This window comes from Anomaloglossus baeobatrachus, chromosome 4, assembly GCF_048569485.1.
Source record: "Anomaloglossus baeobatrachus isolate aAnoBae1 chromosome 4, aAnoBae1.hap1, whole genome shotgun sequence".
In the NCBI taxonomy this organism is placed as follows: domain Eukaryota; kingdom Metazoa; phylum Chordata; class Amphibia; order Anura; family Aromobatidae; genus Anomaloglossus; species Anomaloglossus baeobatrachus.
In genome coordinates, this window is record NC_134356.1 from 261,071,526 (window position 1) to 261,143,614 (window position 72,089).

At 42.8% G+C, this 72,089-nt stretch overlaps 1 long non-coding RNA gene across 1 annotated transcript; it reads left to right on the forward strand.

The window, feature by feature from the left end:
- Positions 1–15,173: 15,173 nt before the first annotated feature.
- On the forward strand, positions 15,174–56,176 carry LOC142301431 (uncharacterized). The gene is made up of 3 exons (XR_012752802.1): positions 15,174–15,241; positions 55,957–56,060; positions 56,145–56,176. It is a non-coding gene; the product is annotated as an uncharacterized LOC142301431 (long non-coding RNA).
- Positions 56,177–72,089: the final 15,913 nt, after the last annotated feature.

The following is a 72,089-nucleotide window of genomic DNA, read 5'->3' on the forward strand; positions in this document are numbered from 1 at the left end:
TTAAAATACATTATTTTTTTCCTGTGAATGTTTTTTTGGGATTACCGCCGAGTTAGTAATGGGGGTGTCTGATAGACACCTCCATTACTAACACCAGAGCTTCATATCAGCTGACATTACACAGGTGACATCAACCCAAAAAAATATTACCTCGATTACCACCACACTAGTGCAATTGGTAAGAGCTGAGCAAAGTGCCAGAATTGGCGCATCTAATGTAATGTGCCACCTCTAGGGTTGGTGCAGGCTGATATTTTTAGTCTGAAAAGGGCCAAATAACCATGCACCTTTGCAGCCTGATAATACCTGGTTATCAAAAATATGGGGGACCCCATGTCATTTTTATTTATTTATTAGGTTAAACAAGGCTAAAAACACCCTTTAATGCCACATGAAAGGCACCAAAACATGTAAGTATAAACCCTGCTCTAACATAAGATCTCTATCCTACATCAACTCTCCCTGGACTGCTTCCAGAGTAAAGTGTTCCAAGCATCGCATCCCCGGATCACATATAAGACCCGATGACGCAATGCAGTCAGCCAATCACAGTATTGCCAGTAGCCAACATGGCTACGGCATTACCATGTATGACAGGCATGTTTGCAAGTTTATTGGCTGTCAAACAGCCACAAAACTACTAAAGATGAGTGAATTGATTCACAGGACCCTGGTTCAGTTACCATGTTGGTGATCCATGGCCACCAAACAGGAGTCCTGCGGACCTTCTCCTACCTCCTCATATGCAATGATGACATCCCAACAAGAATAAAAATCTGAATTGGTGTTGGGGATTCCGGCATGTTGGAGGTGGTACACAATCCATAAACTACTTACAGTATTAGGGTCTTGCAAATCAATTAGCTCATCTCTACCTTCCAGTCTAATCTTAGACTGCTTAAATATTACACAGGATAAGTAAATTTGCCTATTAATGTTTTACAAACACTTTATTCCACAGACAGAGCTGGTGCACCAAATGCAGATGCTTTTACACATTCGTACGAGTTATACATACAGTAGCAGAAGGGTATCACAATTACAGTCAAATGTGAAATTAGGATTATATATTGCAGATGCTCATGGCATTTATGAAGCAGAATGATGCCCAGAAGCGGCAGACAACACATCACTTGCTCCATTAATTTTCCAGTGGGATGAAGAGGGGATTTTAGACAACATCTAATCATATACACTGAAACAATTAGAGAATAAATAGACACTAATAGCACTTATATTACGAGTTTTTTCAGGACATAAACATTTCTGTTCTATGCAAACCTAATTTTGCTCTGAATCATGCCTATATTTTGCATACAAAGCCAGCAGCTGCTTATCATGTTTTAGAGAATGGCTTTAATCTCTACAAATCCTTTGCGAAAATAACATTTTGCTATGATTCCCTTTGTGCACACAGGTCTTTATGTTCAATACTGCATAGAAATGGACACAATCCCTGGAATGTGAATCATGAATGTATAAATATGACTCTAAGGTTGAATTAAAGGCTTTCTTATGTATTGAAAATGTTAAACGGTTATGCCTATCTTAAAACATCATTACAATGGGAAAGCACTTGTAAAAACAAGCAACTATCAAATTTACTTATTAAAAGTATGCACCATTTCCCTGAATATCACTTGGGGCGAGGCTCACATGAAGCTATGTGCCTCAGAAATTAATGACTGGCAACAGTTACATCAGAAGCTCTCAATTAAACTCCATGAAAGCCAGAATGAGGCCTGTAGCAATATGTATATGCTGTATGTCCCCTAGGGGCCTCTAGGGGTCTCTCTTCTTGTATTTGTTTACAAGCAAGTGGGAACTCGCTGGTACTGCAGACAGAGTGCAGGCAGCAGGGAGAGATGTTATGGCTGACAATACCACCTAATAAATAGCCTGACGATCTCCACTGAGTGTGATTACTGAGAGACACAACAACAGAACATGGTGGCAGCTGGGCACAGAACCTTCATGTGACACACCTGCAAATCGGCCCTCATAGAATTGTATTGAGTTATGTCCTCCGTCGAGCAACATGAACACTGGTCACAAATCGCCGAAGCTCAACAGGAGTGGCAGCAGGCTCGGACTGGCAATCCACCAATCCAGGCAATATGGCCTGCTGGGCCGCAATTCCAAACTACAAGTGGGCACACACTCATGGCCCCGCAACAGTGCTGTCACAACCAGCACCAGTGCAGGGACATCTTGAAAGCAGAGTTTGTGCTCTCCATTCCCAGCTAAACTGGTAAGATGATGGATTCTGCTCCTCTGAGCAATGGGTGGCTATACTGCAACCTTTCATCTTCCCCCCATATCAGTCGCAGTGTATACTATGGAATACAGTCATGGCCAAAAGTATTGGCACCCTTGAAATTGTACCAGAAAATGAAATAATTCTCCTGGAAAATTATTGAAATTACACGTTTTATCATAAACATGCATATCTTCTTTGTGTGCATTTGAATAACACAAAAAATAGAGAAAAAAGGCAAATTGGACATAATTTCACACAAAACCCCAGAAATAGGCCAGTCAAAATTGTTGGGATCTTTCCAAAATTGGGGGTAAACAATTGTGTTTCATGCATGTGATGTTTGTTCAAACTGACCCGTGACAAGTATCAGGTGTGGGCACACCTGAAACCAGATAAAAATGGAAGAAGTTTACTCAATCTTTGTAATGTGTTTCTATGTGTTTTACACTAAGCTTGGACAATAGAAAGAGACAAATACCATATGGGGACTTGAGAACCACAAACAAACGGCAGAGAAAAATTGAAGGTTGCAATGCAGGATAGTACGAATGGTGGATAAGCAGTCTCAATCAAGTTCGAAAGAAATTCAAGCTGTCCTGGAGGCTCAAAGAGCATTGGTGTCTGAGCAAACTATCTGTCAATATTTGAATGAAATGAAATGCTATGGCAGGAGACCCAGCAGAACCTTACAGCTGACACAGAGACATAAAAAAGTTAAAGTGCAGTTTGCTAAAATGTGAGTAAGTCAAAATCCTTCTGGTAAATAGTCATGGGCAGACTTGCAGATACCCGGGATTGGTGGGTCCAAGTAGATGGATTAGCGAGTGCAGCGCAGTGGCGTCCTCCCCGCCCGCGACACCAACTGCCTTGCAGAGCGACGTGCCCCTCAGGTCCGTGAGAAGCTCGAGCCACTACCCGCATTAGGAGCATGGATTCGAGCGGCTCGGCGGTCGAAGCCGAGCCCGTGGGCCGGTACACTATATTAACATGAAAATCATTTGAGGACTTTCCTTGCAAAAACAAAAATTTTATCAGTTCTCTGCTCTCAGTTGCTGTGAATATTGCATTAGACTCCGCCACTTTGTTTTACTGCATGCATAGAACACTGTTGTCATAAGCAACAAACACAACATTTTGAAAACAGATATTAGACACATAAGGCTTTCATGTGATGTAATATTTGTTACCATAGAACCAAAAGAAGATCACAAAGCCAAACACTTATCAGCAGCCCCTTGTTCTAGGCCACTTGTATGTAATACTTGTGCTAGTGAGAGGTAACAGTCAACTCTCATCAGCACATCGTAGATAGCATTGAATATTGCAGTTTGATCAGGGAGGAAGTTGGAGGAAGAAGTTCACAGCTTAAGCCCTGCAACACACATCCGTTTAATTTGTACGTGTGCGGTACGTATTTGCACGTACCGGAGACACGGAGACACGGAGACCCATTTTATTCAATGGTAGATGGCACACACACGTAAAATTACACGGAACGTGTGTCCGTGTGGTAAGTACGTGTGTGCGCTTTTCTACACGGACGACATGTCCGTTTTTGGCCGGCAGCACGCAGGCACGGACCCGCTTTAGTTCAGCACGTATCGTCCGTGTCCGTTTTTCATCACAAAATCTGAAACACTTGTTACCAATCTATCAGGTCAATTGATGGCCATTAATTCTGGCGGCAAACATACATTTCCTGTCTCATTTGCACGCCAGACAGCAGCTGGGCACCTGTCCTCTCACTGCAGGGGAGCTTTGAGCACAGAGAACAACACAGGTACTGAGCATGGCGCCCAGAATCGATACAGAGAGGCTGATTGGAGAAGTAGAGAGGCATCCAGAGCTGTGGGACACACGTGTTGATGGCTATCATGACAGGCTAATGGTGGAACGAGCATGGATGGCTGTGGCAGAGATAGTCTACCCTAGGAATGGATGGTCTCAATGTACCCCTGGAAAGAAAAATAGATATGGTGAGTACAGATATTTGCATTGCTTCTGTCTTTACCTACATGTGCTCAGTCTGTAGGCAGATTATATCCATATTTGTATAGTTTGTTTGGCATGTATTAATGGGCCTGACTCATTTTGAGATACACTTGAGACTCACAAACAGGAGAGTGTAGTTTTTTGAACTATTCGTTGCAATTTACTAGTAATGTCAGCATGTGTACCGTATTTTTCGGACTATAAGACGCACCGGACTATAAGACGCACCCTGGTTTTAGAGGAGGAAAATGGGAAAATAAAACTTTAAGCAAAAAATGTGGTCATGACACACTGTTATAGGGTGAGGAGGATCTGCTGCTGACACTGTTATGGGGTAATGTCCCCAAATTCTCTACTAAGGTACCCCATCCTGGTAATGATCCTCCTGCCTTGTATATGATCCTGCTATAAACCCCCATCCATCCTGTTCACATACCCCCCCCCATCCAGCCTGTTCACATGCCCCCCCCATCCAGCCTGTTCACATGCCCCCCCCATCCAGCCTGTTCACATGCCCCCCCATCCAGCCTGTTCACATGCCCCCCCATCCAGCCTGTTCACATGCCCCCCCATCCAGCCTGTTCACATGCCCCCCCATCCAGCCTGTTCACATGACCCCCCATCCAGCCTGTTCATATGCCCCCCCATCCAGCCTGTTCACATGCCCCCCCATCCAGCCTGTTCACATGCCCCCCATCCAGCCTGTTCACATGCCCCCCCATCCAGCCTGTTCACATGCCCCCCCATCCAGCCTGTTCATATACTCCCATCGTGCTCATATACCATCCTGGTATATGGCCTGTATCCTATAGCACAGAGAAAAAAATAAACGTTTATACTCACCTTTTCCTCACTCCCTGCAGCACCGATCACATCTTCCTCTCTGGCACGCTGATCTGTGTGTGTGGAGCCGTTCCCCTGCAATACGCGATGTCTTCCTGTCTGTGCCGATCAGCTGACCAGCTCAGCACAGATCAGCTGACCGGCACAGACAGGAAGTCATTGTGTGCAGCAGGGGGGCGGCTCCACACACGGGGACGGGTGAGTGTACTGATTCACTGCACCCCGCGCTGGTAATGACGCGCGGGGGGCAGTGAATACAGCCGCACATGATCACTCCAGGCTGTAATTGCCAGGGGTGATCATGCGGCCGGCTCTTTACTATGCGCGCGTTCCCGCTCATCCTTCCGCCCACCTGTCAGTGCCGGCTTCAGCGCTGAGAGATGGGTGGGAGGATGGGCGTGCATATGTAATGAGCGGGCCCACGTGGTCACGGCAGGCACTGCTGCCTGCTCGTGCCCCCGATGACCCGCAGCACCCTCATTCCCAGCCGCAGCCCTATAGTCAGACCATAAGACGCACCCCCAACTTTCCCCCAACATTTGGGGGAAAAAAAGTGCGTCTTATGGTCCGAAAAATACGGTATATGTGGCCTGCAAAGCATTTTATGCATGTACAAAAGGCATTTCAGGGTGGTCAAGCAACAATTAAACATGTTTGAAATATATTTTTGTTTTCAATTTTGTGCTTTTTCTCTTGTAAATGTGTTGTGATTTGTCTATACATTTTGAGTTGTATTTTTATGTTTGGTTTATTATGCATGTCCCTTGGTGTCACCATGTCTGGAATGGTAACAGTAATGTGTAGTGTATAATGGAAAATCTTTGAGGAACATATGGCACTTCATTGGTTTATAGACATTTTGTTTCTCATGGCTTACTGAAGGTTTTTTTTTTTTATTTTTGTAAGTAAAAAAGGAGATAAATGATTATACAGTGTCTTTTTCCTGGATATCTTGTTTACTTTGTCATGCTTGTTGTGTTATTATGTCACTATATGAGTGTCATGGGTTGTTGTTTTCATACACATGGATGTGTGTTCCAATTTATTTAAATTGCTGCAATACAAGAATGTTTTATTTTTTTATTGTTCAATTGTTATAATTTGTGACCTTATTATACAATAAACACAACCCAACAAACTGTGGAAACCCAAACTGATGAACATTACTCTAATTTTCAACTAAATCCTGTAGTGCAACAAACACATATACAGTGTCCATCTTCTTCTATGGGAAGTGATGTACAAATTAGGCCAACAATTGTCCCACACCAAACAGGTACATTAATGACACAAAGGCCATCTCAACAGCCTTCATTTGTCCTACAAGTACCCCAACAGACACCAATGACAACCTCTGTTAACTATCCTAGTATTGTTAGTAATGTTCATAGACTACCTCAAATGTTTCAACAACCAACATCCTACCATGTTCCTAATAATCGACAACAACAGTACTTTTAACATCAGACTTACTCAAGTAACTTCACATACACACATACTCAGCCTCTTCCAACACATCAATATGTACCCCCTACACTTGGTCTGCCATCTGCTCAAACAACTGCATCATTATTTGTTCCAAGTACAACAACTGTTACTAGTGGAAACACTGATCAGTCACTCACTACAACATCCAGTGTTGTGCAGCAAACATATTCTGTAGGTGTCAATGCAATGGAGACTACACAGGAAAGCATCACTAGCCTAGAGGATTTAGTTGAATCATAATGTGATATTGTATGTATTATTTTACATTTTGGTATGTTTTCTAGAGTATTGCTGGTCGGAAAACATTTCAAAATGTTCAACATTACTTACTCTATATGCATGGGGTCATATTTGTGTTTTCCTTTAAAAAAATTCAATAGAAATTACTCTATCACTTCAAAAACATTACCTGCCTGTTAGAATGTTGCCTTGCTCTGGACATGTTGTTTGGACCATCCATTAGAAAAAACTGGGTTTAGGGAAAAAATGCACGCACATAAACTACTACACTAACATTCAGACACCTTTATTATTAAAAATCCAGCCACTATGCAGTATCTGCATATGGTCTGGTCCCATACTTGTATTCCAATAGTGTCAAACAAATTATGTTTGCGTGACATTATTGCATAATAAAGTATGGTGTTTTGTATGGGCTAATGTCCCTGACAAAATTCTGTAAAAAAATTATTAGAATACAGGGTGTTTTGCAAAAGATAACAGACATACATAGGTTCAATAAAAAATCTGGACTAAATTTATCAAATCCTATTTGCTATATTTTTATTATTCATGTACATTCAATAGTACTATTACTTGCAAAACAAAAATTCCTAATTTAATAGCATTAACGTTAAATCACAATAGCTTATTGGGACCACAAACACAACCAACCAACAAAAACCCCCACAAATTATACCTATGTATGGTCATTTTCTCTATTGTATTACATATGTGTTTGTGATTATGTAACCAAGTGATAAAAAACTATAACAATGTCAAATTTATGCATGACTATGGCGATTTAAACTAAAATAATTTTTAAACTGATTCCTCACTTGTAGACCAGAAGTGGACACATTGGTTCTAACACTACCATTCTCTACAAATGGTGCATTTAAAGCTGGCAACTCCTCAATGTCTTCGTCATTGCTTCCATGTAATCTACAGTAATTATGTAACACTACTGTAGCTTTAATGACAGCCTTGACGGTGGTTGGTTGGAGTTGGATGGTGGTTTGATAAATGCGCCATCTTGAGGCCAAAATGCCAAAGGCACGTTCAACATAGCAACGTGCTCTGGCCAATTTGCTATTAAATAGGGCTTTTGATCTGTCCAGCCCCCTTCTGGGATATGGACGCATCAAATGCCTAGACAATGCAAACCCCTGATCTGCAACCATGACAAAAGGAACAATAGGGCCATTATTACCAGGCAATGGTCTTGGTGCAGGCAAACTTAAACTATCAGACATTAATCGTCTTGCTAAACGTGAGCTTCTGAAAATGCGTGCATCTGAGGCACTGCCATAGGCCCCAATATCAGCAAATAAAAAGCAGTAGTTTGTATCTACCATGGCCAAAATAACTACAGAAAAAAACTTATGATAATTAAAATATCTTGATGCAGAGTTAGGTGGTTTCTTCACTCTAATGTGCTTTCCGTCAATGGCGCCAATACAATTAGGGAAAGCTGTTTTCTCCAAAAATTCATCTGAAATGTGCATCCATTCCTGTGTTGAAGGCAGCTGCATGACATGATGCCTAAGGGTCTCCCATAGCACAGTGCAGGTATGCAGGATAATCTTGCCAATTGTAGACCTTCCCAATAAGAATTCGAAATGTAGACTGCTGATGGATTGGCCAGTTGCTAGGTAACTGAAATAGAAAAAAAACATGATATTACAATTACAAAGGGGTGGAGGGGTTAAATATAAAGCCACATTATAATCAACTTAAAGGGAAATTGTCAATCTTTTGCATTTTTTCAGCTATTAATATGGGCATACAAGTGGCATAAAGGTGAAATTAGCTATACCTGTATGCATCCTGGATGAAGGGTTGTTTTGCAAAAATTATCTTTTATATCTTCTATCTTCCAGGCTATGGAGCATGCACTGCACAGAAGATAAGATTGCCTCCAGTCTTCATTATACAGAATTCCTTCCCCTTCTCTGGTATCCCTTAACTTCAGATGCACAACTGGAAATCTGTCACTTGGACATTCTGTCTGTCATCACTCCCTGCACTGTTCCACCCTACTGTGGGTACAGTCTTCAATTTAGATGTGTGCCAGCGCCGGGGAGTTACTGCTGCTTCAGAGTGCAGGCAGAATCCGTCATGCTCCTCCTGACGTCACATGGACTCTGAAGAGAAGGGGAGGAGGAATCCTTTATAATGATGACCGTAGGAAGGCTTATCTTCCAGGCAGTGCATGCCCCATAACCCGGAAGATAGAAGATATCAAAGATGATTTTTGCCAAATGAACCTTTCATCCAGGAGACATATAGGTATGGCTAATTTTACCTTCATGCCACATGTATGCCTAGAAAAACTCATAAGGGTGATGGATTCCCTTGGAAACAGATAAAACAATGGAATGCAATGCCTCATGCACAATGTTTTATTACGGCCTCAAAGCTGTACAAGGCTGTACTTATGAACTTATTCAACTGTATAAATCATCTACTGTACCTCCATATATAATTAGATTTTTTTTATTTTTTTTTGTCTGGGTCTGGACAATTCTAGAAGAGCAGAAAAATAGTGGCATGCTCCTTTGCATTTAGTATGGATGGAACAATGCTTCTAGGGGAGCAAAGCTTAATTCTTAAGCGACTCAACAAAGCCTGTATAGCAGCACATTACGGAGCATTACTAGGGGCCTGCGTTGTCTCTATGCACTCAGATACAGGCTCTATGATTCGTATTCTTGACTTGTGCCCAAGGCGTCATCAATGTAGGATCTGCAATAGAATGGTAGCAAAAATGCTATGCTGTAAATATATGCTTGATAGACGTGGTGGAACATCAAATTCCTATTCTTAATGAATGTTCCTATAGTTCACAATTATGAAGCAATTAAGAATAAGAATACATGGTTCAGATAATTAGCTGCGTTGCCCATCTGCTTACTACAATTACAGGGAAAAGAAGAATTGCTAAAATCAATAATAAACAATGTTAAATGTTTAATTGGTCTCCATTCTAGGAAATCATTCATTTAAAAGACCAAATGGAAACAAAAACAAGAAAAGATTGCACAATGTCAGGTATCTTTGTAACTAAATGACCACAAAGTTTTAGAGCCCTGAAGTAATGTTCTCATGCTGCTCTGTCAAGCACATCAGGTTTATTTGGAAGAATTCCTTACTGCTACATTCAGAGGCAACATCATGACTTCATGTGAAACATATGTACAGTACATACATAAGTGACGGCTTTCAGAAACATGGCCTCGTGCACACAACCATGGTACAGATCCGTGATGTACAGATCATCATATGGGCGTACATGAAGCGCCTAGAGGCACAATGACTCCATGTGCTGGCATGTGGACTATGCGCTCACGGCTTTGTCTTACTTTTGGTCTCATGTATACAGCAAATACCTGGAATAAACAGCTTGGAGCTACTGTTGAAGATCGAAATAGATATTTTAGGAGTTTTCAAGCAATGTTTAAAATGTTTTCGCAAACTCTCCAATAAATTTACCTTACCTTGAGGCTTAAGGCCCCGTTACACGCAACGACGTATCTAACGATATATCACCGGAGTTACGGATTCATCATTAGCGACGTTGTTGCGTGTGACACCAACGAATGGCCGTTAACGATCAAAAATACTCACCTTATCGTTAATCGTTGACACGTTGTTCATTTTCATAAAATCGTTGATTGTTGAGGACGCAGGTTGTTCGTCGTTCCCGAGGCAGTACACATCGCTACGTGTGACACCTCGGGAACGATGAACCACAGCTTACCTGCGGCCGCCGGCAATGAGGAAGGAAGGAGGTGGGCGGGATGTTACGGCCGCTGTGACGCCGCACAAACCGCCCCCTTTAGAAAGGAGGCGGTTCGCCAGCCAGAGCAACATCACTAGGCAGGCAAGCTCCTAACGATTTTGTGCGCCACGGGCAGTGATTTGCCCGTGATGCACAAACAACGGGGGCGGGGCTTTCACCAGCGAAATCGCTGCGTGTAAAGTCCCCTTAAGATCCCACAATGAGTTTTTGGTGAGTTTCTGATGCTGCGTATTTTCATTGTACAGTAAACACAATGTCTTACAGTCCCAGCAAAATGGATGGGATTGATAGAAATCTCATCCCACTATGCGTAAACTCACTTGCGGTCCGTGTTTCAAATCCACAACACGTCAATCTCTGTTGCGGTTATGCAGACTGTTGTGTGCAGACTTTTCCCATAGAATAGCTTTGGATGCGGAAAATCCATAGGTTAGAAAACACCAAACACACAAAAAAAATGCATAAAATCCATATATGACTGTATCAATCAAGCTTTGTCGAAGCCAAGTACCAGGAATTATCAAAAACAAAGCACAAAGCAGCTTAATGTAAAATAAGACACACCAAAACGAGACACAAACTGCAGGGTCAAAAGCTCCATAATATATATAATAACATAACATAATTATACATTCAAAGACACAAGGAAAAAAAATACAATTTAAAACAAAATGTATCTAATAACTGCAGAAATACTGCAAAAAAACTGTGACATTAAAACTCACTAAATACTCATCATGGGAATGTAACTTAAAGGTCTATTTTAAGTTGTCCCCTATCCACCGGTTAGGGGACATTTTTATCAGTGTGGTCTGACTGCTGGGTCCCCACCCATACCAACATCAAGACTTGAAAAGTACCCCATTTTCTATGGGACTGCCAGAAAGAGCCAGGTGCTGTACTTGAATATCTCTAGCAGTACCGTAGAGTTGAGTAGAGAATAAATGGAGCAGTAGCACGCATGAGCAGCCACCAATGAACTCTGATGGGGCATTTGAGAGTCATGTTCTCGGAAATGGGGGGGTCCAACTGCTCGGACTTAAGGCCCCGTCACACTAAGCAACATCGCTAGCAACATCGCTGCTAACAAACAACTTTTGTGACGTTGCTAGCGATGTTGCTGTGTGTGACATCCAGCAACAACCTGGCCCCTGCTGTGAGGTCGTTGGTTGTTGCTGAATGTCCTGGGCCATTTTTTAGTTGTTGCTGTCCTGCTGTGAAGCGCACATCGCTGTGTGTGACAGCAAGACAGCAACAACTAAATGTGCAGACAGCAGGAGCCGGCTTCTGCGGAGGCTGGTAACCAATGTAAACATCAGGTAACCAAGAAGCCCTGTCCTTGGTTACCCGATATTTACCTTTGTTACCAGCCTCCGCAGCTCTCACTGTCAGTGCCGGCTCCTGCTCTGTGCACATGTAGCTGCAGGACACATCGGGTTAATTAACCCTATGTGTGCTGTAACTAGGAGAGCAAGGAGCCAGCGCTAAGCATTGTGCGCTGCTCCCTGCTCTGTGCACATTTAGCTGCAGCACACATCGGGTAATTAACCCCATGTGTGCTGTAACTAGGAGAGCAGGGAGCCAGCACTAAGCATTGTGCACTACTCCCTGCTCTGTGCACATTTAGCTGCAGCACACATCGGGTAATTAACCCCATGTGTGCTGTAGCTAGGAGAGCAAGGAGCCAGCGCTAAGCATTGTGCGCAGCTCCCTGCTCTGTGCACATTTAGCTGCAGCACACATCGGGTAATTAACCCGATGTGTGCTGTACTAGGAGAGCAGGGAGCCAGCGCTCAGTGTGCGCTGCTCCCTGCACGTGTAGCTGCGTGAGCTGGTAACCAAGGTAAATATCGGGTTGGTTACCCGATATTTACCTTAGTTACCAAGCGCAGCATCTTCCACAAGGCGCTGGGGGCTGGTCACTGGTTGCTGGTGAGCTCACCAGCAACTCGTGTAGCCACGCTCCAGCGATCCCTGCCAGGTCAGGTTGCTGGTGGGATCGCTGGAGCGTCGCAGTGTGACATCTCACCAGCAACCTCCTAGCAACTTACCAGCGATCCCTATCGTTGTTGGGATCGCTGGTAAGTTGTTTAGTGTGACTGGACCTTTACTTATCCCAGTGATAACTTTAATTGTTGGGATTAACTAGAGATAAAAGGATCAATCCGCTGCAAATCAACTTTGCAAAAAAGTTCAAATCAAATCAACTTTGTAAAAAAGTTCAAATCAAATCAAATTGCAAAAAAAGAAAATAAATGGCTAACGTAATTTCACACACTACTGAAGATTGGCAATCAGGGGGCAATATCAAAGCCACAATAAAGGTAAAAGATGAGGGCCAACCAATATTTTACAAAGCAGGGATAATAGGTCAGAGTGCACAGCTCATTCCACATAGGGATAGAAAATGGTCAGTCTAATCTGATTGTGTGTGAACTAGTGCAGTGCTGGATCACATTGAAAAAGGGAGTGATAGTCTGGGTCTGTGAAAAATAATCCACAGATTCAAGTTATATAGGGAGGTGATGTACCTGTACAACTGTCGTATAGTCAGTGTTACTGTGAGTTGATTGATCTGTAATATCCTGTAGTAACACTACCTTAAAAAGGAATCTGTCGGCAGGTTTTTGCTACCTGATCCGAGAGCAGCATGATATAGGCAAAGAGATCCTGAGTCCAACGATGTATCACTTAGATTAGTGGGGGCAGCTGTTCTGACACAAACAAAGCTTTTCGATGCAACAAAGTATCATAAGCGAGGAGAGGAATACGGGTGTAAGCCGCGCTAAAACTACAGAGTCCAGGTATGATTCCTTTTGTCTTGAAGAAGAAGATGGTCTGGATATATCTCTGAAATGCGTAGACTTATGAAAATAAAGGGATTTATTTAAATCTTCTGGACTCTATGGTTTTAGCGCGGCTTACACCCGTATTCCTCTCCTCGCTTATGATACTATTAACCTTCGGGGACACTGCTGACCACCACTGTTACTTGTGCAGAAAGGAGTTGTGACCAGCACGACCCCCATCAGGTGAGTGCGTTTTTAGCACTAGACCTAATCCCCCATAGTTGGTAAGACCCTATTTGCGCTTTTATTCCACAGCTACATCACGTTCTCGATGTAACAAAGTAGCAGAGCTCAATGAGCTGTAGATATCATGAGTCCAACAATGTATCACTTAGATTACTGGGGGCAGCTGTTCTGACACAATCAATCAGCTTCTAGATTTAACAAAGCAGCAGAGCTCCATGAACTGTCCTGCCCACACCAGGCTCCCTCTATAGAGATTGTACATATACAGTGAAGTGTCAATCAGAGAAGAGTGCATGCTGGACTGATGTGCACATGACATTGTAATCCAGCACTGATAATCACTTGGTAATAAAGCCTTTAGTTTAAGTTACCACTAGCACACAACCTGATAAGAGAAGCATAGTTGATTTCTGTTTTTTAACCCCTACCTCTCCTACAAAGGAGATGTGGTATGATCAGACCATGTCCCTGTACAGTCAGATACGGCCATTACACAGTACACAGCAGGGACACATTTTTAAGATTATTTCACACGGGAACATTTTTTTTTAAAACGCATCTCATTCTAGAAAATATTATTATTCCAAGATCTATTGATTAAAGTCAACTTTAAAATTATATTTGTTGGTGGGAAAACCCCTTTAAGCCAGCGAAACACAGTGACATAAGTGTCAGGTGTGATGATGAAGCTGGAATTTCCATTCTACTTTTCTTATTCGCTAAATTTCAAAATCCCATAAAGCTCCTGTGAGCAAATAAATTAATCTGTAAAGCTGCAGAAAACTAGGTCCGGCATTACAGTAATGATTTCATGATCAGTCCAGAAAGATTAAAATTTATATGCGAGAATGCTGAAGAGCGAACACTGAAGAATTCACAGTATAGTAATTCATCACAGGCCGTCCCTTTGATCAGGAGTGTAGCACCTTTAATTTAATAACTCATGGACACCCAGTACCGCTTCTATATACAGTCTCTGAAGTCAAGCTGTTTTCAGTTCCTTCCGAAAGAAAATTCCAACAGGAAGCTGCACCCACTTTATTAAGTTGCTTCATAGGCAGTGTGTCATTTCTTTATGTTGGGTCTTATTTCCTAGCAATCTAAGATTTTCTAAATCTATATGTGAGTTTGTATGTTTTGGAGGAAACTTGAAGGATAATTCACATCTGTGGCATCGCTCACTCTTTAATGTAAAGTTGACTTAAGGAAAAGCGAGACAAGAGCTGCCTTTATGTCCTGCAGTTGGCATAGTAATTTATATTATAAGTCTGCATAGTTCATTGATTGTGTAAAACAGGGACTTTACTATGAGCGAATGTTTTCGCTCCAGACTTTTGCCAGGTGCTGTATATTTACCAAGTGATAAAATAGATTATGTGCAATAATAATATTTTTCCCATAATAAAAAGCCTGTTCTAGCTGGACATGTCGTGTTGTTTTGCAGTTTTGAAAACACTGTGAAATCCATCTGTTTCTATCACAGTTTAGATGGGTGCAAAAGTAAGTAACAGGAAGTGTGAATTAAGCAATGGAATGATCTGAGCTCAGTACAGTCTCCTGGGGACCTGAGCAAGAGATGAAAAAAGAAAGTGAGACCAAGTAAGTGAAAAAAGTCACAGTTCCAAGCATGTGTTTGCAATTGGGCATTTGTTCTGGAATGAGTCTGTTGAGACAGATAGGACGGAGTCAAGTGGAAAAAGTGTTTCAATATATTAAGCAGATCTAATGTAAAAGAAAACTTACTGAAATCAAGAACAGAGATGATCATCCACCAGCTGTGTTTCTTTATTAACGAACATTCCCATTAACTTTTTGGTAGTGTGAGTATAAAAATATGCTCACCTACCTCCACTGTCTCCGGTATCCAGTGCCGTTCTTCTCTGGTTCTCTGTGACGTCACTACAATTCTGAGCCAGTTCCTTCTATGCACTATGCATGAACCTAAAGTAAATTTTACAAAGATAGTGTTCACGGCCGTCTCTCAGCATTTAGAGACTTGTGATAGGATCTGGGCCAAAGTCTCACATTGGCATCTGAGACTCCTCATATTAAACTTATTTTCCTTTCTTTTGGGCCTTTGAGGGTAAAGGCCCTGTCGACACAGAGATAAATCTGTGGCAGATCTGTGGTTGCAGTGAAATTGTGGACAATCAGTGCCAGGTTTGTGGCTGTGTAGAAATGGAACAATATGTCCATGATTTTACTGCAACCAGAGATCTGCCAAAGATTTATCTCTGTGTGTGACGGGGCCTTTAATATCAGCTTTGCTTTCCAGCAGCTTTTGATTCCTGGCCTCAGGTGCTTTCAGTTGGTTACCACTCCCTTCCCCTATATGTGGTGACATCTCCCAGTAGAGAGTGCCCATTATTCTGATACATTCGGAAGCTACCCCTGGAGATGAAAGGAGCTCCTGAGCCCTTTGTTGTTATAAGCGATGTAGACTGCAGTCTTGGTGTCTGACTGCAGCCATGCAGTTGGTCCTTATCCTTTGTTAATTCCCATGTATGTTATACCTTCCCTTCTTGTTGTTTTAGTGCAGCAGTAGGACTAGCGGTCCTCACATGCCAGCTCACTAGCTAGGGTTATTGCAGGGATTACTAGGGTTTCAGGTATCCTGCTCAGCGACAGGTGCAGTACCTGTATAGGGCTTGCTACGAGTGCAGGGTGCAGCTGCAAGTGAGTGCAGGTGGTGTTCCATCATCCCCCTCCCTAGCACCAGGGCCCACCATTGTTAAAATGTCCTCAATGTACCCCTTGTTTGTTGTGGTGAACACCTAATTTTTTGTGTGTCTTGCCTTGTGCCGGACCTTCCCCAAGTCCGAGCATGACAGATAACCTTTTGAGCCTCGTTCCTATGTGCTATGCATGAACTTGAAGTTAGTTTTTCAATGAAAGCCTATTTAGCTTCGTTCTCACGCTCAGTGAGCTTTCATTGTGAAAAAGACTTCTAGGTCCCGCTGTCTGAAGAACAGTGATGTCAATGAGAAGCAGAGAAGAACGTTGCTGGATGATAGAGAGCAGCTGAAGGTGGGTATATATGATCACACTCACATTACATTAAATACTACACTGGGCAGTTGTACAGGCACACATTTTTATTTTACCAATTATTTTATTTTCATACTGAAAATAGACCTTAGTGTAGACTCTTACAACTGGGATGTTAATATTTAGAAAGCCAAAAAAAGAAGTAAGGTATTTTTTAAGTTTTATTGGGCAGGCTATGGAGTAAATTATCAAGAAAAATTACTAAAAACATTTACATACAATTACAAATACAACAAGGCTTTAGACACCATATACTATTTCTTACCTTCTTCTTTTAGCCTGGTCGCACTATAATATCACCATTGATGTGGGAAAACAGAAGGGATTGTTCTTTTGTCAGTTGTCTGGTGAAAGACAACCTATGAGAGAATTCTCCCCTATGAAAAAAAATCTTTGTTTCATGGTCCTCCATCTCTTGTGGTGACATCCCTGTCAAGTAGAGGTAGTGTGCTAAGTTTATTTTTTTCCATTTTTAAAGATTTCTATTAATTTATTAATTTAAAGTGAGCCTGTCAGCATGACTTTGTAATGTTAAAGACATTGGTGTAATGGTGCTAAAATACTGATTAAATTGATACCTTTGGTGAAGAAATCACTTTGTGGTTTTTCTTTAATCACCATTTGAAGTTTTCTGTTAATTAGATCTTAATGCACAGGGGCTGGACAATACACTGGGATTTCTCCTCCCTGTCTAATATTCTTCAGCTCCTCTGCCTGCATCTGGTCTTTGAGTGACAGGTAACTGCTTTCTCAGTAACCTGCCTCTTCTTTTTCAATAGATTTCAAACAAAGGAGGCAGGTTACTGAAAAAGCTGTTTGTAAGTACATTCACCCGCATACAGCTATTAATACATACAGTTGAAACCAGACGTTTACATAGTTTAGAAACACTATCTAAAAAGACACATATGCATGTTTTTCTAAGTATCTGACATGAAATCAGAATAAATCTTTACCGTTTTAGATCAATTAGGATTACCAAAATTATTTATATTTGCCAAATGCCCGAATAATGAGAGAGAGAATTGTTATGCTTCAGTGACTGAGGAGGATCAGAAAAAGGACAAAAATGCGGAAACCCAAAAAGTAACCAGAGTGGCTGGAACCTTAACGGACTGCAGACGTAATACTGACATATGTGACGCCCTGGACTAGCCAGGTAGTCACAAACATACCAACACACACACACCCACCCTAGGCAGATACATCAGCCAAACACAAAACCCTTGTTCCTTCCCTCCAGGGTCTGATGTCCACACCAGGTGGGGCGGAGCCAGGCGGTTGGCCCCATCCACCGAGGAGTTCACAGGCCTGGAGGCGGGAAAAGTGTCAGTTAGAGTTTGGAGGTGGAAGTGAGAGGAGTGAACACTTGGGTGTCTGGGTTGGAGCCCAGACACTAACAGCAAGATTGGCAGACGGTGGTGGCCATCTGCAGGAGTCAGTGGAACTCCGCAGAGCCGTAAGGACCGGGGTCGGGTGACGGCCCGCCGGTACCGGACCGGGGAACGGAGTGAAGCTAAGCACACAGGCAGGGCCATCGAACCCCGACCAGGCTTGGAGTCGCCATCAATAGTCAAATCCGAATGTGACAGGAACCCCAGGGGTTTCCCAACTACCAAGTCCCGATTGAAGGCAACCGTTCACCCAGAGAGGATATACAGCCACCACCACAGGCTAGAGATCCAAGGGCCAGCGCCTGCGGGCAACACGGGCTCCTACGGCACCTATACGCCGGGGAGCGGACTACCGGTGGGCAACTACAGGAGTCAATAACTTACTAAAACGTGCAGGGAAAGACAGCCACCATCAGCCATCCGGGGAGAGCACAACAACAACACTGCAGCCGGCTGCGGGACCCGTCCATCCAGCCGTTTGGTTTACCAGAGACTCTGTCATTGTCTATCTGAGTGAGTACACCAGAGCCATCCGGCACCGTGCTGCCCCTGCACCCTAGCCATCCGGCCTCCCCGTTACTACCACCAGGCCCCGGGATCACCAACCCCCTACCCACGGAGGGGACATCTCAGCTGCACCCTACCATCTCTCCCGGGATCCCCGTTATCAGCAGCGGTGGTGCCATCATCACCACGTCCCGTGGGTGGCGTCACGAACAATCTCCCTAAACAAACTACCCCTTTTCACTCACAGGTGAGGAGCGCTGCTTGAGTCCCCGGGTCTGGTCCACCGCTCGAGTCACCGAGCAGCAGCAGCAGAAGCCCCGGACCCAAGCGTGGCGAGCGCGTCCCCTCCGCCCGCGACACATACAAATAGAAGTAGCCGTGGGGCGTGCCTACAATGACCTAGTCGCCTCAAAAAAGCCGGAGAACTAAGTATTCTTGCACAGACGTGTAAATCTAAAAATAAGGAGCGCTGATAGTGTAATACCAACAGATCAGTGAGGTAAATTGGGAAAAATACACTCACCTGAAATGGTTGTGACAGTCACAACCACTAATACGCATAAGATAATGGCGTCTGCTGCAGCCCCACGTTGATGTGCATACAAAATGGAGAGGATAGGGGGTTAATGCTGCGCATCAGCCGAAATGAAGATGCATAAACCCGATTTCTTTTTCCCTCCTTTAAACAATATGGGACAGCCCATATGATGATGTCATGTGGAAGCTTCTGATAGGTTTATTGGCAACATCTTAGTTAATTAGAGGCACATCTGTGGATGTATTTTAATGCACACCTGAAACACACTGCTTTTTTGTGTAGCATCATGGGAAAGTCAAAAGAAATCTGCCAAGAAGAGAATTGTAGACTTGAACAAGTGATTTCATCCTTGGTTGCAATTTCCAGATACCTAAAGGTGCCTTGTTCATCTGTACAAACAATTATACAGAAGTACAAACAAGATGGGAATGTCCAGCCATCATACCGCTCAGGAAGGAGACAGGTTCTGTGTACCAGAGATCAACGTGCTTTGGTCAGACATTTGCATATCAACCCAAGAATAAAAGCATAAGACCTTGAGAAGATGCTGATGGAAGCTGATAAGTTGTGTCATTATCCACAGTGAAATGAGTACTATATCAGCTGAAAGGCCACTCTGTCAGGAAGACGTCATTACTCCAAAAGAAATATAAAAAAGCCAAATTAATGTTTGCAAATGCACACAGGAAAAAAGACCTTAATTCTTGGAGACATGTCCTGTGGTCTGACGAAACTAAAATTGAACTGTTTGGCCATAATAAGCATCGTTACGTTTGGAGAAAAAAGGGAGAAGCTTTGAAGCTTAAGAACACCATCCCAACTCTGAAACACAGGAGTGGCAGCATCATGTTGTGAGGTTGTTTTGCTGCAGGAGGGACTGGTGCACTTCATAAAATATTGGCATCATGAAGAAAGAAGATTATGTGGCAATACTGAAGCAACATCTCAAGAAATCAGCCAGGAACTTAAAGCTTGGGTGGAAATGCGTTTCCCAAATGGACAATGACCAGAAGCATACTGCCAAACTGATTATAAAGTGGCTTAAGGATAACAAAGTCAATGTTTTGGATTGGCCATCACAAAGCCCTGATCTCAATCTTATTGAAAATTTATGGGCAAAATTGAAAAGGAAGGTGTGAGCAAGCTCATGGCTCAGTCACAATAGTTGGTAGAAATTTAGGCCCATTCCTCCTGATAGAACTGGTGTGAGAAGCTTGTGGAAGAATATCCAAAATGTTTGATCCAAGTCATACACTTTAAGGGCAATGGTACGAAATACTAATGAAATGTATGTAAACTTTTGATTTTGCAGAAAGTAATAAAAATGCCTTAAAACTAGAGTTGAGCACGGTTCGCGGTTCGAGGTTCTCCAGTTCGCGGCTCGAGTGATTTTGGGGGCTGTTCTAGTTAGAACTAGAACTCGAGCTTTTTGCTAAAGCTCGATAGTTCTAGATACGTTCGAGAACGGTTCTAGCAGCAAAAAGACCAGCTAATTACTAGCTGGCTTTCCGCTGTAATAGTGTAAGTCACTCTGTGACTCACACTATTATGAAATTTCAGTGTATAGTGTGCGGGAACAGCGCATTCAGATCACTGCTGTTTGTATAATGGTGATCGCCATTTTTTCTTTTCCTTGTCTTCCTTCCCTAAGCGCGCGCGTGTAGTGGGGCGGGCCAGCATGTCAGTCAATCCCAGACACACACACAGCTAAGTGGACTTTTAGCCAGAGAAGCAACGGCATGTGTGATTGGATGTCCATGTCACATGTCCCTGCATTATAAAAAAGGACATTTTCCTCCAGCACGCCATTATCTGCCTTCTGCGTCCTTGGTGTTAGTCACCGCTGGCGCAGCGCCTATCTCCGATACTGCTGTGTACGCTCTATACACAGCGCTGTACAGAATAGGGATAGCACTTTCTATCAGTCCTTTTAAGGGCTAATACCGGCAGGGTCAGAGCCACAGGTGACAGGTCCGTGAAAACAGAGTTTAACAGCTACACAAGATGACAGCGTCTGTGTAGCTAAGGTCAGGGATTTCCTCGCTGCATTTTCCCATTAGGAGGGATAGAAAGGCAGGCTTCCTTTCCTCTACCCAGAGACCCACAACGCTGCCACTGTACCCTCCTGCCCTTTGCACACTCAAACTCATTGTTACAAAGCCATTATACAAGCAAACACTGAGTGAACTTAGTGGCATCCTAAACGTGGCTGTTGGACTTCTGTATTGTCCCATTAGTGCAAAGATATTTGCAGCACGTCTGCCTGCATTGCACACTCAAACTCATTGTTACTAAGCCATTATACTAGCAAACACTGAGTGAACTTAGTGGCATCATAAAAGTGGCGGTTGGACTTCTGTATTGTTCCACTAGTGCAAAGATATTTGCAGCACGTCTGCCTGCATTGCACACTCAAACTCATTGTTACTAAGCCATTATACTAGCAAACACTGAGTGAACTTAGTGGCATCATAAAAGTGGCGGTTGGACTTCTGTATTGTTCCACTAGTGCAAAGATATTTGCAGCACGTCTGCCTGCATTGCACACTCAAACTCATTGTTACTAAGCCATTATACTAGCAAACACTGAGTGAACTTAGTGGCATCCTAAACGTGGCTGTTGGACTTCTGTATTGTCCCACTAGTGCAAAGATATTTGCAGCACGTCTACCTGCATTGCACACTCAAACTCATTGTTACTAAGTCATTATACTAGCAAACACTGAGTGAACTTAGTGGCATCCTAAAAGTGGCTGTTGGACTTCTGTATTGTCCCACTAGTGCAAAGATATTTGCAGCACGTCTGCCTGCATTGCACACTCAAACTCATTGTTACTAAGACATTATAATACCAAAAATTGAGTAAACTTAGTGGCATACAAGAAGTGGCTGTTGTACTCCATTAGTGCCCCACTGGTACAAATCTATGTGCAGCACCTCTGCATGACACCCTCCTGCTCTGTTTTTAATAATCTATAATGATAGCAAAAAATGCTGCCATTTAGTGGCATACAAGAACTGGCTGTTGTATTTCATTATTGTCCCACTGGTGCCAAGCTATTTCTAGCACCTATGCAGGACACCCTCCTGCTCTGTTTTTAATAAGCTATAATGATAGCAAAAAAATGCTGCCATTTAGTGGCATACAAGAACTGGCTGTTGTATTTCATTATTGTCCCACTGGTGCCAAGCTATTTCTAGCACCTTTGCAGGACACCCTCCTGCTCTGTTTTTAATAAGCTATAATGATAGCAAAAAATGCTGCCATTTAGTGGCATACAAGAACTAGCTGTTGTATTTCATTATTGTCCCACTGGTGCCAAGCTATTTCTAGCACCTGTGCAGGACACCCTCTTGCTCTGTTTTTAATAAGCTATAATGATAGCAAAAAATGCTGCCATTTAGTGGCATACAAGAACTGGCTGTTGTATTTCATTATTGTCCCACTGGTGCCAAGCTATTTCTAGCAAATGTGCAGGACACCCTCCTGCTCTGTTTTTAATAAGCTATAATGATAGCAAAAAATGCTGCCATTTAGTGGCATACAAGAACTGGCTGTTGTATTTCATTATTGTCCCACTGGTGCCAAGCTATTTCTAGCATATGTGCAGGACACCCTCCTGCTCTGTTTTTAATAAGCTATAATGATAGCAAAAAATGCTGCCATTTAGTGGCATACAAGAACTGGCTGTTGTATTTCATTATTGTCCCACTGGTGCCAAGCTATTTCTAGCAAATGTGCAGGACACCCTCCTGCTCTGTTTTTAATAAGCTATAATGATAGCAAAAAATGCTGCCATTTAGTGGCATACAAGAACTGGCTGTTGTATTTCATTTTTGTCCCACTGGTGCCAAGCTATTTCTAGCACCTGTGCAGGACACCCTCCTGCTCTGTTTTTAATAAGCTATGATGATAGCAAAAAATGCTGCCATTTAGTGGCATACAAGAACTGGCTGTTGTATTTCATTATTGTCCCACTGGTGCCAAGCTATTTCTAGCACATGTGCAGGACACCCTCCTGCTCTGTTTTTAATAAGCTATAATGATAGCAAAAAATGCTGCCATTTAGTGGCATACAAGAACTGGCTGTTGTATTTCATTATTGTCCCACTGGTGCCAAGCTATTTCTAGCACATGTGCAGGACACCCTCCTGCTCTGTTTTTAATAAGCTATAATGATAGCAAAAAATGCTGCCATTTAGTGGCATACAAGAACTGGCTGTTGTATTTCATTATTGTCCCACTGGTGCCAAGCTATTTCTAGCACCTGTGCAGGACACCCTCCTGCTCTGTTTTTAATAAGCTATAATGATAGCAAAAAATGCTGCCATTTAGTGGCATACAAGAACTGGCTGTTGTATTCCATTAGTGCCCCACTGGTGCCAAGCTATTTCTAGCACATGTGCAGGACACCCTCCTGCTCTGTTTTTAATAAGCTATAATGATAGCAAAAAATACTGCCATTTAGTGGCATACAAGAACTGGCTGTTGTATTTCATTATTGTCCCACTGGTGCCAAGCTATTTCTAGCACATGTGCAGGACACCCTCCTGCTCTGTTTTTAATAAGCTATAATGATAGCAAAAAATGCTGCCATTTAGTGGCATACAAGAACTGGCTGTTGTATTTCATTATTGTCCCACTGGTGCCAAGCTATTTCTAGCAAATGTGCAGGACACCCTCCTGCTCTGTTTTTAATAAGCTATAATGATAGCAAAAAATGCTGCCATTTAGTGGCATACAAGAACTGGCTGTTGGACTTCCATTAGTGTCCCACTGGTGCAAATCTATTTGCAGCACCTCTGCATGACACCCTCATGCACATTTTGCTACGCTAATTTTATAGCAAACTCAGGGAATTCCTTGCTGCATTTGATCATTCGGAGGGATAGAAAGTGAGGCTTCCTTTATCTTTTCCTTCTGTTCATAGACAGCATCTCCAAGTCCACACCCGAAGAGCAATTTCTCCTCCACGTCTAAGTGTGGAGAGGCAGCTAGTGCACATGCGTGTGCCGATTTACCCCAGCCGCAGCCTAACTACAGTGTTTCGCCTAGTGAGTATGCTCAGCCTGACTGTGCCATTCCTGAGGCTAAGTCTTCATTTCGGGATACAGCGCATGCTCCCACACTTAGTGCGAAAAGCCTCTTTGCACAGGTACTTGCACTCCGTGCCGGGTCTAAGTCCTGTGTTGTGCCTAGACACCATGCTAAAGCTGATAGTCTTTTTTTGGAGACTGTATTTCATGCTACTGAGCATGCTCAGGCACTTACTGCATCAGAGACTAGGTTCGGTAATGAATTCTTTGGCACTGCCCCTGATGTGGGGGGCCCATATAGACCACAGGGCATCAGGTGTCCTGACGATGTGGCCAGGCCACTCCCAAATGGCTTGCAGAGGCTCGCCCCTATGACTTGTCACCTCATTATTGATGGTCAGACGATGACTGGTGAGGTGTTTGTGTCGTGGCAGCCATGAGGTCATTATTGAAGTTGCGGTTCCAAATAGGACGCTAGTTATGCCACTCATGACGTGTCACTCTGCTTTTGTCTTCAGGAGGTGCATTGTGGTCCACCCTGGTTTGAGGCGGACCCAGGTTATAAAACGGGCTGGAGCCAACAAGGAGGTGCGCAGTCTTCTATTATGCTACGAAAGAGCACACCTCCATGTGTTGAACCCATTGCGGCTTTAGGCCAGAGGTAGGCAGGGATAGGGCGTCGATGCAGGCCGCCACCACAGTTGGTAACGCAAAACGGTTAAGACCAGCTCCTGTACTACAAGTCCTGCTTGTGCAGCCCAGTGGCATTAACAGGCCTGCTGCTGCTGATGCGCCTGCTGTCCACAGGTGTGGCCCCAATGCACACGGTCAGCGTACTCAATGGCCCCTGTGATGTTAACAGGGAGTTCCTGGGCTGGGTGGGCGTGTGGACCCTTTGATGCTAACAGGGCTCCCAGTCTCCAGATCCCAGTGGCGTCTAACTCGGTTCAGGCAACTATTAGTTTCATAGCCACACAGATCTGTATCTGTCGCGGGCGGAGGAGGGGACGCTGCGCTCTCCCACTGCTCGGGTCCGGCTGCCGCTGCTGCTGCGGCTGCTGCTGCTCGGTGGTGGCTCGAGAGGTGGGCCGGATCCCGGGGACTCGAGCGGCGCTCCTCGCCCGTGAGTGAAAAGGGGAATTTGATTGTGGGGGTTTTGATTGTTGTCCGTGATGCCACCCACGGTTGTGGTGATTTTGGTGACACCACCGCTGCTCTGGACGGGGATCCCGGGAGCGGTGACAGGGAGCAGCTTTGTTGTTATTTCTCCCCTCCGTGGGTAGGGAGTTGGTTGTCCCGGGGCCCGGTAATGGGGTAGGAGTGGATGGCAGGCGGGTTGTGGGGCCTGGTGAGGTGCAGGGTCGCAGGGGCAGCGCTGTGCCGCACGGCACGGAGGTACTCACTCAGCCCAATGATGATGACACAGTTCACGGTAAAACAAGCGGCTGGATGGACGGGTCCCTCGGACGGCTGCGGTGTTGTTGTTCCCTGCAGGTTAGTGATGACTGTCTCTCCCTGCACCTATGTTCTATGTTGATTCCGATGGGTTTCCACCGGTAACCCGCTCCCCGACCTGGATGTGGGCCGGAGGAGCCCCTTTTGCCCGCAGGCGCTGGCCCTGGGAAACGGTTGCCCTAGGCGGTGGCGGTGTCTCCCCTTCACAGTTGGACAGTTGCCTTCTGTCGGGACTTGACTGTTTGGAAACCCGGAGGTCCCCTTCACTAACGGATTCGGCAAATTCACGACGACTCCTAGCCTTGCCGGGGTCCGAAAAGCCCCTGCCAATGGTGCTGGCTTCTCCTTGTGTACCGGTCCGGTACCGCCGGGCCACCGCCCGTCCACGGTCCTTACGGCAAACTCCGATAGGCCACTCCTGCAGACGGTCACCACCGTCTGCCATCCTTGCTGCTCCGTCCGGGCCACACACCCGGACCAACTTCAGGCTCTTTAGCTGTCACTTTACTCTTTCCACTTTCACTGTCAAAACCGAACTTTTTCCTCTCCAAACTCTATCTCTCTACTTCCCCTCCTTCCACTTCCTCCTCCAAAACTAGACTGCCTGGTTTCCCTCCTCCAGGACTGTGAACTCCTTGGTGGGCAGAGACCAACCGCCTGGCTCCACCCCCTGGTGTGGACATCAGCCCCTGGAGGAAGGCAACAAGGGTTTTGTGTCTGACCTTGATGTGCTTGCAGGGAGTGTGGGGTGTGTAGATGTTGTGCTCTGTGGCCCCTGGCTTGTCCAGGGCGACACATATCCTCCACCTAACCTTCCAGGTGCCAACCTCTCCTTTTCCATCTGGGAGCACGGTGGACATTGACTGCTGATGGGGATATATACCTTTCTCTTTCTTTTCTTATTAATTTTCGTTATATAGCGGTAACATAGTATATACCACCTTATCCAAATCTGCCAGTCCCACCGTAACAGATGGTGTTTCTTCATCAAATGTTACTTTTGCTTAACCACCAAACCCACGGACAAAAACTTTTTTCCCCTTTCCAACACAACTGTTCCCCTTTCCACCAGCATCTGTCCTTTTTCAACTCATTTGGTATATGACCAAAAGTGCAACTCTGCAGGGACACCATACTCAATGCCATCTCAGCAGTCAGCACAGCAGCCAGCCCTCGGTCCCTCAGATGTGGACAAGTAAAAGACCATTTCCTCCTATCCATGACAAAGCGTTGAGATTCACTCTGTGCAGCACTGGTGTTTACTGGAAAAGCAGATCTAAGAATCCGTACCACCTTCTGCAGATACTCCTGTATACGTGCGTCCCTTTCTATGGCAGGAATTATTTCGCCAAATTTTGTCTTGTACCAGGGATCTAACAGTGTGGCAACCCAGTAGTTAGCATTACTTCGAATTCGTACAATCCGAGGGTCATGTTGTAGGTAGTGCAGCAAGAAGGCGCTCATGTGTCATGTGCATCCAGGAGGACCAAGTCCTTGGTGTGTTGGTGGCAGAGAGGTGAGAATCGTGCCTCCTTCCTCTGCCCTCTCCCCCCAACCTCGCACAACCGAAATGTGAGCAAGCTCTCACTCATCTGCTGAGTCTTCCATGCCCATCGCCAGTTCGTTCTCCATTCTTCATGGGCTCCTGCACCTTCCTCAACAATTTTTGCTGATACTACGCGCCCTTGTTAATCCCTCTCCCCCACCATGACTGCCGCCTAGGTGCCGCTCACCGTCTGGACCTTGTAGATCTTATTATCCCTTCTGCACATGACTCCTCCTGTACTTCCTCCCCTTCCTCTTGGACCAACACCTGACTCCGAATAATGCTTACAGTGTGCTCCATCTTGTAGATGACCAGAATTGTCACGCTGAGAATGGCATCGCCATTGCTAAACATCTTCGTCGACATTTGTAAACTGTGTAGAAGGGTGCATAGGTCCTTGATCTGACACCACTCCAGCAGCGTGATCTGCACCACCTCTGGATCAAGTTAGCCCAGGGTATACGTCAGACCGTATTTCAGCAGGGCTCTGCGGTGCTGCCACAGACGCTGCAACATGTGCAGATTCCAATTCCTGCGTGTCGGAACATCGCATTTCCGGCGTTTAACCGCCAGACCCTAAGACTTCAGGAGCGATGAAAGTTGCTAAGCTGCTGGGTGCGAAGGATGAAAGTGAGCACATAGCAGCGTGCCCGCTGCACAAGGCCATGTAGGCCGGGATGGTATTTTAAAAATTGCTGGAGAATCAGATTCAACACGTGAGACATACAAGGCACGTGTGTCATTTTGCCCTGCCGAAGGGCCGCAGACAGGTTTGCATCATTGCCGCGCACGGCTGTTAAGTCACCAACATAGTCCACTCAATCAATTTGTACTCCGGTCGCCAGGTGACGTGTTCCTTTCGTGCATAGTGCTGATGATGGGAAAGGAGTCGATGCCAGCGGCGCAGGTGGACGCAGGTTATGGTCACCCATTGGGTTGCGTTACCTTGACAGATACAGAACCACAGGCTGAATGTAGGTGGTGGGTATCTCACAGATGAAGTACCATCATTCAGCTACAACCAATGGGAAGACACCACACCCTTTTTTAGGCCCCTCCTGTCTGCAGACCACTGACAGACAAAGCTATGAACCTCTTGTTACTGTTACCCCCAGTTCAGTTTTATGATTTTGTGTGCTTATTACCTGACTACTTTTCCTGCTTGCTGTTTATGTACCTCGTTGGCCGATCCGCATTTCACCTCTGCTTGTTTTCTGATTAAGTCCTGGCCATCCCATTCTGTTCCTCTTCCTCAATTAATGTTTTTGACCCTGCATGACTACTATTCTCTGGAACTGCAGCCTTCCACAGGTATTGATCAACTTGGGCCCTGTGTAATTCCAAATCACTGTATAGGGGTTAAAGGGTTTCAGGGTTCTGGGTGTCCAGCTTGGTGAGTGGCTTGCCTCTAGCCTATCCTTTACAGCCCATCTGAGTGTGTCGATCCAGGCAGGCGTTACACCGTGCCCTCTGCAGAAGGCCATGTAGGCCGGGATAGTGTTTTAAAAATTGCTGGACAACCAGGTTCAACACGTGAGCCATACAAGGCACGTGTGTCACATTGCCCTGAAGAAGGGTCGCAGACTGGTTTGCATCATTGTCGCACCCGACCTTCCCTTGCTGCTGGTTGAGTGGAGACAACCATTGATGAAACTCGGTCTCACTCTCCACAGCTTACCGTCCACAACTCCTCAGCGGTGTGACTCACATTTCCCAGACATTTCTAAGTAAAGAGTTGACCGCATCATGCTGTTGACCTGTGCTGCTAGCATAGTAAGGAGGTGTGTGGGATTCCTTGGGCGCAGTTACAAGGAAGGGTGGTCTGACCACACAGGGTTTGGGCCAAGGTGGAGGACCCACACGAGGTTGAGGAGGCAGAAGCAGTGGAGGAACTTGTACATACAGAGGAAGGATTGACACACAAGTCGTGGGGACGGCAAGACTTGTACAGCAAACCCTTCTCCATCTCTCGCCATAGTTACCCAGTGCCCAGTCAGCAACTTGTAACTCCCCTGTCCATGCTTACCGGTCCAAGTATCTGTGGTGAAATGCACCCTGTCACACACAGAGTTTCTCAAGGAATCGGTGAGGTTGTGTGCGACCTGCTGTGGTAGCACGGGCACGCCTTTCTTGGAGAAGGAGTGACGACTGGCCATCGGCTCTTGGGGCACTGCAATGGGCATAAAGTCTCGAAAATCCTTGGTCTCAAAAGGGTGTAAAGGCAGCCTTTCTGTTGCCAACAAGTTGCAGATGATGAAACTCAACCTCTTAGGCATGTCATGCCCTTCGAAAATCATGTAAAACACAGCGAGGGGACTCCAACCACAGTCTCCCTCGTTTCCACTAATTGGGTCACACACACCCCACTTGACTGGCATCAGTTGACCCCCCCTTTTGAAAAAGAAAAAGATGCTTGGCATGAAGCACTCTCAAAAATACGCGTGCCTTTCACCTCCCCTGGATGACCCAGGGGAAGAAAAGTCCTCTGAGAGCCATAACTTGTTCATCTTGGTTCTTTTACAAACACAGCGAGGGGACTCCAACCACAGTCTCCCTCGTTTCCACTAATTGGGCCACACACACCCCACTTGACTGGCATCAGTTGATCCCCCTTTTGAAAAAGAAAAAGATGCTTGGCATGAAGCACTCTCAAAAATACGCATGCCTTTCACCTCCCCTGGATGACCCAGGGGAAGAAAAGTCCTCTGAGAGCCATGACTTGTTCATCTTGGTTCTTTTACAAACACAGCGAGGGGACTCCAACCACAGTCTCCCTCGTTTCCACTAATTGGGTCACACACACCCCACTTGACTGGCATCAGTTGACCCCATTTTCATGATGAAAAAGATGCTTTGCATGAAGCACTCTCAAAAATACGCATGCCTTTCACCTCCCCTGGATGAGCCAGGGGAAGAAAAGTCCTCTGAGAGCCATGACTTGTTCATCTTGGTTCTTTTACAAACACAGCGAAGGGACTCCAACCACAGTCTCCCTTGTTGCCACTAATTGGGCCACACACACCCCACTTGACTGGCATCAGTTGACCCCCCTTTTGAAAAAGAAAAAGATGGTTTGCATGAAGCACTCTCAAAAATACGCGTGCCTTTCACCTCCCCTGGATGAGCCAGGGGAAGAAAAGTCCTCTGAGAGCCATGACTTGTTCATCTTGGTTCTTTTACAAACACAGCGAGGGGACTCCAACCACAGTCTCCCTTGTTGCCACTAATTGGGCCACACACACCCCACTTGACTGGCATCAGTTGACCCCCCTTTTGAAAAAGAAAAGGATGCTTGGCATGAAGCACTCTCAAAAATACGCGTGTCTTTCACCTCCCCTGGATGACCCAGGGGAAGAAAAGTCCTCTGAGAGCCATGACTTGTTCATCTTGGTTCTTTTACAAACACAGCGAGGGGACTCCAACCACAGTCTCCCTTGTTGCCATTAATTGGGCCACACACACCCCACTTGACTGGCATCAGTTGACCCCCCTTTTGAAAAAGAAAAAGATGCTTGGCATGAAGCACTCTCAAAAATACGCGTGCCTTTCACCTCCCCTGGATGACCCAGGGGAAGAAAAGTCCTCTGAGAGCCATGACTTGTTCATCTTGGTTCTTTTACAAACACAGCGAGGGGACTCCAACCACAGTCTCCCTTGTTGCCACTAATTGGGCCACACACACCCCACTTGACTGGCATCAGTTGACCCCCCTTTTGAAAAAGAAAAAGATGCTTGGCATGAAGCACTCTCAAAAATACGGGTGCCTTTCACCTCCCCTGGATGACCCAGGGGAAGAAAAGTCCTCTGAGAGCCATGACTTGTTCATCTTGGTTCTTTTACAAACACAGCGGGGGGACTCCAACCACAGTCTCCCTCGTTTCCCCTAATTGGGCCACACACACCCCACTTGACTGGCATCAGTTGACCCCCCTTTTGAAAAAGAAAAAGATGCTTGGCATGAAGCACTCTCAAAAATACGCGTGTCTTTCACCTCCCCTGGATGACCCAGGGGAAGAAAAGTCCTCTGAGAGCCATGACTTGTTCATCTTGGTTCTTTTACAAACACAGCGAGGGGACTCCAACCATAGTCTCCCTTGTTGCCACTAATTGGGCCACACACACCCCACTTGACTGGCATCAGTTGACCCCCCTTTTGAAAAAGAAAAAGATGCTTGGCATGAAGCACTCTCAAAAATACGCGTGCCTTTCACCTCCCCTGGATAACCCAGGGGAAGAAAAGTCCTCTGAGAGCCATGTCCACATTGTCAGTGGACAGACACGTGTGCTTATCTGCCAGCAGACCCCCAGCAGCACTGAAGACAGGTTCCGAGAGAACGCTGGCTGCAGGACACGACAAGATCCCCAAGGCGTACGTGGCAAGCTCAGGCAATTTATCCAGATTGGAAGCCTAAAATGAGCAGGGCTCAAGTTGCACAGTAATGGCATCGACGTTTCCTTGCATATACTCATATATCTGTGTCTCCTCCTCTTTTTCCTTGTCCTGCTCTTTTGTTTTCGCATGAGTATATGTCCTTGTCACTTTCCCATGTGTTTGTGTTGTGTTGTGAGTTGTTTGTCACCTTTTGGACACCTTTGAGGGTGTTTTCTAGGTGTTTTTATGTGTTTGTGATTGCCTGCCATTGTTTCCTATGCGGTTCGAGTTCGGTTTGTCGAACGTTTGACGAACTGAACTCCAAGGAGACCTCCGTTCGACGAACCGAACTCGAGCCGAACCACGACCGGTTCGCTCATCTCTACTTAAAACATTCTTTCTCTCATTAGTCTGGCAGTTTGCAAATATACAGAATTTTCGTTCCTAATTGACCTAAAACAGGAAAGGTTTATTCTGATTTCTTGTCAGATAGTGAGAAAGACTATGTATGTGTCTTTTTAGATAGTTTATTTAAACTTCTGGTTTCAACTGTATGTACAGATACTTTATTTCATGATTACTAAAACCGCAAAACATGACTTTTTCAGCCAACACTATATTAAAATGCTTAAAGGGAATCTGTCACAGGAGGCAACTTTCCTAAGCCAGCTATATGGGCATGTAGGCCATAGAAATTTAAATTAAATGACGCCTTGACATCTGCAATCTGATGTCTTATTCTAGAAATATGCTTGCTTTTCTTAATATGTAAATGAGCTATTAAGATCTCTGGCCGTACACAGATTTCCATGAGAATCTGCCTCCACAGCTTATTTTAATTTTAAGAGGGAGTTACCAGTGTGAGACATAATGACTAAAGGCCGCTTTCGTGACCGATATCGCTAGCGTGGGTACCCGCCCCCACCGGTTGTGCGACACGGGCAAATCGCTGCCCGTGGCGCACAACATCGCGCGGACCCGTTACACTACTTACCTGCCTAGCGACGTCGCTGTGACTAACGAACCGCCTCCTTTCTAAGGGGGGCGGTTCGTTCAGCGTCACAGCGACGTCACAGTAGCATCACTGAACCGTCACCCAATAGAAGCGGAGTGGCGGAGATGAGCGGGACGAACATCCCGCCCACCACTTTCCTTCCGCATTGCGGGCGGATGCAGGTAAGGAGATGTTCCTCGTTCCTGCGGTGTCACACGGAGCAATGTGTGCTGCTGCAGGAGCGACGAACTACATCGTTACTGCAGCCGCAACGATATTCGAGAATGGACCCCCATGTCACCGATGAGTGATTTTGCACGGTTTCGCGACGATGCAAAATCGCTCATAGGTGTCACACGCAACGGCATCACTAAAGCGACTGGATGTCGCAGCATGTAAAGCAGCCTTTACAGTCTGTTTTCCTGATTTAACTGCAGACCTGCATGTGATTATAGCTAACATACTACTGCAGAGCTAATACTTGTCGATTCATTACAAACATATCTGTAGCTTCTGTAGCTACAGCTCTCCTCTGTTGTCAGCACTGTTGCAGAGCTGTGTCTGACTACAGCTAGCACTGTTCCAGCTTCCATCTCAGGCAGCCAGGAGGAGGGAAGGGAGTACAGCAGAACTGACAGAACGGTGAGAGAACTGCAACTGCATATGTGTCTGTACAGTAATGAGAGACAGTTCAGCTCTGCTTTACTGTGTTAAAACATTGGTTTTGAGACATCAATATGTCATTGTATTTAATGTTCCAAGAATTCCATGCCCATATGGACTGCTTAGAGGGGTTGATCCTATTTTCAGATTCCTGTTAAGCTGTGAATTTCTTCATCCAACTTCCTCTCTGATCAAACTGCAATATGCAATGCTATCTACGATGTGCTGAGAGTTGACTGTTACCTCTCACTAGCACAAGTATTACATACAAGTGGCCTAGTACAAGGGGCTGCTGATAAGTGTTTGGCTTTATGATCTTCTTTTGGTTCTATGGTAACAAATATTACATCACATGAAAGCCTTATGTGTCTAATATCTGTTTTCAAAATTTTGTGTTTGTTGCTTATGACTAGAGATGAGCGAACCGGTCGCGGTTCGGCTCGAGGTCGGTTCGCCGAACGGGGGTCCCGTTCGAGTTCGGTTCGTCGAATGTTCGACGAACCGAACTCGAACCAATAGGCTATAATGGGAGGCAATCACAAACACATAAAAATGCATTATAAATGTACACAAACAGTTAATAAACATTGCCATAACACTTACCGGTCCGAGCGATCCCTTCTGCACTCTGTCTCCTGCCGCTATTCCATCCGATGATCGCTTAATCCTCCCGGTGACCTGCACTGCCAGCAGAGATGCAGGACCTATCGTGACGTCAAAATAGCCATGTGACCAGTCACGTGGCTATTATCTCATTGGCTACAGACTGGTCACATGACTATGACGCGTCATGTAGGACCTGCGAGTGCATCTCTCCGGTACACGGTGCACATATGTGTATCGCCGTGTACCGGCGACATGATCTACCACACGGTCGACTCCCCGTTCCGTTAGGGACCGGCTGACACAGCCGGTCAGTAACGGAGATCACCGTTGCCATAGCAACGCAGTTAGCGGTGACGTCACCGATAACCGCGGCTCCGAGAGCACCATTGCTATGGTAACGCGTCTGTCAGCGTTACCACTGTTACCGCTAGCAGCCAGCACTGATCACTCACGGAGTGAAGGCTGCACGCTGCTTCACGATTGTAGTGAGGATTGTAGTGAGGATGAGGTTCCCCAGCCCCAAGTGATGAGCTGGTGAACCTCATCCGATTCCTCACTACAATCGTCACTATTACTACACTAGAAAGAAAGAAGACAGAAGAGCAGGATTGTGGAGGGCTGACAGGGGGTAATAAAGATGGAGTCTCTAATGTGTCTGTGTATTTATTTCTATTAAAGTATTTTTTCTCTGTGTGGTGTTTTTTTTAACCCTTTATTGGAGATTCTTAATGGCCGGGTCAAACGTGCCTGACATTAAGAATCTCTGGCTTAATACTGGCTAGTAAAACAAAGCCAGTATTAACTCATGATTACCCAATAAGCCACCCGGCTCCAGGGCTGTTGGAAGAGTTGGATACAGCGCCAGATGATGGCGCTTCTATGAGAGCGCCATTTTCTGGGATGGCTGCGGACTGAAATCCGCAGCAGAGGCGCCCAGAAACCTCGGGCTAACCTGTGCTGCGGATTCCAATCCCCAGCTGCCTAGTTGTACCCGGCTGGACACAAAAATGGGGCGAAGCCCACGTCATTTGTTTTTTAATTATTTCATGAAATAAGTGAAATAATTAAAAAAAACGGGCTTCCCTATATTTTTGGTTCCCAGCCGGGTACAAATAGGCAACTGGGGGTTGGAGGCAGCCCGTGGCTGCCTGCTGTACCTGGCTAGCATACAAAAATATGGCGAAGCCCACGTCATTTTTTTGGTGGGCAAAACAATTCTGCATACAGTCCTGGATGGAGTATGCTGAGCCTTGTAGTTCTGCAGCTGCTGTCTGCTCTTCTCCATACAGATAGACAGCAGCTGCAGAACTACAAGGCTCAGCATACTCCATCCAGGACTGTATGCAGAAGTTTTTTGCCCCCTGAAAAAATTATGTGGGCTTCGCCATATTTTTGTATGCTAGCCAGGTACAGCAGGCAGGTACGGCTGCCCCCAACCCCCAGTTGCCTATTTGTACCCGGCTGGGAACCAAAAATAAAGGGAAGCCCTTTTTTTATTATTTCATGAATTTCATGAAATAATTAGAAAACAAATAACGTAGGCTTCGCCCCATTTTTGTGTCCAGCCAGGTACAACTAGGCAGCTGGGGATTGGAATCCGCAGCACAGGTTGGCCTGAGCTTTCTGGGCCCCACTGCTGCGAATTGCAGTCTGCAGCCGCCTCAGAAAATGGCATTTTCATAGAAGCGTCATATTCTGGCGCTGTATCCAACTCTTCCAGCACCTGCCTGCTATACCTGGCTAGCATACAAAAATATGGCGAAGCTCACGTCCTTTTTTTGTAGTTTTTTGGCAAAAAAATAAAAAATGCTTCCCTGGATTTTCCGATGCCAGTGAAGGTAACACCAAGCAGTGGGGGTTAGCAGCCAGTAGCTGCTTGGATCACCCTTAGCTAGCAATACAAAAAATGCAGCGGGAGCCCATATATATTTTTTTTAATTATTTATTTAAATAACTAAAAATAAAATGGGCTTCCCTGTATTTTGATTGCTGGACATCACAGTGCTGTAAAAATAAATCTTTAAAAAAATGACGTAGCGCTACGCGGTATTTTTGATTCTCAGCGCAGATAAAGCAGACAGCTATGGGTTGCCACCCCCATCTGCCTGCCGTTACCTTGGTTGGCAATCAAAATACAGGGAAGCCCATTAATTTTTTCTATTTAAAAAATAGTTAAAAAAAAAAATGACGTTGGGTCCCCCCATTTTTGATAGCCAGCTAGGGTAAAGCAGACGGCTGTAGCCTGAAAACCACAGCTGGCAGCTTTACCGTGGTTGGGGATCCAATGTGGAGGTCCCCTCAGGCTCTTTTTTATAATTATTTTATAAATATTAATAATTACACAATAAAAGTAGGGTCCCCCCCAAATTGGATCACCAGCCAAGGTAAAGTGGACAGCTGTGGTCTGGTATTCTCAGGGTGGGAAGGTCCATAGTTATTGGGCCTTCACAGCCTAAAAATAGCAGGCCGCAGGCACCCCAGACGTGGCGCATCCACTAGATGCGCCAATCCTGGCGCTTCACCCCAGCTCATCCCGTGCCCTGGTGCAGTGGCAAATGGGGTAATAAATCGGGTTGATACTAGCTGTAAAATCACCTGAGATCAAGCCCAGCAGTTTGTGATGTCATGGCGTCTATTAGATACCCAACATCATAACTGTCAGTACTAACAAAAAAAAAAAATCGACAAAAGAAATTTATTTGAAAAAACAGTCCCCAAAACATTTCCTCTTTCACCAATTTATTGTAAGAAAAAAAATAAAGGGGTCCCACGACGACTCTGGACCGTCTAGAATATGGGGGGGAGACACTCAGGGAACGTATCCCCCATTTTCTAGGAGTGCGGACCCTTCATGTGAGGAGTGTGGGTGCAATGAATCTGCACTCACTCTTCTCGGGTCCACAGCAGCAGAGTCCATGTCGTAATGGTTGCTACCAAAGCTGCAATGCCCTGCTCGTGATCAGGAGAACTACTGTAGAGGAAGCTCTGCTCACTGGTATATAGGTGCTCAGAGGTAATAATAGATAAAATTAGTGAGTAACCTCGGCACTCTAAATCTCCCAGACTAAGTCAGTAAGTCACAACGGATAGTAATGCAAAATCACTCTTTATTGGTCCGTATTAAGAAAAAAATTTTCATAAGCATATATGTTTTTCTCCAAAACAAGTTACAAATGACGTTTTGGCCTGAGCCTTCGTCAGATTGGACTTATCTGCATGTAATTATGAAAAATGACACTAATCAGTATCACATAAGAGTGAGAGAACAATAACATAAACTCGAACAATGTAGAGGTACAATTGGGATGCAGCAAAAAAATTGCAACACAGCAAGAAATGAAACACATGATACAAATGTCATAATACAGTACAAGGACAATATAGTAATGACAAATATGGGGTCAGAGTAGGCTTAGACAGCTCTGGTACGAAAGAGATGTCAATCATAAAGTAACATGTGCAGTAGGTGTAGAGCTACACTATGCATGGCAGAGCTAATGGGTAGACCGACCATAGAAAAAGAACGGAGAAAAAGTGGAGAAAAAGTGGAGAAAAAGTGGAGAAAAAGTGGAGAAAAAAATGGATAAAAAGTGGAGAAAAAGTGGAGAAAAAGTGGAGAAAAAGTGGAGAAAAAAATGGAGAAAAAGTGGAGAAAAAGTGGAGAAAAAATGGAGGAAAAAATGGAGAAAAAAATGGAGAAAAAGTGGAGAAAAAGTGGAGAAAAATTGGAGAAAAAATGGATAAAAATGGAGAAAAAGTGGAGAGAAAGTGGAGAAAAAGTGGAAAAAAAGTGGAGAAAAAGTGGAGAAAAAAATGGATAAAAAGTAGAGAAAAAGTGGAGAAAAAGTGGAGAAAAAGTGGAGAAAAAGTGGATAAAAAGTGAAGAAAAAGTAGAGAAAAAGTGGAGAAAAAAATGTAGAAAAAGTGGAGAAAAAATGTAGAAAAAGTGGAGACAAAGTGGAGAACAAGTGGATAAAAAGTGGAGAAAAAGTGGAGAAAAAAAGTGGAGAAAAAAGTGGAGAAAAAGTGGAGAAAAAATGGAGAGAAAGTGGAGAAAAAAATGGAGAAAAAGTGGAGAAAAAAATGGATAAAAAGTGGAGAAAAAGTGGAGAAAAAAAGTGGAGAAAAAGTGGAGAAAAAAATGGATAAAAAGTGGAGAAAAAGTGGAGAAAAAGTGGAGAAAAAATGGAGAAAAAGTGGAGAAAAAGTGGAGAAAAAGTGGAGAAAAAGTGGAGAAAAAAATGGAGAAAAAGTGGAGAAAAAGAGGAGAAAAAGTGGAGAAAAAGTGGAGAAAAAATGGAGGAAAAAATGGAGAAAAAAATGGAGAAAAAGTGGAGAAAAAGTGGAGAAAAAGTGGAGAAAAAAATGGAGAAAAAATGGAGAAAAAAGTGGAGAAAAAGTGGAGAAAAGTGGAGAAAAAGTGGAGAAAAACATGGATAAAAAGTGGAGAAAAAGTGGAGAAAAAGTGGAGAAAAAGTGGAGAAAAAGTGGAGAAAAAAATGGATAAAAAGTGGAGAAAAAGTGGAGAAAAAGTGGAGAAAAAGTGAAGAAAAAGTGGAGAAAAAAATGTAGAAAAAGTGGAGAAAAAATGGAGAAAAGTGGAGAAAAAAGATGGATAAAAAGTGGAGAAAAAGTGGAGAAAAAAGTGGAGAAAAAAATGTAGAAAAAGTGGAGAAAAAATGGAGAAAAAGTGGAGAAAAAAATGGATAAAAAGTGGAGAAAAAGTGGAGAAAAAGTGGAGAAAAAAATGGAGAAAAAGTGGAGAAAAAGTGGAGAAAAAGTGGAGAAAAAGTGGAGAAAAAAATGGAGAAAAAGTGGAGAAAAAGTGGAGAAAAAGTGGAGAAAAAGTGGAGAAAAAATGGAGAAAAAGTGGAGAAAAAGTGGAGCACCCTTTGGTGCCTTTCATGTGGCACTAAGGGGTGCTTAGCTTTGTATTTAGCCAAAAAAATGAAAAAAATAATGACGTAGGGTTCCCCTTAGTTTTGTAGCCAGCTAGGGTAAAGCAGACGGCTGCAGCCTGCAGACCACAGCTGGCAACCTCACCTTGGCTGGTAATCCAAAACTGAGGGCACCCCACGCTGTTATTTTAAATTAAATAAATAATTTAAAAAAAAAAAAACACGTAGGGGTCCCCCAAAATTGGATCACCAGCCAAGGTAAAGCAGACAGCTGGGGCCTGATATTCTCAGACTAGGGAGGTCCATGGTTATTGGACTCTCCCCAGCCTAAAAATAGCAGGCCGCAGCCGCCCCAGAAGTGGCGCATCCATTAGATGCGCCAATCCTGGTGCTTCGCCCCAGCTCATCCCGCGCCCTGGTGCGGTGGCAAACGGGGTAATATATGGGGTTAATACCAGATGTGTAATGTCACCTGGCATCAAGCCCTGGGGTTGGTGAGGTCAGGCGTCTATCAGATACCCGACATCACCAACCCAGTCACTAATAAAAAAAAATAGACGACAAACACATTTTTATTTGAAAAAACACTCCCCAAAACATTCCCTCTTTAACCAATTTATTAGAATGAAAAACAAATCCAGGTCTGGTGTAATCCAAGGGGTTGCCATGACGATCCACACTGTCCCAGTCAATGAAGAGCAGGATGTTCCCCATTGGCTGGGAGAGCAGTGCAGTGACCTGAGCTAACATCAATGGGTCAGCCCAGGTCACTCCAGGGCATGACAAGTGCTGCTGTCAGTGAGGTACATTACCTGCGCTGATCTCCAGCACACTGACAGCCCCTGTCACTGAGTTCAATGACCGCCGCCTTCACAGCCAAATATCGCGAGAGGCCCGTGACGTCACCGCTAGTCAGTCTCGGGTCGGAAGCGAGAGGTGATGTGACAAGCGGCGGCCATGGAGGACAGTGACAGCGCTGAGGTCGGGATGGCGGGACTTCATCACCGCAGGTAAGCCGAGCGGGACCATGTGTGCGTGTGTGTGTGTGTGTGTGTGTATGTGTACATACCGCGGGCAGGAGGGGGTGGAGCGAGCTGAGCGGGGAAGTGTGGGCTTCCTGCACGTAACTAAGATAAACATCGGGTTACTAACCAAAGCGCTTTGCTTGGATACCCGATGTTTATCTTGGTTACCAGCTTCTGGCAGGCTGCCAGCGATGGCTCCTGCACACTGTAGCTGTAAAAAGCCCTGCTTTTTGCTGCTAGAACCGTTCTCGAATGTATCTAGAACTATCGAGCTTTTGCAAAAAGCTCGAGTTCTAGTTCGATCTCGAACAGCCCCCAAAATCACTCGAGCCTAGAACTGGAGAACCTCGAACCACGAACCGCGCTCAACTCTACTTATGACAACAGTGTTCTATGTATGCAGGAAAACAAAATGGCGGAGTCTAATGCAATATTCACAGCAACTGAGAGCAGAGAACTGATAAAATGTTTGTTTTTGCAAGGAAAGTCCTCAAATGATATTCATGGTAATATAGTATATCGCAGACATTGGGAGACCAATGCCCTTCATATTCCACATTTAAGAACTGGGCTGCCAAATTTGAAACGGGCCTCTTCAGCACCAATGACGAGTAACGTTCTGAACGACAGGGAGTGGTTGCTGTTCCCGAGATCGTCGATGCTGTGCACAGACTCGTACTGGAGAATCCACATATTTCAAGTAAATCAATAGCAGACATCATAGGGATTTCCCGTGAACGTGTTTGTGTCATTTTCCATGAACATTTGGACATGAGGAAGCTATCTGCAAAGTGGATCCCCAAATGTTTGACAACAGATCAGAGAAGCATGTGAGTGAAAACCTCTCGGTCCATTTGTCAGCATTTCCGGACTGATAAGAACTTCCTGGGTCGACTGGTCACTATGGATGAGACACCTGAATTTATTTGTATGACCCTGAAAACAAGAAGCAGTTGAAAGAGTGGAGGCACAGTTTTTCTACTCATCCAAAGACGTTCAGGGTGCAAAAAGCAGCCACTAAGGTGATGGTGTCTGTGTTCTGGGATAAGGAGGGCATGCTGCTAGTGGACTACCTTCAAAAGGGTTCCACCATCAATGTAAGGTATTACATTGAACTTTTGGACCAATTGAAGGCAGCTCTGAAAGCCAATAGACATGGCAAGCTGTCCAAAGGAATCTTGTTCCTGCAAGACAACGCCTCCACTCACACTGCACAAGAGACCGTTGCAAAACTGTCAGAGCTGGGCTTCCAACAGGTTGACCACCCACCTAATTCACCAGATATAGCTCCCTACGACTATCATCTGTTTGAAACCTGATGAACCACCTCAAAGGTACCAAATTTCACACCATTTCTGATGCCATGACTGCTACGGATGCCTGGTTTGAGGGACAATCGAAATCCTTCTTTTTGCCAAGGTTGCAGAATTTGGAATACCGATGTAAGAAGTGTGTTGACATCGGTGGAGAGTATGTGGAATAAATATTGATATATTTATATATTGAAGAATAAATGTAAAGTTGCATCATCCTATCTCGTTTTTTTCTATGTAAAGCCAAAGACTTATGAGCATCCCCTTGAAGAACAGGTTAGAGAGAGACAAGGAGGTTTATTGCGGTGTCCACCTTCATATTGTGTGCTTCTTATATCAGGATAAAACTTTTACCAGAAAATATTGGTTGAAATCTTTTTATAGAAAAAGAAAGCACAGAAAGTATATTCTTTGGAACTGAAAAATGGCACAAATTTTAATAATATCACTAGTTTCATTTTAATCATTATAATCTTGGTTCACTGTGATTTTCACAGTTTTGAGAGTAATATAGTAATAGATTAGTCCTTTCTTCTTTATAACACTTTCTATATCCAGTTTTATAGATATAGAATTTTGATTTACAATTGTTCCTATGGCTCAGTGGTGTTATAAAAAAATCGCTGTTTAAGGCCTCTGCCACATTCACGTGAAATTCACGCACGTGCCGAGAGACACGTATTTCCCCTGCGTGTTGCGTGCAGGTAAGTACGTGTCTTTGTTACGTGCGGGTCACGTTTGTTCTACGTGTGCTATCCGCGATAGCACACGTAGAACTGGTAATTATCATACTCACCTGGTCCTTCCTGATGTCCGCGCTGCTGTCCGTGGTGCTGATCCTCGGGCTCCAGCCCTCCCGTCTCCCCGCTGCTGCTGCTGCCAGGCAGGGAAGTGAATATTCTATATACAGTCGGCAGCAAGAGGCAGCAGCGGCAGAGACAGGAGGGCAGGAGAAGGTGAGTTAATGTTTTTGTTTTTTTTTCACTGACACGTGTGTTTTCTCCGGCGCGTGTCACACGGGACCGCATCCACACTACACCCGTGTAGTTCGGGTGCGGGCCGTGTGACACCCGTGCTGCCGGAGAAAAAACGGACATGTCAGTGCTTTGAAAAACGCACACACGTACAAACGCACACGGACACACGTTCCGTGTGGTTTTACGTGTGTGTGCCTGCTACCATAGGGTAGCATTGCAGTATGTGTCTCCGTGCCGCCGGTACGTGTAAAAAATGACAAACACGTGCCGGCGGCACGGATGTGTGTCGCAGGCCTAACAGATGCAGCACTCTTTTCAATGATGTCTGTGTTATGGATTCCTGGATACTCATGAGCAGTAGCCTTCCCCTGCCCAAACACTGTGGAATGTCAGTCTTTATTCCTTTCTTCATTGACAGTATAGGGAGAATTCAAATGATCAGCTGCAGTTGGGCATTTAGCCAGGATGGTAACTACTCCTTGTGACGATCATCCTGATGTAGAGTAATGCGAGGCAGTAATCATTGGTGTAAGATTGACTACGCAGACGGGCAGCCACAGACAAAAAAGGGCCCCTATGCAAAAACAGTGTATGGACCCTGTATAGTCCATAATTCATTAAAATATAATATTTCACCTGCTTTGGGTGTGGTAATGGGCCCCTTACTGCTTGAGTTCCTGTACTCTCCAGATGTTGCACCATTGATATGTCCACACCTGACTCTGGACGCGCCACCACACTACATAAAAGACATGGTCCTGGTTGGTTGTGTGGACCTATGTCATGTGGGCTTTACAAGAGAGTAGACCGCAAGTTGCCATGGAAGTTGACTGGGCAGGAACAAACGACAGTTCAGTTTCAACAATAACGCTTTACTAAACAGTTCATCTTAAATCAATATACTAGGTAGCGGGCACACATCTTCCAGCATGTTTCAGTTGTAAAAAAGAATACTCAAACACATCTGCAATTCCTGCTGGGTTGTTTCCATTCTTACTGGTCCTGTAAGTTCCAGTACAGCCCAGCCTAACATTACAGTCAAATTTGTGACAATTTTTCCCTATCCGCAGTTCCCCATCTTTTCTTCCCATAGAGGAGGGAGTGACGTTTTTTGCCACCATGGCCAGAGTAGAGCCTTATGCCCCCAGATGCTTGGGAAGACAGTGCCCGGAAAGCCACCTTTGACCACATACTAGTGCCTACTTACTCATTACCGTTTAGGCTTGGAGCTTTGTTCCTAAAGTTCCATACTCCGGACCCTTTTGTCTGGAAACACTTTGTTTGAAGGCTGGTCTCTAGCCTCAGAATTTTCTCGTGTTCTGTGTCTCAGTCAGCAATTAAGAATCACCTTTGAATCCAGTCTCCTTTTTTCTTCTTCGGCCACAAGTCACCCACTGCACGTGACCTTAACGACCTACAGACTATCCATTCATGCCTATTGCACAATATGTCTTCACCAACTTTTCTGGAAGAAACTGTCTTTCACTATGAACTAAACCCTCCCTTTGTGAGTTAGTCCCATGCTTAACTACTTGTTGGCCAGCAGTTCAGAAACTACATAGGACAGTGCTATAAATTATACATGAAAACATTACTACACATCTGTGCCACCCCCGTGCCAGCAGCCTCCGCTGCTCGGATCCGGACCTTCAGGGGTGGTGGCTCGAGGGTCTCTGGACCCGGGGGTCTCGCGGACACGCCGAATAAAATGGGGGGATGTAGATGTACGGGCTAGGCCGTAATAGGTTTGTGACGCCACCCACAGTGTGTGGTGAGGTGGGACACCACCGCTGCTGTTAAGGGGCACCTGGGGGAGTTGTTGTGCAGCAAGATGTTAACCCCTCTATGGGCAGGGATGGTGGCCCCGGGACCCGATGGCTCTGGTGCAGGGGGGAATGACAACCGCAGAGGGTGCTGGTGCACTCACAGTTAGGAAAATACACAAGTCTCTGGTAAACCAAGATGGTGGTGGCCGGTGCCGCGGCCGGTTGCGTTCGGGATCCCCAACCTGGCTGGTGGTCTCTATCCTTATCCTGCACCTTTTTAGTAGAAAAGACTTCCTTGTATGAAACATAGGAGTCCGCTCCCAGCTGGATGTGGCCTAAGGAGCCGTGCCCGCAGACGCTGGCCCATGGGATCTATGGGCCTTGACGGTCATCTCTTATCCCTTATTGGTGGGCTGTTTTCTTCTATGAGGGACTTTGGGTGGGACAGAATCTATAGTCCTGGCCTCAATCGGTTAATTAACCAGTTCCAGTAGGTTCTGGTTCCTGGCTTCAGGGTCCGAGTACCCCCCTTTGTGCTACGGTTTCCGGGTCGGTTCCCCGTGTCAGTACCGGCGGGCTACAACCCTGGCCCGGTCCACCTCGGTTCCACCGAGCCATCTTCCCATCTCCTGTCGATGGATACCACCGTCTGCCTCCTAGTCAGTGGCACCAGGGTTCCTACCCTGGTACCTGTCAGTTTACTTCAGGCCTGACACACAGGCCTGACCTCCACTACCAAACTCTCAACTGATCTGAGCTGAACTGCTGCTTTCCCACCCCCGGGCTGTCTAAACCCCTGGGTGGGCATGCACCAACCGCCTGGCCACGCCCACTGGTGTGTCTAACTGTCCCTAAGGGGGGTGACTAGGGTTTAATGGTTGGCTGTGTGTTTCCTAATGAGGGAACGGTGTAATGCGGAGGCCTAACTGTGACTTCCTGGTTTTGCCAGGGTGTCACACATCACATTACCATAACAGTTCACAGATCACAATATTTACAAAAGACACCAACCACACTTCACATTACACTACATGACTGCAACAATGTGATTGGTGTCTTCAGGGTAAGGAATGCAACAGTATCAGTCCATCTCCTTACACTGACACAGTCAAATTAATCCCTTCACGTCATTTGACATACCTATACATCATGGTTGGATAGGGGTTCCCGACCAATGATATATAAGTACATCATGGCGATCATGTGGTGCACAGGAGCTGTGCCCGTGCAGTCGCCACCAGGAGCTCAGCTTACATGACAGCTGAGCCCCTGGCTCTTACAGCCAGAAGTAGTGCCTGCACTGCCCCATGCTGTTAAACCACCTGAATGCCTCAATTGATATCAATCGCAGTGCTTAGGCGGTCGGGAAACGGAATGCTGTCCTTCTGCCATCTGATTGATGCCCCTGCAATGTAATTGCGAGCTCCTGATCGTTGCCATAACAACCAAAGGTAATCATGACAACCTCGGGTCAGCCAGACCATCTCAGGAGCATGTTATAAAAGGATTCTGTCAGGGCTGTAATGTCAAGTATAATGTATTGCAAAGTTAGTGCATGTCATTGCATTATAAAGTGATGAAAGTTAAAATCCCATAGAAGAGCTAATGAAAAAAGTTTAAAAAAAGTTTAAAAACATTGTAAAAATATAAAAAACAAATCACAAAATAAAGGAAAAATATGAAAAAATATACCAATAAATACATATATTTATGTAGAAATAAACAAAAAAAGAATATATATATTGGGTATTGCAACATCCGGAAAAGCCTGACCTTTAAAATTGTCACATTATTTAATCCCTTCAGTGAACACAGTAAAAAAATAAATAAAAAACATGGCAAAAAACTGTGCCTTTTCATAAATCCACCAGAAAAAAGTTGAATAAAATGGAATAAAAAATATGATCTACAGTCATATGAAAAAGTTTGGGCACCCCTATTAATGTTAACCTTTTTTCTTTATAACAATTTGGGTTTTTGCAAGAGCTATTTCAGTTTCATATATCTAATAACTGATGGACTCAGTAATATTTCTGGATTGAAATGAGGTTTATTGTACTAACAGAAAATGTGCAATCCGCATTTAAACAAAATTTGACCGGTGCAAAAGTATGGGCACCCTTATCAATTTCTTGATTTGAACACTCCTAACTACTTTTTACTGACTTACTAAACCACTAAATTGGTTTTGTAACCTCATTAAGCTTTGAACTTCATAGGCAGGTGTATCCAATCATGAGAAAAGGTATTTAAGGTGGCCACTTGCAAGTTGTTCTCCTATTTGAATCTCCTATGAAGAGTGGCATCATGGGCTCCTCAAAACAACTCTCAAATGATCTGATAACAAAGATTATTCAACATAGTTGTTTAGGGGAAGGATACAAAAAGTTGTCTCAGAGATTTAAACTGTCAGATTCCACTGTGAGGAACATAGTAAGGAAATGGAAGAACACAGGTACAGTTCTTGTTAAGCCCAGAAGTGGCAGGCCAAGAAAAATATCAGAAAAGCAGAGAAGAATGGTGAGAACAGTTAAGGACAATCCACAGACCACCTCGAAAGACCTGCAGCATCATCTTGCTGCAGATGGTGTCAATGTGCATCGGTCAACAATACAGCGCACGCTGCACAAGGAGAAGCTGTATTGGAGAGTGATGCGAAAGAGGCCGTTTCTGCAAGCACGCCACAAACAGAGTCGCCTGAGGTATGCAAAAGCACATTTGGACAAGCCATTTACATTTTGGAAGAAGGTCCTGTGGACTGATGAAACAAAGATTGAGTTGTTTGGTCATACAAAAAGGTGTTATGCATGGAGGCAAAAAAACACGGCCTTCCAAGAAAAGCACTTGCTACCCACAGTAAAATTTGGTGGAGGTTCCCTCATGCTTTGGTGCTGTGTGGCTAATGGTGGCACCTGGAATCTTGTTAAAGTTGAGGGTCATATAGATTCAACTCAGTATCAGCAGATTCTTGACAATAATGTGCAAGAATCAGTGACGAAGTTGAAGTTACGCAGGGGATGGATATTTCAGCAAGACAATGACAAGGCAAGACAAATCTACTCAGGCATTCATGCAGAGGAACAATTACAATGTTCTGGAATGGCCATCCCAGTCCCCAGACCTGAATCTCATTGAAAATCTGTGGGATGATTTGAAGCGTGCTGTCCATGCTCGGCGAACATCAAACTTAACTGAACTGGAATTGTTTTGTAAACAGGAATGGTCAAATGTACCTTCATGCAGGATCCAGGATCTCATTAAAAGCTACAGGAAGCGACTAGAGGCTGCTATTTTCGCAAAAGGAGTATTTACAAAATATTAATGTCACTTTTATGTTGAGGTGCCCATACTTTTGCACCGGTCAAATTTTGTTTAAATGTGGATTGCACATTATCTGTTAGTACAATAAACCTCATTTCAATCCAGAAATATTACTCAGTCCATCAGTTATTAGATATATGAAACTGAAATAGCTGTTGCAAAAACCCAAATTGTTATAAAGAAAAAAAGGTTAACATTAATAGGGGTGCCCAAACTTTTTCATATAACTGTAAATAAAAAATGGTATAGCTGAAAATTTCATCTTGTGCAGCAAAAAGTAAAAAAGCAAGGCACCAAACAACTCCATCAGTAGAAAAATAAAAAAGTAATAGCTCTCAGAATATAGCAATGCAAAACAATTCTTTTTTCCATACAGTGGTTTTATTCAGTGCTTTTTTTGCGGTGGTATGCGTTGATACGGCGTACCGGAAAATCTGAAGAGCGCTGAGGATAAGCACCTCCGGCTCTGTCCACATGGCTAATTTGTAAATTTGCTATATGATCAGCCATTGGCTGGAGCAGAATGACCTCTGTGTCTCCCCCCCCTCTGATCTGATTGGAGCTAGCATCCATGTGACACTATCCCTCCAATCAGATGTGGAGTGGCGGTGGGTGTCCGCCCTCTTCAAGATGTTCATGGACGCTGAAGATCGATGTCACGGCCGGTCACCCCGATCTGCTGCCATCCGGTAAGGTATTTGCTCCCCTCTGCTGTCTTCCACTCCCCCTCCCGACCTCCGTTGCCCCCCATCGTCCGATTCAACCCCCCCACCGACCTCTGCTCCCTCCCATCTGCCCTGTAATCACTGCTGCTCCTGCCGCCGGCGATCGGGTCCCCCAGTGCTCACCCCCCCGTCACCCAGTGCTGACCCCCCCCCCCCCCCCCGCCTGCTTCCCCCTGCTACCACCGGTGCCATGTCCGCTCCCAGTTGTTAAGCGGGAACACTAGAAAAAAATCTCACACTTACCGGTCTGCAGCCTCCTGGGACATGCCTGATCGGCTTCAGGACCTGCCGGTAATCAGCTGATGCATTCACACTACAGCATCAGCTGACAGTCTAAGTCCAGCGGTGGGGCTGGCTTTTTACTGCCCAGCTGGTTTAAGCGATCAGGTGATGCTCTGAGGTGACTGCAGCAGCTGATTACCGGCAGCTCCTGGAGCGATCAGTCGTGTCCCGGGATTTTGCAGACAGGTGAATAGTTTTTTTATTTTTGCACTGATGCATCAGCTGATTGTATAAACGGCTTTTATACAATCAGCTGATGTGTCATGTGATTCATGTCCTTTAACCTGACATCATCTGATCACTTTGCACTTAGAAAAATAAAAAAGGATTGTGCACCGCACTGCTTACCTATACTGGATGTAGTGTGATGTTTCTGTCCCAAACACAGTTCAGTGTGAAGTTTCCTTGATTACATCCATTTGCTTTCAGATGTCACGGAAAAGCATTTTGTCTAATCTTGATGGATCCAACAAAGTCCCTTACCGAGGTGCTATTGCCCAATTTAAACAAGTATATCCATAGAACAAAAGGAGACAGGGCAGCACTCACCGATATCCTGGGACTATTTTATTTTTCAATGCTGACAGGTGAGACGGACATGAGGGAATGCAGGGAGGGGAGCACGAGGACACGTAATGTAACTCATGTAAAATAGTCCCAGGATATCGGTGAGTGCTGCCCTGTCTCCTTTTGTTCTATCTGATCACTTTGCCTTCCAGCAAACTGATCAGATGATATTGGATCCGGATTGGACGGCACGGGACCCTTGACCCAGGATTACTGCGGAGGGGGGTTCTTTATTTCAATAAAGATGGAGTCACTAATTGTGTTGTGTTTTATTTCTAAGAAAAATATTTTCTCTGTCTTGTGTTTTTTTTATCTTTACAAGAAATTCATGGTGGCCATGTCTAATATTGGCGTGACACCATGAATTTCGGGCTTAGGGCCAGTTGATAATATACAGCTGGCCCTAACCCTTTATTACCCAGCGAGCCACCCGTCACCAGGGCCGCTGGAAGAGTTGGATACAGCACCAGAATATGGTGCTTCTATGAAGGTGCCATTTTCTGGGGAGGCTGCGGACTGCAATTTGCAGTTGGTGTGCCCAGAAAGCTTGGGCACTCTGCGCTGCGGATTCCAATCCCCAGCTGCCTAGTTGTACCTGGCTGAACACAAAATGTGTGCTAAGCCCACGTCATTTTTTTTCTTAAATTATTTCATGAAATTCATGAAATAATTAAAAAAAGGGCTTCCCTATATTTTTGGTTCTTAGCCGGGTACGAATAGGCAGCTGGGGGTTGGGGGCAGCTTGTACCTGCCTGCTGTACCTGGCTAGCATACAAAAATATGGCAAAGCCCAAGTCATTTTTTTTTTTTTTACATTTTACGTTTTTGGGCAAAAAAATCCTGCATACAGTCTTGGCTGAAGGATGCTGAGTCTTGTAGTTCGGCAGCTGCTGTCTGCTCTCCTGCATACACTAGTGGATGGAGTATGCTGAGCCTTGTAGTTCTGCTCCCCCTGCCTCTCTCTCCTGCATACACTAGTAGATGGAGTATGCTGAGCCCTGTAGTTCTGCTCCCCCTGCCTCTCTCTCCTATGTAGTATGTAGTAAACCGTGCACAGGATCTCCCGGCAGCACGACAGCAACGACAGCACTCCCTCCCACTCCTCAAACTCGGCCGCCGGCGCCTATCAGCACCCCCACCCCCCGCTCCTCGTCTCAGAGATGCGTACCAGCAAATATTTTCTTACAAAAAAAGCACTGGTTTTATTGTTCAAGACCTGCAAAACTAAATATATATATATATATATATATATATATATATACATATATATATATATATATATACTGAGTATATATATATATATATATATATATATATATGTATAGTACAGACCAACAGTTTCGACACACCTTCTCATTCAAAGAGTTTTCTTTATTTTCATGACTGAAAATTGAAGATTCACATTGAAGGCATCAAAACCATGAATTAACACATGTTGAAAGAAATACTTAACAAAAAATTGTGAAACAATTGAAAATATGTCTTATATTCTAGGTTCTTCAAAGTAGCCACCTTTTGCTTTGATTACTGCTTTGCACACTCTTGGCATTCTCTTGATGAGCTTCAAGAGGTAGTCACCGGAAATGGTTTTCACTTCACAGGTGTGCCCTGTCAGGTTTAAATAAGTGGGATTTCTTGCCTAATAAAGTGTTGGGACCATCAGTTGTGTTGTGCAGAAATCTGGTGGATACACAGCTGATAGTCCTACTGAATAGACTGTTAGAATTTGTATTATGGCAAGAAAAAATCAGCTAAGTAAAGAAAAACAAGTGGCCATCATTACTTTAAGAAATGACTGTCAGTCAGTCCGAAAAATTGGGAAAACTTTGAAAGTGTCCCCAAGTGCAGTGGCAAAAACCATCAAACACTACAAAGGAACTGACTCACATGAGAACCGCCCCAGGAAAGGAAGACCAAAGGCTGCTTTACACGCGTCGATTTATTGTGCGATCACATTTGCGACGTGACACACCCAGATTGTATTTACGATTTGCCGGTATCGCTTATAGGTCGTTTATTTGCTGTCACACGTTACGATCTCAAAATCGACGCATCAGCGATGAATGATATATTGTTGGACCCAGGCGGTAGTTTGAATGTTGTTCGATGTTGGCAGGGTGTCAAACGGAGCAATATGTCAGCTGCTTCCCCAAAAACGAACATTTTTTTAAAAATGAATGACATGTCAACGATCCACAATTTTCATCCTATTTGCGATCATTCAGCGTCGCTCATAGGTGTCACACACAACAACGTCGCAAACGATGCCGGATGTGCATCACGGAATCCGTGACCCTGACGACATATCGCCAGATAAATCGACGCGTGTAAAGCGGCCTCAAGAGTCACCTCTGCTGCGGAGGATAAGTTTATCCAAGTCACCAGCCTCAGAAATTGCAGGTTAACAGCAGCTCAGATAAGAGATAAGGTCAATGCTACATAGAGTTCTAGCAGCAGACACATCTCTAGAACAACTGTTAAGAGGAGTATTTGTGCAGCAGGCCTTCATGGTAAAATAGCTGCTAGTAAACCATTGCTAAGGACAGGCAACAAGCAGAAGAGACTTGTTTGGGCTAAAGAACACAAGGAATGGACATTAGACCAGTGGAAATCTGTGCTTTGGTCTGATGAGTCCAAATTTGAGATCTTTGGATCCAACCAACATGTTTTTGTGCGACGCAGAAAAGGTGAACGGATGGACTCTACATGCCTGGTTCCCACCGTGAAGCATAGAGGAGGAGGTGTGATGGTGTGGGGGTGCTTTGCTGGTGACACTGTTGGGGATTTATTCAAAATTGAAGGCATACTGAACTAGCATAGCTACCACAGCATCTTGCAGCGGCATAAAACAGTATTTTAGTGATAAAAAGGCAATTATTAATTCTTCACCACAGAATGGTATAAAATTATGTGACGCACCTGTGTTGTCAATATCCTCACTGCATCACTAGATGTATCAACTGAGGGGTTTAGTTTTCAAAATGGGACCACTTCTGGGGGACTTCCCTTGTTCTGGTGCCAAAGGCACTTTGTCAATGTGACATGGCACCTGCAAATCATTCCAGCAAATTCTGAAGTCCAATATGGTACTCTTTCCTTTCTTAGCTTTGTACTGTACCTCAAAAATAGTTCCCGATTCCATGGAGGGTAATGGTACACTCAGGCAAAATTTCACAACAAACTGCGAGGTCCATTTTTTTCTTATTAACCCTTATAAAAATTAAAAACTAGTGGGAAAAAATGTATTTTTTTTTGTTCATCCTTCAATAGTATAAAATTCTAAGGCACACATGTGGTGTTAATATGCTCACTGACCCTAGATGAATTCATTGAAGGGTGTACTTTGTAAAATGGGGTCACTTATTGTGGGTCTGCTCTTCCGGTATGTCAGGAGCTCTGCCATGTGACATGGCATCCCCAATCCATTCCAACTAAATCTGAACTCCAGTGTGGCGTTTCTTTCCTTCTGAGCTTTGCACTGTGCCTCAAAAGTAGTTTTCAACCACATATCGAGTATTGGAAAACTCATGATAAATTATGCAACAAATTGTTCTGTTCATTTTCTCTTATTATCCATTTTGAAAATTAAAACTTTGGGGCCAAATTAAGATTTTAGTGGAAAAATTGTATTTTCAATTCTGGGAATTGTCTAAGGGATAAAAATGCATACTACACCAATATATAAATTTATTGAGAGTCATACTTTCCAGAATGGGTTGACTTGTGGGGGGTTTCTGCTCTTTTGGCATGTCAGGTCATCTTCAAATGTAACATGACATCCGCAATCTGTTCCAGCCAAAATGGCGCTCCAAAATTCGAATAGCGCTCCTTCCCTTCCAAGCCCTGCCATGATTCCAAACAGTAGTTTTCCACCACATATGGGGTATTCCTCCCCTCGTGAAAATTAAAACATTGGGGTTAAAGCAACATTTTTGGGGTAAAAATGTATGTTTTAATTTTCACAGCTCAACAATAAAATTCTGAGAAGCACCTGTGGGTTCAAAGTGCTCATCACAACTGTAGATAAATTCCTTGAGGGGTCTAGTTTCAAAAATGGGTTACTTGTGGGGAGTTTCCATTATTTAGGCACACCAGGGACATTGCAAATGCAACATGGCATCCGCTATCTATTTCAGTCAATTTTGCGCTCCAAAATTGAAATAGTGATCCTTGTCTTCTGACTACAGCTTTGCGCACAAACAGTAGTTTTCCACCACATATAGAGTATCCCTATATTTAGGAAAAATTGCACATAAAAAATTGTATAGTGCATTTTCTCCTGTTACCTTTGTGAACATGAAAAATATGGGGTTAAAGTAACATTTTTGTTGTAAAATTTTATTTTTTTTTTCATGGCTCAGCATTATAAAATTCTGTGAAGTACCTGTGGGCTCACCACATATCTAGATAAATTCCTAAAGGGATGTAGTTTCCAAAATGGCATCACTTGTGGGGGTTGCCACTGTTTAGGCACATCAGGGACTCTCCAAACACGAGATGGCATCTGTTATCTTTTGCGGTCAATTTTGCACTTAAAAAATGTATATAGCGCTCCTTCCTTTTTTATGAGTCCAAACAATAGATTTCCATCACATATGGGATAGCAGAGTACTCAGGAGAAATTGCACAACAAATTGTATGGTACGTTTTCTCTTGTTACCCTTGTAAAAATGGAGAATTTGAGGCTAAAGCAATATTTTTGTTGTAAAATTTTCATTTTTTTTCTTCCACATTGCTTTAATTACTGTTAAGCACCTAAAGGGTTGTTATAAACGTCATGAATGTGGTAAAAAAAATTGTTTAAAAGAACTGAGAGTCCTCAGTGGTTGATACCTTTTAATGGCTAACTGAAAAGATGGTAATAATTGCAAGCTTTCGAGACTACTCAGGTCTCTTCATCAGGCATGCTATAACACAAAATCTGAAGAGTCACATATTTATACACAACAGGACATTAAGAAAAATATGTCGCTGTCCAGTTGTGCGCGTTTCTTCAGAAGTGTTTTTAGTTCCATAAAGATGCGGTACATTCTGGTATCCTCCATTTTGATACAAGTAAATAAGAAAAATATGTCGCTGTCCAGTTGTGCAATAAGAAAAATATGTCGCTGTCCAGTTGTTATCATGAATGTGGTATTGAGCTTTTTTAGGGGTGCAGTTTTTAAAATGGTGTCACTTTTAGGTCACAAAAGTGACACCAAAAGTGACACCATTTTCTGTCACATAGGACCCGCAAAGTCACTTCTAATGTGATGTGGTCACAAAAAAAAATATTTTTCGTAAATTTTGTTGGAAAATTGAGAAATTGTTGATAAACTTTTAACCCTTATAACTTCCTAGCAAAAAATTTCAAAAATGGGGCTGATGTAAAGTAGACATGTGGCAAATTTTAATTATTAATGATTTTGTGTGATACAACTATTTGGTTTACGAACATAACAATTCAAAATGCTAAATGTTCAGTTGTTTGTCAAATTTTTGATGTATTCATAAACAAACGCAAATCATATTGACTAAAATTTACAACTAGCATGGAGTACTCAGTGTTACAAAAGATTTTTTTCAGAATCATTGACAAACATTGAAGTGTTCTAAAGTTATTACTTTATAAAGTGACGCTGATCAGAATTGTAAAATTTGTCCTGGTTAGGAAGACTCGCTGGTAAAGAGGTTAAAGCTTCTGCACTCGACACAGATGCACATACAAATCTAAACATTAGAAGAGCCAACAGAGCAGCCATAAATTAGTATCACGGGGTATGATATGGTAACTAGGAGTACGGACACCTAGACTGGCTCTTACACTATGGACCGAAACTGTCCCTTATTCCAGGAGCAAGCCACATGGGGGTGAGGTCTGGACCGCTAGCATAGCCCTGTCTCCTGAATTGCCTTGGTCTAAGGCTATGTTCACACTAGAAAAATGATTTTTCTTAAGAAATTTCTTAAGAAATTTCTTAAGAGTGCACCTGTGTTAAAAAACGCACCAAAAACGCACCTGCGTTTTTGCCGCGTTTTCGGTGCGGTTTTGGTGCGTTTTCGGTCCGTTTTTGGTGCGTTTTTACCGCTGGTTGCTCCCTGCGTTATTGTGCCAATTATCTATGGCAAAAAACGCAGTTAGCTGCAGAAAAGAAGTGACATGCTCATTCTTTTTCTTAAGAAAATCTACTGAAAGAATTTTCTTAAGAAAAAAACGCAGTGTGTGCACAGCTAATTTTTTTTGCCATAGGTTTTGCTGGGGAATGTCTGCAGAAAGGTTACAAGAATTTCTCAAGAAATTTCTGCAGCAAAAACGGACCCAAAACGCAGGTAAAAAACGCAGTGTGTGAACATAGCCTAACACCCACTCTACCTCACCCTCAAGGAGGACTAAGACAGGAGTAATGAATCCCATAAATAACCTGACAGACAAGGGAAAACCAAGACTCAAACTCACTGCATGCACACACAGGCGAGAAGACAATAAATGTTCAGGGGGAAATAAAGTACAGGGAGGAAACAAACAAACAACAAGGATATTTCCACTGCACACCAAATAGCATACAACAGTTCACCAACAACTGGATCAACATACACAAAGACCGGTATCGCTGGAGCAAAGCTAGAGCTATAATTGGCATGAGGGACCAGGTTCCACTATCTTTTAAAGGGCGGAGGTGGCTGTGATAGGTCTTCAGCAACCTGTGACCCCCAGCAGCAATTCACAAGCCAACAGGAATTAACACCTGCTAGACTGAAAACCAGTGAGCAAAAATCCTATCCACGCCCAGCAGAGTAACTGAACTGCACCAGGTGTCGTGTCAGACTGTGTCATGTCTTGGAGTCTGAAGACAGCAAGACACCTGATGAGATTAGAACAGAACACTGCATGACAATTAGTTAAATATATACATTTATATATCACTCAGCATAGATATCTACTGATGATTACAGTAGTAATTGATAAGTGAATTACTGACTACTGCAAAGACAACACCGATCTGCATACCCATTTCCCAGAGCAGACATGAAAGACAAACGTTTCATTACAGTATTTCAACAGCTAATTCATGAGGTTGCAAAACTCCTAGCAACTGTAATACAATTTCATCCATTGCCCATGAGAGGAACTTCAATAAAATCCAGAATAATGCATGTGTTTCGCTCAGGGGGATGAAACGAGCTTTCTTGACCATTTAATAATACACATAAGCATGTACTCTTTTTTCAACTGATAAAAATCACCCTAGATACTTTAATGCCAGTAAAATGCAATTCTGTGCTCTCATTTCTTTTTTCAGAGCCTGTGGCCAACCGCTGCTTAAAGTCTGCTCCTCATACATGATAGTAAATGAAACAATTACATGTACTGAGGCAATCTGCTAATGCGCTGTCACATTTCCAGGTCAGTAAGTTTATTGATGTGGTGACTTTTCTCATTTAAGCTATTTAAAGTTCATATCAAAACATTATTTTCTTTTGCCTACAGCCCTCTAAATTGACAATAAACGTGGCACACCATATAACGCTGTGACATGGAAGCGGCATTTCCAAAGCGTTAATACTTCATTTTATTTTTCATCGAGCTAGCTCAAGACTCAACATGATGGACCTCTCTTTTTTACTAGTTTGTAATGTAAAACTACATACATCGTTAAGATGATGCTAAAACCTTTAGGTTTTATATTTTTTGATTTTCTATTTTTAATAAAAAATGTTTTGTTTTATGTTTCAGATAAGCCAGATGTTTCTTCCAAGAGTTATAGCATTCAATATATTCTTTAAATCATCAGAAACATAACATTTAAACTATTAGATTCTATCTATTGGGGGTGGGGAGGTAGCAGTTCTACCTGATTGTGGTCACTGAGGTTGAAGCATCTCAAAATCCAGATAGGACAATATAATAGATAAATGATTTCTCAATGTTTTACTCAATAGGGTAAATAATTATTTGATAAATTAGATTTCGTAAGGCCTCATTCGAACATCTGAGATTCATGTTTTTTCTAGTACTAATTGTTTGCAGAAAAAGAAGACAGCAAATTTTTTTCAATTGTAGATCAAACGCTGTCATTCAAGAAAATGGGTCTGTTGGAAACAAGATAGTACCCAGATGCCATCAATGTGCCATCCAAGTGCTGAATATTTTTACTGTTTATCGGATACGAAAAGCTTGGAAAATGTATTTTTATATTTTTTTTCAAATGAGAAAAATAGATGATACACAAAGACAACGTTCTCACGATGAGCTATTGGTGAGCTTTTGATGTTGCAGAATTTCTGCACCATTTTTGCACCTACTGTTGAAATTAGGTAACTTGCATTTTTTATTGCGTTTTTAGTGTGTTTTTTTGACATACATTTTTATTGTGTTTATATATTTTATTTATTTATTTATGTTTATATATTTTATTATATTCCCCCCATTCACCTTTTGTGTCTCCCCTATTTCCTCATAGATTGTAAGCTTACGAGCAGGGCCCTCACTCCTCTTGGTATCTTAATTTTGTTATTTTGTAGTGTCTCATATTGTTTGTACATGTCCCCTCTTAATTGTAAAGCGCTGCGGAATATGTTGGCGCTATAGAAATAAAACTTATTATTATTATTATTATTGTGTTTTTGAAGTTGCGTTTTTGGCTCTTTTTTGTATGCCTTAAAGCTGCTTTGTTTCTGATACTTCCTGGTATTTAGCTTTGACAAAACTTCATTGATTACATGTGTTTTGTTGCATTTCTACTGCAGAAATGCACTAAAAACACATGCGTTTTTCTACCTGTAGATTTTCCACATCTAATGCAAGTCTATGGCGAAAATCCCCACATAAAGCGCAGCATACCCACAAGAAAAAATGACATGTAATGGATATTTTATAGCATTTGCAACTGCACCAGGGTAATGTGAAAAACTGAGTACAACTCCAGAATTGGCGCATCTTATGGATTCGCCACTTCTGGGGCGGCTGAGGGCTGCTATTGTTAGGCTTGGAAGGGCCAAAAAACCATAGCCCTTGCTACACTAAAAATATCAGCCCCCAGTTGTCTGCTGTCCTTTGGCTGGATTTTGAAAAATGAGTGGAACCCCCACACCATTTTTTTAATAATTTATTCAAATAATTAAAAAAATGTGGGATCTCCTCTATTATGGATATCTAGCCAAGGTACAGCTGACAGCTGAGGGTTACAGCCCGCAGCTGCTGCTGTACATGTGCTGGATATAAAAATTAGGGGGACCCCCCCCAAGTCATTTTTTTCTAAAATTAATTTTTAATTCAGCTGAACAGCTGTCCAAGCTATCTAGTGATCTCTCTCTATCTATTCTATCTATTCATCTATCTATCTATCTATCTACACTGTGCAGAATTATTAGGTTAATGAGTATTTTGATCACATGATAGTTTTTATACATGTTGTCCTACTCCAAGCTGTATAGGCTTGAGAGTCAACTACCAATTAAGTAAATCAGGTGATGTGCATCTCTATAATGAGGAAGGGTGTGGTGTAATGACATCAACACCCTATATAAGGTGTGCATAATTATTAGGCAACTTCCTTTCCTTTGACAAAATGTGTCAGAAGAGAGATTTGACGGGCTCTGAAAAGTCCAAAATTGTGAGATGTCTTGCAGAGGGATGCAGCAGTCTTGAAATTACCAAACTTTTGAAGCATGATCACAAAACAATCAAGCGTTTCATGGCAAATAGCTAACAGGGTCACAGGAAGTGTGTTGGGCAAAAAAGGCGCAAAATAACTGCCCATGAATTGAGAAAAATCAAGCATGAAGCTGCCAAGATGCCATTTGCGACCAGTTTGTCCATATTTCAGAGTTGCAACATTACTGGAGTATCAAAAAGCACAAGGTGTGCCATACTCAGGGACATGGCCAAGATAAGGAAGGCTGAAAAATGACCACCTTTGAACAAGAAACATAAGATAAAAAGTCAAGACTGGGCCAAGAAATATCTTAAATCTAATTTTTCAAAGGTTTTATGGACTGATGAAATGAGTGTGACTCTTGATGGGCCAGATGGATGGGCGAGAGGCTGGATCAATAAAGGGCAGAGAGCTCCACTCCAACTCAGACGCCAGCAAGGTGGAGGTGGGGTACTGGTATGAGTTGGTATCATCAAAGATGAACTTTTGGGACCTTTTCGGGTTGAGGATGGAGTGAAGCTCAACTCCCAGACCTACTGCCAGTTTCTGGAAGACAACTTCTTCAAGCAGTAGTACAGGAAGAAGTCGGTATCGTTCAAGAAAAACATGATTTTCATTCAGGACAATGCTCCATCACATGTATCCAACTGCTCCACAGCATGGCTGGCCAGTAAAGGTCTAAAAAATGAAAAAATAATGACATGGCACCCTTGTTCACCTGATCTGAACCCCATAGAGAACCTGTGGGCCCCCATAAAATGTAAGATCTACAGGGAGGGAAACAGTACACCTCTCGGAACAGTGTCTGGGAGGCTGTGGTGGCTGCTGCACGCAATGTTGATCATAAACATATCAAGCAACTGACAGAATCTATGGATGGTAGGCTGTTGAGTGTCATGAAGAAAGGTGGCTATATTGGTCGCAAATTGTTTTGGGTTTTGTTTTTGCATGTCAGAAATGTTTATTTCTAAATTTTGTGCAGTTATATTGGTTTACCTGGTGAAAATAAACACGTGAGATTGGAAAATATTTGTTTTTTATTAAGTTGCCTAATAATTCTGCACAGTAATAGTTACCTGCACAAACAGATATCCTCCTAAGATAGCCAAATCTAAAAAAACAAACACTCCAACTTCCAAAAATATAAAGCTTTGCTATTTATGAGTCTTTTGGGTTGATTGAGAACATAGTTGTTGATCAAAAATAAAAAAAATCCTCTAAAATACAACTTGCCTAATAATTCTGCACACAGTGTATTTTATCTATCTAGGAACCTATCTAGCTAGCTGTATAAAACAATCACAGATCCATAACGGAACCATTGACTATAATTATAACTGATCCGTTAACAGATCGGTTATAAAAGTGATCCATTTATATAATCTGTTAATAGATTTGTTTTTACATTTTCCAAACAGAACACAGTGGCCTGAGACAGTTTTCATTAATAGACAACACTTTTTTTCCAATCAGGTTGCAAAGCTTGTCTATTTGTGGCTTCCAACTAAAAGTTTATCTTTGGTAAGACAGTCAAGGCTGAAAATGTTGGCACCTTTGAAATTGTTTCAGAAAAATAAGCATTTCTCCCAATAAATGATTGCAATTACATAAGTTTTGTTATTCACATGTTTATCTACTTTGTGTGTACTAAATCAACAACAAAAAACTGAGAAACAATAGGCAAATTGGGCATAATTTTACAAAAAACCCTAAAGGAGGGCAGAACAAAACAGCAGGCACCCTCAGCTTAAAGGGAACCAACACCAGGATTTTCATATACAAGCACTATCAGGCTGATTCTCTACATACCTTTAGTGGTCAGCTCGGATGTTTAAGTTTTGAAATCCGAGAAAGTAAAGTTTATAAAATTGGCAGCTGCTTGAGTGACAGCAGATGAGGAGCAGATAATATCTGGGGGGTATTCATAGTTATCCCCTCCACCTGTTAGAATTAGTATAAGTATTATACAATCGATGTAACATTTCACTTCTAGGACCTGTGGTGAGGTCATAACCATGTGACCAAAAGGGGCGGGGCCTCAGCCAACAAAGCTGATATCAGGAAGCAACATTTTCCTATTGGCTAAGATCCCGTCCCTTCTGGTCACTTGGGTGTGGCCTCACCACAAGTCCTGCAAGAGAAAAGTTACATCGATTGTATAATACTTATGCTAATTCTAACAGAGAGAGGGGATAACTATGCATACCCCCAGATATTATCTGCTCCTCAGCTGCTGTCACTCAAGCAGCTGCCGATTTTACTTTTTTGTATTTCAAAACTTAAACATCCGAGCTGACCACTACAGGTATGTAGAGAATCAGCATGATAGTGCCAGTATAGCACTGGCTTTAGGTTAAATACAAAAATCCTGGTGATTGGTTCCCTTTAATATTTGGTTGCACACCCTTTGGAATAAATAACTGCAAGTATTTTTTTCCTATAACCATCAACAAGCTTCTTACACCTTGCAACTGGAATGTTTCACTACTTTTTTTGCAAACTGCTCCAGGTCTCTCATATTTGACGGTGCCTTCTTCCAACAGTAATTTTAAGAGCACTCCACAGATTTTCAATGGGTTTTTCTTCTGGACTCATTGCTGAACACTTCAGAACTTTCCAGCACTTTGTTTCCATCCACTTCTGACTGTTTCTTAAAGTATGTTTCGGGCCATTGTCCTGCTGGAAGACCCATAACCTAGGATACAAACCCAGCTTTCTTTTTCTTACACTGGGCACTACATTGCAACCCAAAATCCTTTGGTAATCTTCAGATTTCATGATGCCTTGCAAACAGCCAATGCTAGAGGCAGCATAACAACTGAAAAACATCTTTGAACCGCCACCATATTTGACTGTAGTTACTGTGTTCTTTCCTTTGTAGGCCTCATTCCATTTTCAATAAATGGTATAATGTGTTTTACAAAAAATCTCGGTATCATCTCTCCACAAGATGCTTTACCAGAAGGATTTTGGCTTACTCACATACATTTTGCACACTGTAGTCTAAAATTTTATATATCTGTGTCAGCAATGGTGTCCTCCTGGTTCTCCTGACATAGCGTTTCACTTAATTCAAATTTTGATGGACAGTTTGCGCTGACACGGATACACCCTTAGCCTGCAGCACAGCTTGAATTATTTTATTTCTTTGTTTTGGGCTGCTTATCCACCATCCAGACTAACCTGTGTTGCAACTCTTCATCAATTCTTCTCTGCCATCCACGTCCAGCGAGATTAGCTACAGTGCCATGGGTTGTAAACTTCATGATTATGATGTGCACAGTAGACAAAGGCACATGAAGATCTTTGGAGATGGACTTGTAGCCTTGATATTGTTGATATTTTTTAATAATTTTGGTTCTCAAGTCTCAAGACAGTTATCTTCTCCTCTCTGTTCTCTATGCTTAGTGTGACACACATTGCAAATATTGAGTCAACTTCTCCCTTTTTTATCTGGTTTCAGGTGTGATTTTCATATTTCCCACACCTGTTACTTGCCACAGGTGAGTTTGTTTCAAGCATGGTTTTTTGTTCAAAGTTTTTTACCCACAATTTTGGAAAGGTGCCAATAATTTTGTCCTGCCCAGTTTTGGGTTTTTGTGTGAAATGATGACCAATTTGCCATTTTTTCTATATTTTTTTGTGTTCTTACAATATACATAAAGGAAATAAATGTGTATGACAAAGCAAGTGTAATTGCAATTGTTTTCTAGCAGAAATACTTCATTTTCTGGAACAATTTCAAAGGTGCCAATAGTTTGGGCCATGACTGTAAGATATACTGTATATGGTGCTAAATGAAACCAATTTTAGTCATGTTGAAATTCAGTCAATAGATTTTCGGAACATGTGACTATCAACACCAGTCAAACATCTAATACAGAGTAGATGGTCAACATGTCTCGATGACAGGTTAGACTGATGGGTTGTCCACTATTTTCACATTGATGACCTACCCTACCAATCAGGAGTTATCATCATCTCCAATGGCAGTCGGGTGTAAACAGAGCAGAATAGTACAGCTTCATAATTTTTTTAGTAGTCACTTCAGAGTGCTGCAGATCGGCTCCTTTTGAAGTGATATAATAACAGCTATTCATGGGGGCCAGTTTCAGAATCCCATTGATCTTATATTGACTACCTAACAGATAAGTAATCAATAGAAAAGTGATGGACAACCCCATTAATTTAATGTAACCAATGACACCACTAAAAATGAATTAGAAGCAAATAAGAGTGAATTTAAGGAGCTGTATGTCATCTGAGATTCTAGGACAGGGATATGACAGTTCCATATTTTATGTGAATTAAATTGTACTGGCCTTTCTATTATTGGAAAACATGGCTGAGCGCTTATCAAGGCTGTTATGTAAGATGATTTTTTTAAATCAGTTCACCCTTGGCAGTTTAGGAAACTAGGTCACTGCTGACGTCATGTATGCATTCATCCGTCAAGTAGTGATATTTACATGACTATACCTTGGTTATTATAAACCTTTGATAAGCTGAGTGGTTAGAAAAACACTGAGCATTTAAGGATTATATTTAAATTATATTGAATACTGTAAAAGACAAACAATGTGTTTCCTATATTTGAACCCATATGATAAAGATATATAAAAAGGATATTCAGAAGTCAGTTCAAAGGGGGGCAAGCAGATTATTGCAAGGAATATGATAAAACGTTGAAAAAGTTGGATTTGTTAAGCTTAAAATAAAGACGTTTCAGGAGATCTCATTTATATGTATAAATACTGTACATGTGTGGTCAATACAGTGTACTGGCACATGACTTATTCCTTCCAAAGACAATACTAAGGACCAGGAAGCATCTACTGCGAGTGGAAGAAAAGCGATTCCGACAGCTAAATAGGAAAGGGTTCTTTACAGTTAGATAAATCAGGCTGTGAAATGCCCTACCACAAGAAGTAGCAATGACAGATACTATAACCGTTTTTTTTAAAAAAGGTCTGGATGATTTCCCAAGTACACATAATATTGTTGGTTATAAATGACTTAATGACAAAATATATAATTGGTGGAGGAAGGTTGAACTAGATGGACCTAGGTCTTTTTTCAACCTATGTGTCTATGTATGATAGGTTTTCCAAGGGTATTATGGGAAAAGATTCCATTCAAAATTACTTGCCATGTGAAAACCTGTAACAAGTGATGAGTGGACTCATGTATAGTTGACTGAGTTTGGCCAAACTTTAAAAAAAAAGTTGAGTTCGGGACCCGAACTTGACCCAAGACACCGAACCCCATATAATTTAATAGAGACCCAAACATGTGTGCTGTAAAATGGTCATAGTAAGAGCTATAGGGCTGTAAAAAGGAAGCAATATGTGAGGAAGAGCAAAACAATTGCCCTGCAAACAATTATGAATAAGAAAATTACTCAAATGGGTTCTATCACCATAGCAGTCATGGTTACATTCAAAGTAAATTAATAAACTAAAAATTTTAAGAGTGCACCCACATAGACTAATTTCACAGTTCCCCCACAGAGCAACAATTCTCAAAATGGTCTCTACAGAGCCTGTTTTCCTAGTTCACTCCCACAGTCAAGATTGTTAGCTTTCCCCCACAGAGCAACAATTCTTAAAAAGGCTCCTTCAGAGCATATATTCCCAGTTCACCCACACAGTCAAGATTGTTAGAGTTCCCCCACAGAGCAATAAATCTCAGAAAGGCCCCTGCATAGCCTGTATTCACAGTTCACACAGTCAAGATTGTTAGTTTCCCCACAGTGTACCAATTCTCAAGAAGGCCCCTACAGACCCTGTTTTTCCAAGTTAACCCACAGTCAAGATTGTTAATTTTCTTACAGAGTAACAATTCTCAAGAAGACCCCTACAGAGCATGTTTTTCTAGTTCACCCACACAATAAAGATTGTTAGAGTTCCCCCACAGAGCAATAAATCTCAGAAAGGCCCCTGCATAGCCTGTATTCACAGTTCACACAGTCAAGATTGTTAGTTTCCCCACAGAGTACCAATTCTCAAGAAGGCCCCTACAGAGCCTGTTTTTCCAAGTTAACCCACAGTCAAGATTGTTAATTTTCTTACAGAGTAACAATTCTCAAGAAGACCCCTACAGAGCATGTTTTCCCAGTTCACCCACACAATAAAGATTGTTAGAGTTCCCACACATAGCAATTATTCTCAAAAATTCCTCTGCAGAACCTGTTTTCCAGTTCACCCGCACAGTCAAGATTGTTAATTTTCTTACAGAGTAACAATTCTCAAGAAGGCCCCTACAGAGCATGTTTTTCTAGTTCACCCACAATCAAGATTGTTAGAATTCCCCCACAGAGCAACAATTCTCAAAAAGGCCCCTATAGAGTCTGTTTTCCCAGTTCACCCACACAATAAAGATTGTTAGAATTCCCACACATAGCAACTATTCTCAAAAAGTCCACACACTCACAGTCAAGATTGTTAGGTGCCCCACAGAGCAACAATTCTCAAGAAGGCCCCAAAAAGAGCCTGTTTTCCAAGTTCTCCCACACAGTCAAGATTGTTATAGTTCCCCCACGGAACAAAAATTCTCAAAAAGGCTCCTACAAAATCTGTTTTCACAATGTCTCAATACAAGTCAATGAGAGCCAGAACAAGGAGTTGTATTGATGTGCAACCTCCAATGCGCTCCATGAAGCATTGGAGCTGCCGGCAGGTCAACAAATCACTGGAGACCGACGGGAGCTACGCTGGAAACAGATGAAGATGGCAGCAGGTGAGTATAATACAGGGGTCAGGGGACTTAGATTTAAAGCCCCACTCCAACTGTGCAATAACAAACAATCACTACAATGGTGCTTTAACAAAAAGGCATTTAATGTCACTTTTCTTGTAAGAAAAACGTATTATCTAGAATCAAATATAATTCATTCTTAAATACCTCAATATTAGCACAAAGACATGTTAGAGTGCAGTATTTGGCTATCCTTGCCAGTCCCATATGCAATGAATGGAGATGGGTTGCACATACATTTAAATGGATAAATTCAGGGCCCCTTTCCTGAGATTAGTGGTTGCCCCCATGCGATCAGCATTTTATCACCTATTCAGTGAAGCCATATGTAGCCAAATTTCAGACTAGTATATGCAGTCATATGGTGCCTCCATAAATCACAATCTTCATAATATGCCATGTAATGGTACTTGTGGAAATGAAGTAGAAGTCATTATTTTACCTTATTGGCCCACAGAAATGTATGACCACTGTGTTATAGATCTGTATCACACAGAAAAATAATATGGCTTTTTTCATTAAGCCAAATATTTTTGTAAGTAGTGTGAAATATTTTTAAATTAAAAATTGTATGTAAAATATATATTAATATACTGTAATTATGGATCACCAGAATAAATAACAGGTATCTAAAGGAAATGTCTATTTTAAATGATGCTATTTCATTTAATACATTCTATATAAAAGAGACTATCAAATACAGTCATATGAAAAAGTTTGGACACCCCTATTAATGTTAACCTTTTTTCTTTATAACAATTTGGGTTTTTGCAACAGCTATTTCAGTTTCATATATCTAATAACTGATGGACTGAGTAATATTTCTGGATTGAAATGAGGTTTATTGTACTAACAGAAAATGTGCAATCCGCATTTAAACAAATTTTGACTGGTGCAAAAGTATGGGCCCCCTTATCAATTTCTCGATTTGAACACTCCTAACTACTTTTTACTGAATTACTAAAGCACTAAATTGGTTTTGTAACCTCATTGAGCTTTGAACTTCATAGGCAGGTGTATCCAATCATTAGAAAAGGTATTTAAGGTGGCCACTTGCAAGTTGTTCTCCTATTTGAATCTCCTATGAAGTGTGGCATCATGGGCTCCTCAAAACAACTCTCAAATGATCTGTAAACAAAGATTATTCAACATAGTTGTTCAGGGGTAGAGATTGGCATAAACATCTGCATATCGTTAGTTCAAATATAGTAATGCACATATACATACATATTTATCATATATAGCGCAGAAAGGACTATAATATGTGAACCAAATCGCTAAAGGAACAGCCAAAAAAGGGGAAAGAGAGGCGATCAACGGTTCAATACATATATTTTATTAATATTCATAGAACATGTGGACAAGTGAAGGGAGGAAAAACGGTGTACATCACCGCAAACAATATAGGTATAGATGATAATGTGCCAATTATATCCCAAATTCATGATATAGGGTCATATCCAGAAAGGGTGAAGGTCCCAATTTGGAGAAAGGACCACATCAAGCCGGCACGTCAAAACAATTCCTGCTAAATAAATACAATATATAATATAATATTTATCTATATAATTGAAAGCAGGAAGGGTAAGACAAGACCTCTCAATGTGGAAAAAACTCCTAAGTCATCATATGGTCTATATCATGTGAAAAACACCATGCTAGTACACATCCGTGTGCTCATATATCACAAGTCAATATACATTATAGTAACAAATGACAAGAACAACAATATGGGGATACCTCACAAGATACTTACAGGCATGTGTCTGCATATACACACATTTGATCCCACATGGAGGACAATGAACTGATCCCACATGGAAGTCAATGAATTAATCCCACATGGAAGTCAACGTGTGCATCACATAGCCTGAGGATTAGGAGAATACTAGTGTATACATGTGCACATGGACGTGTTTTACAGAGAAGGCTGCAACAAGAGAACACACACAGGCTTACGCCATCCCACATGGAGGTCAATGTGTATATCACATAGCACAAGGATTAAAGAAAATACTGATGTATACATATGTACATAGACATGTGTACAGATGAGGCTGCAGCAAGAGAACACACACAGGCTACACCATCATAGCATCGTGAGAGCAATAATATCATAATACAAGGTTCATACATATATATAACCTCACAATGGTGGCCAATTGTGTGTTCACCCTGCAATCACCAACCCACAGCACGTGCAGGTGTCAGTGTAAAGGAGGGTATATAACACCACGGGGTAGAAAGCCAATAATACCACCGGGTAACCAAAACTATAGCACCGACACTCCACACATGCTAACGGCCGGCGACCGCCACCATACTAGTACAGCAAGATGAAAGCAAATGGGGGATAAATCCCACAATGGGGGACATCAACACACTTCCCAGACCAATCAAAGTATGGATAAGGCATTACCTAAGATGTGTGGTTTGCGGAGGGAATGCGCCCGATGCGCATTTCGGAGTGTACCTTCGTCAGGGGGCGTGACCGGAAGACACGGGGGTGCCATTAAAATAGGCCTTCATCCCCCAGCTGATTGGGCAGACGGTCGGACGCATCCGCCGCCGGCCGACCGGAACTCCCGCCTCACAAGCACGTCATGGCTCCACTGAACGCCGGGTAATTACACCCGGCGTCCCCGTCGCCATAGAGACGCACCTGCGAGAACAGGAAATCCAGGCAAGCGGCGCATGCGTCAACTACCCAGCCAGGAGGGGGATGAAAATAGAAATATATTATAGGAATTACTGTGCAAGGGGATAAGCATGGAGGGATCCCACAAAATAGCCGCAGCATAATATGGATATAACGCCGGTCTCATAGAAACACAAATTATATACCAATGATACAAATGAAATAATTGCTACACACAATAGAACATACACATAATACAGCACATATACAATAGCGAATACACGAATTACATATATGCACATAATGCATACATGTAAATAAATATATATATATATATATATATATATATATATATATATATATATCATAACAAATAAATTTCAGAAAATACAAAAATAAAAATATACTTTTGAATATAGAAAAAATGAAAATAAGGGAGAAAAAAGGGGGAATTGTAAAGAATAAATAAAAAGGGAATAAAAAAATAATAATAAAAGGATAAGAGAAAAAAAGAGACTATCAAATACAGTCATATGAAAAAGTTTGGGCACCCCTATTAATGTTAACCTTTTTTCTTTATAACAATTTGGGTTTTTGCAACAGCTATTTCAGTTTCATATATCTAATAACTGATGGACTGAGTAATATTTCTGGATTGAAATGAGGTTTATTGTACTAACAGAAAATGTGCAATCCGCATTTAAACAAATTTTGACTGGTGCAAAAGTATGGGCCCCCTTATCAATTTCTTGATTTGAACACTCCTAACTACTTTTTACTGAATTACTAAAGCACTAAATTGGTTTTGTAACCTCATTGAGCTTTGAACTTCATAAGCAGGTGTATCCAATCATGAGAAAAGGTATTTAAGGTGGCCACTTGCAAGTTGTTCTCCTATTTGAATCTCCTATGAAGTGTGGCATCATGGGCTCCTCAAAACAACTCTCAAATGATCTGTAAACAAAGATTATTCAACATAGTTGTTCAGGGGAAGGATACAAAAAGTTGTCTCAGAGATTTAAACTGTCAGTTTCTACTGTGAGGAACATAGTAAGGAAATGGAAGAACACAGGTACAGTTCTTGTTAAGCCCAGAAGTGGCAGGCCAAGAAAAATATCAGAAAGGCAGAGAAGAAGAATGGTGAGAACAGTCAAGGACAATCCACAGACCACCTCCAAAGACCTGCCGCATCATGTTGCTGCAGATGGTGTCAATGTGCATCGGTCAACAATACAGCGCACGTTGCACAAGGAGAAGCTGTATGGGAGAGTGATGGGAAAGAAGCCATTTCTGCAAGCACGACACAAACATAGTCGCCTGAGGTATGCAAAAACACATTTGGACAAGCCAGTTACATTTTGGAAGAAGGTCTTGTGGACTGATGAAACAAAGATTGAGTTGTTTGGTCATACAAAAAGGTGTTATGCATGGAGTAAAAAAAAAACGGCATTCCAAGAAAAGCACTTGCTACCCACAGTAAAATTTGGTGGAGGTTCCATCATGCTTTGGGGCTGTGTGGCCAATGCCGGCATCGGAAATCTTGTTAAAGTTGAGGGTCGCATGGATTCAACTCAGTATCAGCAGATTCTTGACAATAATGTGCAAGAATCAGTGATGAAGATGAAGTTACGCAGAGGATGGATATTTCAGCAAGACAATGATCCAAAACACCACTCCAAATCTACTCAGGCATTCATGCAGAGGAACAATTACAATGTTCTGGAATGGCCATCCCAGTCCCCAGACCTGAATATCATTGAACATCTGTGGGATGATTTGAAGCATGCTGTCCATGCTCGGCGACCATCAAACTTAACTGAACTGGAATTGTTTTGTAAACAGGAATGGTCAAATATACCTTCATCCAGGATCCAGGAACTCATTAAAAGCTACAGGAAGCAACAAGAGGCTGTTATTTTTGCAAAAGGAGGATCTACAAAATATTAATGTCACTTTTATGTTGAGGTGCCCATACTTTTGCACCGGTCAAATTTTGTTTAAATGCAGATTGCACATTTTTTGTTAGTACAATAAACCTCATTTCAATCCAGAAATATTACTCAGTCCATCAGTTATTAGATATGAAACTGAAATAGCTGCTGCAAAAACCCAAATTGTTATAAAGAAAAAAGGTTAACATTAATAGGGGTGCCTAACCTTTTTCATATGACTGTATTAAGATTTTCTAATTATGAAATTGGTCGTATAATGAAAGCCTTGACAAAAGGTAGGATGTGCTGCTGCAAGAATTCTAATATCTTCGATCTGTAGATGGAATGTGTTTCTATGTAAGATCCAATAAATAAGGCTTCAGATTTCATTTATCTGGCATCATAGACAGGGTGGTCCGTCCTTTCATATTTTAAAGACAAACAAAAGAATAGATTGTGCTCATTCTCTTATCAGGTGTGCACCAGATTCACGTTTTATAAAATACACAATTTCAATATTTTGCAAATCCTTTTTATGTGAACCGACTTATGTTCTTAACTCACCATGAAAAGGAATAAAAAAATGAGAATATGAAAACACAAAAATGTATGCTGTATCAAAATAAGGGGATTATAATTGAAATGTAAATGCTGACTATTTAAAAGCTTAGCACCCTTAATTCACAGCACAGCCTGAGCTACTAGTAGGATATGCAAGGGATACCACAGGGACGACAGACAACAAAAAGGGTTGGAAGAATCAGACATGATAGGAATTTTAGAATTTCCTTGTTCAATTAAAGAAAGGATGTTTAGTGTAGCATCTCAAAAGCATGTTAAAATAACCTTCTCTTAGTTCTTTTTAATTATATAACATGCTGGAAATAATCAAATTAATCTGTTTTAAAATACCACGCTCCAGTTATTAAATTATCCCTTACCTACGTTCCTGATTGCAAATTATTTCTGCCTTCAGGTCCACAAGCATGTAGCTTATATGAAGCCTTATTCTAGCAAAGACCTTGATCACGAATGGAATATTCATTTTTCAGAGCTTATTTGGGCAACAAAAAGAGCAATGTAATTTTATAGTGCATTTATGCCGTGCAGGAATTTATGTGAACCACATTATTATGGCCAAAAATAAGAAAATACAAATATCACATGTTCCACAACAGAACAGGCAGAATTGGATTGATTTCAATTTTTCTATATACACATAAGAAACCACTGGACGAAAATTCATTACAGTGTTCCCCCGTGGTCCCCACATAGCTTCTCCTGAGCTGGATCAGACACCCTATACTTTGCACCGACTAGGGCCAAGCACCCCGAAACACCACGTCTGCAAATTGGGATTCTGATCTGGCATAAATCCTAAGTCATATGCAAAGGATTATTAAAAATCCACTTTTGACTTTTAGGATCGCTACTTCCAATAGGTGGCGCTGCCCTAGAGTTTGTCTCCTTTACTGGAGAGACAATTTGAATATCCCAGAGGGGCATTGCAGCTAGTCCCCTTACTGGCAGCCAGACTGGCTTGCAAAGTCTCCTTAAGGAGAATAGTGTTCCCCCGTGGTCCCCACATAGCTTCTCATGAGCCGGATCAGACAGCCCATACTTTGCACTGACGAGGGGCAAGCACCCCGAAACACCGTGTCTGCAAATTGGAATTCTGATCTGGCATAAATCCTAAGGGGTACTTTGCACGCTGCGACATCGCTAGCCGATTGTAGCGATGCCGAGCGCGATAGTCCCCGCCCCCGTCGCAGATGCGATATCTTGTGATAGCTGCCGTAGCGAACATTATCGCTACGGCAGCTTCACACGCACTTACCTGCCCTGCGACGTCGCTCAAAAAGTGGACGAAGCTTAGTGGAAAGTAGCATGGCCTGTCAAATCACAACAGATTAAATACAATTTATGTTACAAAAATTATAGCAGAAATGTTTTCCCATGTTTTTCTTCTTCTCATGCTGGTGCACAAAAATGTGCAAGATTCATTAGAAGGTGCACACCTCTTAATAAATATGGTGCATCATACTCCAACAGACTCTGGATCAAATCTGGTCCACAAAACTCCAGTCTTAATGAATTCCACTCTTCTTCTTGATCCTCATTAATGTCACTGAGAGACAATTGGGGCAATGACTCAGAATTTGTAATGTCTTCACTCAACCATATACTCAAGAAAGATTATGCAAAAAATGCAACACTAAAGATTTAAAGATTTGTATTTATTTTCTGAAAATGAGAAATGGTCAAAATAACAAAAAAATGCATTGCTTTCAGACCTCAGATAAGGCAAAGAAAACAAGTTCATAATCATTTAAAAACAACGATACTATTGTTTTAACTCAGGAAGAGTTCAGAAATCAATATTTTGTGGAATAACTATGATTTTTAGTCACAGCTTTCATGCATCTTGGCATGCTTTCCACCAGTCTTTCACA